At 36.0% G+C, this 72,089-nt stretch overlaps 2 protein-coding genes across 6 annotated transcripts; both read left to right on the top strand.

Annotated features, from left to right (window-relative positions):
* The first annotated feature begins 15,768 nt into the window (after nucleotides 1-15,768).
* On the top strand, nucleotides 15,769-23,592 carry LOC104594208 (uncharacterized). Of its 4 annotated transcripts, none has more exons than XM_010254404.3 (5): nucleotides 15,769-15,925; nucleotides 16,055-16,131; nucleotides 22,443-22,635; nucleotides 22,890-23,038; nucleotides 23,427-23,592. In XM_010254404.3, the coding sequence occupies exons 2-4, from the start codon at nucleotides 16,078-16,080 to the stop codon at nucleotides 23,018-23,020; spliced, it is 378 nt and encodes a 125-aa protein (XP_010252706.2). In that variant the 5' UTR covers nucleotides 15,769-15,925; nucleotides 16,055-16,077; the 3' UTR covers nucleotides 23,021-23,038; nucleotides 23,427-23,592. The 4 variants fall into 4 exon arrangements, with proteins under 4 accessions (XP_010252706.2, XP_010252705.2, XP_010252704.2 ...); XM_010254403.3 differs by having other exon boundaries at nucleotides 23,205-23,592; XM_010254402.3 differs by having other exon boundaries at nucleotides 23,129-23,592.
* Nucleotides 23,593-47,642: 24,050 nt separating this feature from the next.
* Nucleotides 47,643-71,662, top strand: LOC104594209 (Nucleoporin, Nup133/Nup155-like protein). Of its 2 annotated transcripts, none has more exons than XM_088899221.1 (8): nucleotides 47,643-48,006; nucleotides 48,661-48,785; nucleotides 48,879-50,720; nucleotides 51,384-52,105; nucleotides 53,577-53,729; nucleotides 67,400-67,736; nucleotides 70,239-70,302; nucleotides 70,893-71,662. In XM_088899221.1, the coding sequence occupies exons 1-7, from the start codon at nucleotides 47,825-47,827 to the stop codon at nucleotides 70,271-70,273; spliced, it is 3,396 nt and encodes a 1,131-aa protein (XP_088755347.1). In that variant the 5' UTR covers nucleotides 47,643-47,824; the 3' UTR covers nucleotides 70,274-70,302; nucleotides 70,893-71,662. The 2 variants fall into 2 exon arrangements, with proteins under 2 accessions (XP_088755347.1, XP_010252707.1); XM_010254405.3 differs by having other exon boundaries at nucleotides 70,235-70,302.
* Nucleotides 71,663-72,089: the final 427 nt, after the last annotated feature.

Below are 72,089 nucleotides of genomic sequence, written 5' to 3'. Positions count from 1 at the left end.
ATATGTCTTGTTGGTCCGTCCAATTCGTCTAAATTGAGTTTGGATTGCATGGGAGCCAATCCAAAACTGGTCCATTGACACCCTTATTAGAGGTGTAAATCGGGTTGTACCGCCCACGGCCCGATATATAAGCAATTGTATACATCAAAATTCATATAAAATTAGAATATTAAGTTTTTTTTTCAATTTTTTAAATAAATAGCTTTGGCCCAGCCTGGCCCACGAGCCAACCCGGCCTACAACACAGCACGGGCCTGCACGGGCTTGGACCGTGAGATGTGTCGGGCCGACCCCCAAGTTATCCCAGGGGAGAGCAGCACGGCACAACCCGTACTTTATGTGGACCCGACATGACACGTTTTACACCTTTAACCCTTATATTATTATTTTGATTAATAAAAATGAATGAGAATGAAATTTGTAACCAAACAGGTTAAAATTTTATTTTCATTCTTGCCATAAAATATATCATTTTTTGGAAAAAAAGCGTCTGATTCATAGTAATATTTTCTCATTCTTCCCATTTTTACTCATTTTTTTTCATCTTAGAATTTCATTTTAGGTAAGAATGAAAAAGAATGAAAATTGAACCAAGCATGGCCTTAATTTATTAATTTGAAGGAATACAATCAGTTTGGAAAGAATACAGTGCAAATAAATACAAAATGGTATAAAATATAATAAGGTTTTGCATTCTACAAATGTGTTGATTGCCTGGCCAACAAAGGGATTAACGAGGCATCCTTTGCTCTCTTTTCCTCCCCCTCGTTCATCTCCAGAGATTTGGTATCTTGCTTACGCTTACAGAAGATTTTCATGGCATCCCCACTTGTAGGAGGCCTAAATTTGTTTTATCTTCCTTTTTTGTGTCGATCTGTGTTTTGGTGTCAAGTGGTGCTTAATGCCCCCTCTATCTTTGATGTACCCTTTGGACACTGGTTAATGCATTCTTAGGTTCCCCATCGGCCCATCTACCAGTTTTCTTTTGGGGTAAAAAATTGTATTGATAATTTTACATAAGGTTAAGAGGCAGAGTTATAATTGATAATTTCTTGGCTTTTAGACAATTTGGAAAGAGTATAAATATAAATATGTACAATGCAAAATCTTGTATTTTATATTACTAAACCTTATATTATTATTATTATTATTATTATTATTATTATTATTATTATTATTATTATTATTATTATTATTATATATTGTAAATACAAAATGCAATGTTTTGCACTATACACATGTATTTGTAGTCTTTAGGCTCAATTTGAAAAGAGTACAAATATAAATATGGATAATGCAAATATATAGAAAATAATATAAAATACAAGATTTTGTACTCTATAAATTTATATTTGTACTCTTTCCAAACTCAACCTTAGTTCGGAAAGAATATGGTGCAAATACATACAAAATAATATAAAATAAAGGCTTTGCCTTCTACGAATACAAAGTATGTAAAGGGCAAAACTTTATATTTTGAAACTGCTTCAACGGCGGCCGGCACTGATCAAGGAGTCCGCGTTCACTGTGAACTCGTGGATTCATGGGATCTGTAAACCTGTCAATCAAAAATGGCCACGTCGTCGGAGCAAGTAAAGGGTAATGTTAATGAGATTTTGGCCGTCAACACAAAAACAGAAAAACTAGAGTTCGCATGTTCTCATTCCGAACTCCCTCCCTCCATTTTTTTCATTTTCCTCCGTTTATCCTAGCATAACTGCATTCACTGGCGTCCCCACTCCATACCGTCATTCGTGAACGTGGAAGCCACCGGCGAAGAGAGGGATATCATCCGGTATCCGGCATCCAGCATCCAGCGTCCGTTCTCAGGCCCTTCTTCTTCTTCTTCCAATGAAACAGGGGCCGGTGTGAACTGCGGTTCTTCAACCTGTAATATCCCTCTCGTCGCCGATGGCTTCCGCGTTTACGGACACCGGTGTGGAGTGAGGACGCGTATGGATGCTGCTGTGCTAAGTTCATAGGTCGGGTAGCCTGACGGGCCGGTCTGGTCTTAGTCCGATCCAATCTAAGTCGAGTTTGGACAAAATTTCAGGGCCGCGAGTTTGAGTCCGATTTTTTTTGGCAGGGTTTGGATTTTTTCAAAACTCGATTTGATAATATATTTTATATAATAAAAAAACATATATAATATATTTTTCTTCTCTTTTTTCAAATAATAATAAAACTTTTCATTATTTTTTTTTAGGTTTTGAGGTCTTTTAATATAAATAAAATAAATTTTAATTGAATTAAAAAAAAATCTTTTTTTTTCAAATTTCTAGTCAGGGTTAGGCTCAGACTCGGGCCCAGGCTTTGAGCTTTATAGTCGGGTCAGACTCAAGCTCGGACCTAAACATTTTTGTTAATGTAAAAGCAAAGCATAGCCCAGCCCAGCCCGTATACAGGTCTAGAGGAAATTCCTTTTTTTTTTTTATTTTGACAGCCAAAGTTCCATTAACGTTACTTTTTACTCGCCCCAATGACATAATCATTTCTGATTGGCAGTTTCACATACTCCATAAACCCATAGATTCACAGAACGCGGTCTCCTGATCAAGGCCCGAATCTCTGCATCATAACTCTCGCTGGCCCAGCAAGGCTTTCCTTGTGCAAGCATTGTGCTGCGAGTGGAGCATTATAGTGTACGAGCTGTTCATCAGTTATGGCCCTTATTTCAGAGTTTTATTTCTTTCTTCCTGTCCCAATTTCTGCATTCTGGCCATTTTTATACACCTTTGGTGTCCATTTTAACACTCGTGATCACATCTTAATTTTAGTTAATCTATTTAATCTATTATTGTTAAAGTGATGTTCAATGAAAATGTTTTCATGTACTTTGTTTTCCCACAAAGACCCCTTGTATTATGACCGTGAGACAAAATCCCCTTTTTGTTAGTTTTTCGTTAAAATCTGCATTGCAATATTTTTTAATCCCCATATTATCTTTGTAGGTAATTGGGACTTGGGAGAAAAACACTGTTTATATTATCCTCATTTCTCTCTCTCTCCCCTGATCTTTCTTCTTTCTCTATAAGGAGTGCTCCAAAACCCAAATGCAGCAGATTCTACAGTCTTGTTTTCTCTCTTTCCCCAAATTTTAACAGTTATTCCCTCAAATCCCTCCCCCAAAGGCTTCTTACTGTGCAAATATAGATCCTTCATGATGATTTTACAACTTCAATCTCCGAACAATGGCCTTGTGGATACAGTCCCCTGAGATACACATAAAGAGTATACGCGTTGGGCTCATTCAAGCTACTCCAAACTTCACCAAATCCCCGAAACTCCTAAAACAGATTTCCCCAAAATACACAAAATCTTCCCTGCAACAATAAGCACCAACAAAATCAAAATCCCATTTTCTATTTCCATTCAAACTCTATCTCTTCGTCACAAGATTTGTGACAGTGAGAAACAAACATACTTCCCCAGAAATTTGTGTTTTATAATTCATAAAATCTAAATGAGATTCAAATAGGAGAAACCAAATGTTCTGGGCTTACCGTATTAGAGGGCTCAGCCATCCCCCATATCTGTCCTCCAGTTCTTGTGGCAGGTCATGATGATACAAGGTCACAAACGGTTCGATCCCTGCCAACACATACAAGCCTTTGTTACAGATGATAAGAGGAACAAAGTAGGAGATCGATAAGAGGAACACAGTACCAGTGCCGGTGATGTCACAGGCACAGAGAGCGAGCATACCTGGCCTGGTGGAGGCCCCTGGAAGAATCAAAGTTGCTGCCTTCGCTGTTCTGCGGGTGGTAGAAGCAACGACCCTGACGATTTTCAAACAGAAGGGGGTTTTTGTCTCACGTTCATAGTATAGGGGCCTTTGTCGCAAAACAAAGTACAAGGAGTCTTTATCACAGAACTCATACTACAGGGGGTCTTTATAATTTACCCTATTTTTTATGTCTCACTTGTGCATGGGTCTTCCATTGAGGGAGAGACACCTGTTTCGAAACACCAATATGTCCAACATAATGGAATCTCATTTTCATTTTCTACTTAAAAGATTAAATAAAACATCTTCACATCTAAAGAACCCGTCTTTATATATATATATATATAATGTGCATTAGAAAAGTAAATTTAAGAGACATATCTTTGGATATGAATGGATATGGACGAAAAATTAAGATAGGCATGGAAACAAGTGGAAATGCTATAAATACTCCAATAAATCATAAATAAACATCAAAATCACTAAATATAAGACTTAAATGATCTATTTATATGTAAAAATCACATATTTTAATGTGTTTATGAAAACACACATTAAAGAACCCGTCCTTATATATATATAATGTGCATTAGAAGAGTAAATTTAAGAGACGTATCTTTGGATATGCATGGATATGGACGAAAAATTAAGATAGGCATGGAAACACGTGGAAATGCTATAAATACTCCAATAAATCATAAATAAACATCAAAATCACTAAATATAAGACTTAAATGATCTATTTATATGTAAAAATCACAAATTTTAATGTGTTTGTGAAAAAACACATTAAAGAACCCGTCTTTATATATATAATGTGCATTAGAAAAGTAAATTTAAGAGACGTATCTTTGGATATGAATGGATATGGACGAAAAATTAAGATAGGCATGGAAACACGTGGAAATGCTATAAATACTCCAATAAATCATAAATAAACATCAAAATCACTAAATATAAGACTTAAATGATCTATTTATATGTAAAAATCACATATTTTAATGTGTTTATGAAAAAACAAATTATAATCAATGAATGGGAACAAAAACATACTATCTAATAAAGTACTTAATTCAGTGCCAATCTTCTAAGTTCCAACTTCAAATTTTAAATCTATTATATTTTACAAATTCAACATTTGAATCCCAATATGATGTTTACAACTTTACATGAATCACACAAAAATTCAACATTTATATAAATTATTCAATTTTAAGTGTTAATGTGTTAGTAAACTAATTTTCAATTGTTATTAAGAAATTTAAAAAATAAATAAATATTTTTTCAATTATTATCTAATACAAATATCCAATTAAACAAATAATAATTGTTTTCATATTTTTTAGGCCACCATTATATTCACATTCAAATTATAGATTATCATGTGAAATATATCAGTGCCTTTCAACATTTGAATCCCAATATGATGTTTACAACTTTACATGAATCACACAAAAATTCAACATTTATATAAATTATTCAATTTTAAGTGTTAATGTGTTAGTAAACTAATTTTCAATTGTTATTAAGAAATTTAAAAAATAAATAAATATTTTTTCAATTATTATCTAATACAAATATCCAATTAAACAAATAATAATTGTTTTCATATTTTTTAGGCCACCATTATATTCACATTCAAATTATAGATTATCATGTGAAATATATCAGTGCCTTTTATTCTGTATTTTTTATAACATTTTTAAATATTACTAAAAATTCTTTTTAATTGTTTTAAACATTTTGCCAAGTGTTATCTAATCCAATTAAACAATTAAAAATTATTGAATCAAATAATTATATAAAATTTGTAATTATTTAATCAAACATTTTTTCTATATTTTTTAAATAACTTTTTATTTTTATTCAAATAATTATTTTACATGTTTTATTCTAAAAATAAAAAAAGATAGTTTTTTTGAATGGCTTCATGGAAATCTATTATTTTTATTCTAAAATTAATAATTATTTTGCATGTTTCATTATAAAAACTAAATAATTATTTATTTTTATTCAAATAATTATTTTTCATGTTTTATTCTAAAAAATAAATTAAAATTTATAAAAAGTAAATATGTAATAGAAAAATTGAATGGATTTATGGACATAATAGATCCATATATTTAATAACCTACAAAGTTATAATTACAAAACAAAAATAAATTAATTAATTAAATTAAATTAAAAATAAATAAAATATAGACATGATGGGAAGGGTATGCTTACCATTCAATGCATGGCACATTGAGAAAACAAATTACAAATGTCTTTCTCAGTCTCAAGAAGAACAATGTCATCATGTCAATTGTTAGTGTAAATCCAAGTAAGTTTTAAAACTTAACCCGAGAACCCACATCATAACTGACCTAAGCAGGTTGATTGAATATGGGTCACAATTGACTCATTTTGATTGTCTTCTTCACCTGCTTGATGAAACGGGTTCACAAAACCCACAATGTATTGCCGGAAGGAAAGCAAGAGCAATACATACAAAGGAAAGAAAATGCATCAGCCATTCTTTATAACAGAAGCAACCCATTTGGCCACCTTAAGCTGTTCATAGCGTAGGCCATTCTAATCATTGGAAAATCTATACTACATATAAAAGTGTAGATGCAATGTGAAACTTTTTTAGACTAAAATTACCCCCTATTTATTTGTTTGAGAAAGGGTATAAAAGTTATTTTATTATAATTTTAATGGCTACTAAATGTCTATATTTGTGTATTTAATCCATCTCTATTTGTAAGGGTTGAAAATGTAACTTCAATTATTAGTTTATTACTTTCCACCACATTTAATCCCCTCTCACTAAGTATTATACTTAAGGCATTAAATCTTATTTTCTCTTATTAAATTTTATATTTTAAATTATTTTTTCACCAATAAATACGACTAATTAGATCTATGTCAATATTTTTAACAATATAAACTCATATATTTTAAAACTGACTAAAAAACAAAATCATTATTTATCCAAGTGGTGTGTCTAAGTAATTCAACCATCTGAATCAAATCAATCAGCCTACGAAGTCATAATTAGATAATAAACTTTTTAAAATAGAAATGAATATAAAAATTACAAAAAATGTAAAAAAAAAATTGGACACCTTTGTGATATTCTTATTAATCAAATTAAAAAAAGTGTAATAAACATGAATTATTTTTATTGATAACGAAAATGAAATACATAATTTAGAACTAACCAAAAATGAAATATAAAAATTAATAATAAATAGTTCAACTTTTGGTTTGAATGTGTTAACCTTTAATGTCATAAATAAATAATACAAATACAAATACAAAAATGAAAATGAAAAAAAAAACATAAATTTTTCAAAAAAGCATTCAAGCACATGTATAGTATCATGTATTTATCATATTAAAAAAAAAAGTAAGTGTGATATATCCGAATTATTTTTACACACAAAAATATAAAAAATTGTAGACAAAGTTGAACACATCTATAATTCTATATTTATGCTACTATTAAAAATATGAATAAAATTATGAAACTTTCTTTTGACTAAAATACTCATTTTTGAATTTTGTCCTTATTTAATTGAAAGGTTGAAATTGTAAATTTAACTACTACTTTTCACCTCATTCAATTCTCTCTATTTAATTCTTTTATTTTTTTAATAAATGAACTAAAAAAATATACACCAAAAAGATAAAACACTAGAAAAAGAAGAGTCTAGCTAAGCAGGTGGGCCTATCAATGATACTTGAAACTTCACAACTCAATCCGATTATCACATATTTGAATGAGGTGTTTATGTAATTAGATTTGGATTTTGTAATCTACATATGATTAATAATAAAAATATATAAAAATAAATAAAAATACATAAAATTATAAAAAATGTTGGATATATTATTACCGTCATTATCATCATTTAGAATTGTCATGTGCAAAGCACGTGCATGCTTACTAATCTATACTACTTATAAAAGTGTGAATGACGAGGTATTGGCTTCTAGAATTTTTCTTTACTAAAAGACCCCTCTTCTTTAATTTATTTCATCTTCATTGAAAGGGCAAAAAATGTAATTAAAAGAATACCATTAAGTACATTCAATTACCTCTCATTAAGTCTCACATTTAAGTCATTAAATAAATCACTTTCTCTCTCATTGAATCCAACAATTATACTTTTGTTTATTATCATTAAATTCCACTAATAAATCCATATACATTAATTATTAATAGAATGAAATTTATATGTTTAAAATAAACATAGAAATGAAATCATATTTTTCATATAGGTGGTGGGTAAGTAGTTCAACCATTTGGGTCAAATGGATAATTTCATGATGTCATAAATAAATAATACAAATTTAGAAATATAAAAAAATATTTTTTTTATCATTATTAAATTTCACTAATAAATCCATACACAATAATTATTAATAGAATGAAATTTTATATTTTTAAAATAAATATATAAATGAAATCATATTTTCCATCTAGGTTATGGGTAAGTACTTCAATCATTTGGGTCAAATGGATAATCTCATGATGTCATAAATAAATAATACAAATTTTAGAAATATAGAACTACAAAATATATAGAAAAAAAATTGAAAAAAATTGGACATGTTTCTATTATTATATATTTGTCATATTAAAGAAGAAGTATGATAAAACAACCATAATTTTATTACTGATGGGCATCAAATATACAACTTAAAACCGATGGAAAATTAAATCATCTTCCTATGTAGAGGGTGGGTTGGTGGTTCAACTTTTCAGGTCAAATAGGTTAACCCATGATGTATAATTAAAAATAATTTTTTTTTTTTAAATAGAATAGTACAAAAAAAATACGAAACAATTTTGGGCACATCTAGGAATGGCAACGAGGCGGGTTTGGGGCGGGGCACCTCCTCCCCATCCCTGCCCCGTAGTCAAGATACTTTAACCTGATGGCGGGGCAGGGCATCCACTCCCCATCAGGGATGGATAATCCCTGAATTTTCCCCACTCCAAGGCAACTACTTAAAAATTATCTATTTTGTGGACAATTTACACATATAATATAGGAATTTTGGGGTATTTTAGGAATTGAATTACAATACTTTGGGGGTACTTAAAAATGAAATTATGGGATTCTAGGATTTTGAAAATTTAGGGAAAACTTAGAGATATTTTAAATATCAATATTAAACCTAAAGATATTTTACTAATTTTGCCTTTGGGTTTGGGGCAGGTTCGGGAAATTATATACAAAACCCGTCCCTACCCCGTCCCCTGTTCGGGGAAAAATATTTTCCCCATCTCTACCCCATCCCTATTTAGGGTCAAGGAAAACTTGCCCCGTTCGAGGTGGGGCGAGGCCCCGGTTTTACAAGGGAAATTTCCATCCCTAGGCACATCTATAATATTATATAATAATAATATAAACAAAAATAAGTATGATAGGCAATAATTATTTTATCAATGATATTTATGATGTCATAAATAAATAATACAAATTTAGAAATATAAAAATACTTTTGTTTATCATCATTAAATTCCACTAATAATGGAATACATTATATAAAATTAACCAAAAAAGAAAAAAAAAGTTTTTCCATCCAGGTGATGGGTAAGTGGTTCAACTATCTATGTCAAATGGATCAACACATGATGCTACTATTAAATAATAAAATATATAAAATTCTAGAAAATGTAAAAATTTGTAGATAATTTTGGATACATTCTATAATATTATATTCATCATATAAAAAAGTGTAATTAATGAGAATTATTTTCATTAATGATAGAAATGGGATAAAAATTAGGATAAAAAATAAAGAGCATTAATGTCTAACACATTACCCCACTAACCATGTCAAATGGTTCAATGATTTAATTAGCTAGGTCATTGTACAGAAGTGGTTTGGTAGGTCCCACCGGGTAAAATCCCCAGGGATCCTTCCTTTCCATCTTCTCAGGTGTCGTTCGTTGCCAACAAGGAGCCAGTCAGCAGCCAGCTAGGAGTGCCCAGATCGTGCCGCATCAAATATCGACTTGGGTGTAGAAGATCCCCAATGTTGGCACCCAGAGCTCCAGGAATGAATAGAACATTGACCCACTGCTTTTATCAAGTACTTGGGAGGCCATCGATGTTGTCTTGTAGAAGCAAAGTAGGGATTCATTGTTACCATGCTTAATAGTGCCCGGCCATCATCAATTTAAACTTTAAGCGTCAAAGCCTCATATACACAGTAACTTGAAGTAATCCCCAATCTTGTTACTTGTTTTCAGCAACGTTTTAAAAAATATTTAGAAATGGAATCGTTCTGGTCATCGGTTTTCAGGTTGACGGTCTGACCGTTCGGTTCAAATAGATGGTCCGGTCTGATAAACAAAATAAAAAATAAAAAATGGTCAAAACCGTTGAATGGATCAACGGGTTAATGATTCGACTGCCTGGATCAACAGATTGTTGACTTTTTCAATGATTTTTTACTAAAACCGGGTTTAGGGTAAAACGGAATCACTTGCCTAGACGGTTCCTAGGCCGAACAGTCCGATCATCTGGATCAACAATGGTTTGAAAACCTTGATTTTGAGTATTCCATCAATTAATGATGCTACTTCAGAGCCTTTTCAACACATATGTTCATGGCCTTTAAGCATCCATGAGGCAATTTTCTCCTTTTCTACGTTAGAGAAGAAAAAGAGGGAGAGAGCGAAAAGAGGGAGGGGAAAGAAGAAGAAGACGAAGAAGAACAAAGACGATGAGCAGTGCTCTGCGGACATAGATAAATGGAGGGATTGTATAGAAAATTTAATAAAACTATAAAATCTTTTAACAAGGAGTTTTTTATAGATTTTTATTTAAAAAATCATGATAAATTTAAGTTAAATGTAAAAAGGTTAACAAGTGAGATTTAGATAATATCCCTTAAGAAAACCTTTTAAACATCTACGCTCAAAAAAAATGTCCTTTCACCATTTTTTATCATTTTCCCTTTGAAAGAAAGAGAGACATATATGTACCAAGGAATTTTGTGGTTAGGTCTTCTCCACTTGTTTTGCCCTGCACTTATTGTACGATTAATTATATGCATTCAATCTGTAACATATGTCCCATTGCACATGTGCTCTTGAATGAATAATACCATTAGTACAGACCAATTACTGTAGCAGATCAAAAAATGGGATTGACAATAACATATGTCCCATTGAACTACTTTCGCGTTGCTTTTTGATAGTTGCATTTCTTCAATTTCCAAGAGGGTATTCGATAGTGTAAAAATATCATAAATGAGACCATTTTAATCTTATTTCAGATAGAAAAGTGGTGTTTTATTATGTGTGGATGGTTTCCGTCCATAAAATAGTATGGATAAGGACGGTCAATACCCCAATCATTATCTATAGTATTTTCTCATAGATGAGATATATTATAGTGTAGATAATTTGTGAGAAGGATTCGGTATAATACACTTATGTTGCATTGGTCCAACTACTCTCATTTTATTTAATATTTTAATTTATATTGAAATTATTTTTTTAAATCATTTATTGTTGAAAATAATATTATGATGACAAATATATATATATATATATATATATATATATATATATATATGTGTGTGTGTGTGTGTGTGTGTGTTTTATATTTATTAGTAATTAAGTATTGGTGTTTTATCTTATCCATTATTATTTTAAATTTTTTTTGCTTAAATGAGGTGCAAAGGGATCGAATCGTAATCCAATATTCCAATCCAATCTAATTCAAATCCCATCATGTTTTTGTCGGATTCGAATAAGCCTATGTCGGATTTTTGGGTTGATCGAATAATCGGATCTGATTGAAAATTGGATCAAATTCGGATCATCCCAATCCGATCTGACATTATCCAATCCAACTCGATCCTAATCCCATCATTATATATTAATATATTTATTTATAAATATGTTTATATTACATTTTTTGTAAATCTTTTATAAAAAAAAAGACTTGTATATATTAATATATATGCTGAAAATAGTTGAAAAAATACCTATATTTTTTGTTTTTGTTTATATAAACTTATGTTTTTTATTTTAATAATTTGTTAGTATTTTCATAATTCGAATCAGATTGGATCAAATTCAAATATCTATCATTCTTAATGGATTTGGATTCGAATCACCATTTGTGAGATCTAATTGGATCTTCAGATTGAACCGTATCTAAGATTCTACTATTAGATTGAATTCGAATCATGGTATATCCGATCCGTTTGCATCCCTATATGTTCGGTTGTGTAAATTATTCCACAAGTTGTATATAAGATGTATAAAATCAATAGGTGTGGTATGGACCACTCCACACTACACTTACGGAACGCTCCTGTGGGTGTAGATAATTTTTCCACAGTTTTTTCTACAATTCAGAACAACTGTAAATAGTAATGTAGTGTGAATTGATTCCTACCACGAGATATGATGTAAATCAACCCATATCCACCAATTTCTCATTAACGTAGAGCACCCCTAAATTGCACATAAAATTAAGTTAAATAAAAAGAGCAAGAACTCTCAGTTTGGTTCATTGTCTTGGGCGACAATACGTGCTTCTGGTTGGGTTGAAGTTGCATGGATGGGGGGGCACACATGAGTGGGAGATCGGATCTGGCAGAACAAGCAGTGAGACCACTGAATAAATGCCTTGATAAGTGACACCTGTCCATAGATGGACTTGGGAGGTATTTATGATACAGGTGTCAATATATTAACTCCGTCAGTGCTTAGTACTAGTTAGTTTCCATGCGGCTTCAATAAGAAGCCAAAATGGGTTGTCGATAAAAGACTGCTTGATAATGGCTAAAATTGTTAAACTGAAATAATTATTGCTTTGTCATTTAGGTTCAGTTTGGAAGGGGTATAAATACAAATATGTAGACTGTAAATTTTGGATTTTGTTTTTGTACTATACATATTGTATTTGTATTTTTTTCAGATTTAGCCTTATGCTCAGTTTGGGAGTATAAATACAAATATGTAGAGTTCAAAATTTTGTATTTTGTATATATTTATATTCTTTTCAAATTGAGCTTTGTTAAAATTATTAAGGCTGCATTTGGAAACGATGCAAGTACGGTGTAAATCGCAGTTCAGGGTAAATTTGCACTTTGGTTTACTTTTGTTTGCATTTGGCAATATTGCATTTATACATTGGCAAATAACATATCAATGCATATTTACATTGATAATAAGATGTAAAAAAGTACATCAATAAAAAATAAGTAAATTTGCATTCAAGTGGGCTTTTGATAAAAAAAAAAAGCATATATTTTATTGGAATTTGTGTTTGCATCCATTACAGCTAAAAGTCTGTTTAATAAGAAGGTAAATTTGTTCGTCCAAAATTAACCCAACTTTACAATTTATATGGACCGTTTTACACTCTACATATTTGCATTCACACTTATTTGCATCGTTTCCAAACACAGTATAAGTGATCAAACGCCCCTTGTATTATGGGACCATTAGCAATTATTCAACGAACTTTCATCTATGCCAAACTCCCATGAACTTTCATTTTGCAACATGTACCCCTCCCTGTCCCAAATGAAAATTAAGGGTATAGTGATCCATCCAATTATTCAATTTGAGCTATTAAAGAATCCACCTTATAAGTTTATTCACTAAAAAACAAAGCAATAAACTTTTTAATTCAGCAACTTCAACTGTTATCAAACAGCCCCTAAATCATTTGAAGGGCTTTCGCTTCAGCCTCTGAGTAAGTTATGGCAATCACTTAAAAGCAGCTAAACCATCTTCACAGAATCTTTAGCTCAGCCTCTCATAGGAATTCTTGGTGTGCTAATTAAATGTGCATACCAAATCCAGATTCAGTAAGCCTTGTAATGTGAATTTTACCCTCCTAATGAAAATCTTGATACTTCAGATCCCACATGATCGGCTCCAGGACCAGGACTACTGTTAGTGCATCATTTAGTGCCATTAATACCTTATTCCAAATACTTCCATAATACCAATATTGTCCCATGAACCCAGAAATTGAATTTTTGTTCCTTAATTCCAATTTCCTTTATTAAACAAAATCCCAAGAAGTACAGAAATACAGTCTGAAAATATAGACTTGAAAATCATGACTTTTCCTATTGTTTAGGAAAACGAACCTCACCAGCCTTCATTCATCCATCCATCCCATGGTAATTTGTTGATTAGAACAGATGTGGATTCCTTTGTTCATCAATATTTGGGAGCGAAGGTAAAATTCGAGGAAAGGTTCATAGTCGTTCCAGTTTTAGAGAGATGTGGCTCATTATCTACAACCATGTCCTGAAATGGAAGCCCTCTTCCTTCTACTTTCACAGGGGACCATTGTTACCACTCCAAAAAAAACGGACATCTCAGCGCTCTGAAACATCACTAAGACTGTCTTCTCTCTATGGTGGTGTTTCAGGGCGGAGAAGAGAGGAAATGAAAACGAAGAAAAAAGAGAGGAAGAAGAAGAAGAAAAGCAGGGTGGAGATGAAGAAAAATATAGAAAGAAAGAAAGAAAAGAAGAAAAAAGAGAAGAAAAAGAAAGGGAGAGAATGACATGTTTTAAAATTTTAATCAATACCTATAAATTGTTTTTGAAAGTTGAAGGTATATACAAATAATTATTCAAATGTAATAATTATCCCTAGGGGTGATTTGCCAACTAATAATTTCTTACTTGCTAAAGTTGTGTCGTTACTCGTTACCAATAATTTCCAAACCAATAATGCGAAAACACCTTAAAAATACATACCAAATATCATATCAGCATTATTTCTGCTAATCAAATGTATTTTAGAGCATAAAGACTGTTTGGTTAAGGTACATTTGTCACGCAAAGACATAATTAAAAAAATTGAAAAATTCTATTTGGAGCTTCTTAAAAATAGTCTAAAACGAGTTTGTGCATTTTTCAAGGAGACATCTTTTGGCAGATAAATCTTTTTCCAACCAAATGAAAAAAAAAAAAAAAAAGCTAAAGCATAGGCTACCAAGGTTCTGAACAGCTGACAGCCTGTGCAAAAAGACATGCCAAACAGGACCTAGTTTTTCAGTGAATCTCTTGGTTTTGTTTGCCTCCCATAGGTAAGAGCTGTAAAGTGTAAAGGACAGGGCTAAGTGAGGGCTATAATTGTTATTTTCGCTAAATAAGCATTTGATAAGAAATTCATTTTGGCTTAGTTTGGAAGGAGTACAAATATAAATATGTAGAGTGCAAAATCTTCAACTTTGTATTATTTTGTATGTATTTGCATTGTACATATTTATATTTATATTCTTACCAAGTTGAGCCTTTAATACAACAAACAAATGCTTATTTTAAGAATAATCGGTTGTAAAAACCCAAGGTTTTTAAAATCGAACCAGACAGGAACTGTTTTAGGGACTGGTTCCTAGGTTGAATAGTCCAATCGTCCGGTTCGAATGGACAACCTGTTTTAACTTAAAAAAATAAAAAATGGTCAAAACCCATTATCTGAGGACTGGGTCGACGATTCAACTGCCCAAACCAACACGTCACTGACCAAATCAACAGTTTTTTACTAAAAAACGGTTTGAAGGTGAAATGGAACCGATTACCTAACTGGTTCCCGATTTTCTGATCCAACCATCCGATCCGATCCGGTGCGGTTTTGAAAACCATGTAAAAAACACTTCCAAGATACTAATTAAACACTTGTCCGAATTAGTAATTATTCGAATAAATTCCTCATTTCTAAAACATTGCCCAAATACCTAATTCATTTGCTAAAGCCCCTAAAGCAACGAGTCTGTGCAGCTCTTTGGTTTTGTTTGCTGTCAAGTGCAAAGGACAGGCCGGCCGACAGGGTCAAGTTTTTGTTTGCTTCGCGGTATTTGTTGAAAAGCACAGGGCGAAGAACTTAAAGACTTGCAAAAGCAAAACTCGTTGGTGGCTAGCATCTGCATCACTTGGTAGATTTTAACTGGAATCTGGGGTAGGAAAAGGATTGTCTTATGGGCTATGGGCCCAGAGGAGCTGTGGTCCATTGAAACGAGAGAGAGAGAGAGAGAGAGAGTAGTGGGCATTGGGCAAAATAGAATATCCAAACTATCTCCCCGTCCTTTTTATTCCTTCCCTCTTTCTCCCCTTCTCTTCCTTTCTTCGTTCCATCCCACGAAAGTCTCCTGTGGAAGCATTCTCAAATGTAAAAGTTCTCCCCAATTCACGCCTTTCTTACACGGTAAACCCATCTGATTCTTAGTTGAAATTGAAACCCGGAAAGTGATCCCCATAATTTCTCCAATTTTCTGAATTGTTCCAACAGTATGGAACTCGTTTTCTCAGTGTTTGTTTCTGATGTAAATTTCAGGTCTTTCATTGCCGACTTTGGAGATGAATAAAGAACGGCAACCAGAGCCTCTGGATTTCTTCATTTGGACTGTTGAGGTATAAATTCTTCTTTTCTTATTTTCCTTTTCTTTTTGCTTTCTATCAGACGTGGTTCTTTCAGTCTTTTAGGCAGATCTCCGTATGCAGTTTCTGTAATTATAGTGCGGATTAATTGTGAAGTATGTAATTTGGACATTGAAGAACTCGAGACTCTACCGGAGATACAAAACTAGTTGTTTATGAGTTATGACTTTTCTTCATCATTTAGTTGTTTATGGTTGTTGAGATCTGAAGCTATCGTCTTTCCTCCTAATAAATTGTCTGCAATAGATTTTTCTCTACCACATATATTCAGCATGAACTACATCATGGGAAAAAAGTCCAGAACCATGAAATCTTGCACTCGTTGTAAATTGATTTTGATCATTCCATTTAACGTTCATTGCCGTGAACTCGTCAATATTTAACCTTCATAATTTATAAATGACTTTCAACTATTCTGTAATTATTTCATGGAACAGCTATGAACTGTAGAATTTAGCTACATAATTAATTAAAAGGACTATGGAACCTAACTGAATTACATTAACGGACTAAAAGGCAAACACGATTCAATTTGCATATCCAAACTTACACATGTGCAAGAACTGGTGACGTATTGATTTTGTATTCGATGGGTGTAGAAGGGGGGACGCACATATGTTTGGCCTCGTATGAGTTTGTTGACACTTAGAGTTAGTCTTATGTGCGTCCCATATGAATGTGTTTCCTACTTTTTCTTATTCGTGTGGTATGATAGTTTCCTCTTCAAACTTGCAAGTTGGCATGTGTCAGAACACTTCCCCCACTAAACTCTACACTTTGTACCAACTAATACAGTGTAAATAATGCATTGTGTCCGCTACGCTGTATTTTTGCTTTTTTGCAACATTCTGACAGGGTCCCACTATTCCTAACTCTGTTGGAAGCATTTACTTGGCCCTATCATGAAGGGAGGAGGATTCTAACCACCATCCCCAATTTATGCTTTACTGTTTGGTGTTAGCCATAGTCTCTATCTATAATTTGAAATTTCTGTTTGGTATGTTCTGGGTTGGTGGACAATGTGACTGGGACTTTGCAACGACATTGAACAGTTAGCCATTTTACTCCATTTGTTAATTGTTAAATTTTGATAAATGTGGATGTGTATCAACCTTTCAGTGAAGCGCATGTGGTCTCTATTTAGGGTGTTTGAAAGAAATAAAAAGTGAAACTATTCTAATGGATAAGTAAAGTTGTTTTTGTGTGTGTGTGTGTGTTTAACTATGATGTGAAATGAAAAGAATATCAAATTCAAAATTATAAGTGAACTACTTAAACTTCAAGTTGAAGCCAGGGAGAAAAGATCTTCAGTTTGTTACTTTACTAGCATCCAAAGTTTGGATATTCAGTTTGTAAAGCAGGGAAGGGAGTATAGTTCTGACAGGGCAGTTTTTTTATCAGTCCCAGTGTACATCATCTTGTTGTACATGTTTTGGTTTACTCCTTAATAAAATCTTGCTTTACCTTCCCTCAAAAAAAGCTTTGAGCCTTGAAGCTCACTCAATTGGATTGATTTTGTTATCATTAGAAATCTTATCCATCATTTATCCAACAACGTCAAGATTACGCAATATGGGCATGAATTGAGCATGTTACTGTCAATTTACAAGCAGCTAAAGAACTTATCACGGGATTCTATTCTTTTAGGTTATTTGAGTTTCTGAATTAGAGTTCTAGTACTTTTATGACTTACTTCAGTATTTATATGTTTTATAAATGGTTAGAAATTTGTGCCAAACTTGCAATGGATCAAAAAAGTAAATTTTTATAAGCCTATGGAAGGTCCATACTATTGCTATAAAAGAAAAGGACAAAAATTGGGATAAAATTTTGCCTTTGGATTAGTTTTCCTTTGGTATCAATTTCAAATTTACTTGATGGTTTCAATTCCTTCAAGATGGTATCAAATTTTGATTCCTAATAGTTCCTCTAGGTACTAATTCCTAGAGAAGCTTAGGTGCTTATTCTTGGTTCTTCTTTTTTAATTTCGTTTTGTATGTCCATCCTGTATCAGATTGGTATCAGAGCTTATAGTCTAGGCTAAATTAGTTGCTAATCAAGAAGATGGTCTTGTAATTTTGCAAAAGTTTGAACATTGGGATAAACAAGATGCTGAATCTTACAAGAAGACTCCATAGGCATCTAGTTTGCCAAAGCAACAAGAAGACCTCTCTTTATTGTCTTCTGATCCTTTAGCCTCTATGCCAAAATATAGTCATTTCAGTTATGTTGCTGGGGTCTCCATTTATTTCATTTAAAGAATTTGGCTTTCAAAAGGAGCAGCTTTGTATCATATGTGAAAGAATAATTGGAGAAATAGTTTCATGCTTCAAGTCCAACTCTGCTCTTTAACATCATATAGTTTGCATCAGTATCTTTTGTATCTCAATCAATGTCATAAATCTTTCTTATTGATTAATTGTCAGACATGCCCTTCCTTCCATAAATATAACTAGTAATTAATGTTGCAGACTTATCAGATTGAATAGTTGGGCTTTTTGCACTGGGAACAGGCTGCCAAAACAGTTTTTGAAGGCTTCGTTCTTAAAAATGTTTGACTTGGTCAAACTTACCCCAGATACACGTGTTAATAGGTGTTATAACCTATAATTTTGTCTGTATTTTTATTTGACCGAGTCAAATTGTACAGTTGGACCATGACCAAAACAGTTTTATGTCTGGTTTGAGTCTGGTAAAATTTCTTGTAATCTTCTTGCTCAGAATCTGTATTATCTACATAGAATGAAATCAAGAATGCATTGGCGTCATTGTCACTTCAGCATATAGATCAGTTGTTTTCCATGAATATCACCCATTGGACCAAAAACAGTATGGATAAAACATGTCAAGAATGGAAGAAGAAGGGAGCTTTGGTAGACTTGTATGGGATGATAGCAGTTTGGTAAACAATATTATCCCATGATTGTGTCAATATAGATATGTTATGAAGGAAGTCAAGCAGATGCTGAGAAAAGCGAGTGCTAGCAGACACCTCAACTAAGCAAGGGGTGGATGGGAATCAACTGTTTCGGGGGGTTACTTTGTAATATTTCTGATGGGATGATTAAATTGGAGTTAGGGAGCAGCCTGCTAGCCAGCCTAACAAAAAAGGATTACTTTTAACCTGATTCTCATGTTTCATTTTTTTTTTTCAAAATTAATAATATTGGACAGTCAGTTATTGAGTTACCAATCAAAAAATGGGAATGGTCATGATTGTACATTGGGTGAACATAAAAAGGAAAAGGTGCATCAGCTTGGCATTGGTCCACAATGTGGACTACCATAAGAAGGATGTAGAATGGAAAAGAGGAAACTGCTACCATATTAGGAAAAAACTCTGATGATTTTCCTATTTCCCTTATTTCTGGACGGGGGGTAGTGTGTTTGGGATGGGGCAAGTGTGGATTGTTTTAGTTATTTATTTATTTTTGAATAAAAGGAAACTTTCATTAAAACAGAATACTGAAAACAACAAGGTTCTAAGCACTAGGGGTGCTGCTAACAGAATCAGAGCTTACAGGCTCCTTAATCCACTCAGGCAAACAAAACAAAAAACATCTCTGATTCTGAAAGCCATGCTGCGCAATAACATGTGCCACCCTATTAAAATCCTGATTCACAAACTTAGTTTCTTTCGAGTTTCTTCTTTTGAAGTTTGTTTCAATTTCGGTTGGAGTCTTTTGGTGTGTTTGTGGTGTGTTATCTCAACACCTGTTTATTTGGTTGTATTCAGTTTTTGTTTTCTTTAATAAAATTTCCTTTTTCTTATAAAAAAGTCCTGATTCACAAAAGAAAAACTAACAGAACTCAAAATATCTTTAACTATATAAGAAACTTCAACTGGCAATTCAAATTTTCTGTATCTGAGGCAGTTGATCAGGAGCTTGTTGTCTGATTCTAAGACAATGCAGTTGAAGCCACACAGAGCAGCCAGCTCCAGACCTTTGTAGATAGCCATAGCTTCTGCCTGTAGGGGATATACAGCTCTACACGAACCAAACATAGCCACCACACAAGAAGAATAACTGTCTCTGGTCACCACTCCAAAACTAGCCTTATTTAAGGAAGAAAAACCTCCATAAATATTTACTTTAAAGCAGCCCGAATCCGGGGAAAGCGTGGAAGGTGTGAGTAACCAGTTTTTTAAAAGAAACAACAATAGTTTGAGTTAAAACCAAGAGACCAACCACGGTGCATTAATGAAATTTGCAACATGTTAAATCAAGTTTTCAACCAATCACATTAAAAATGTCATATGATCTACTTGCTTTTCATTGGTCATATTTCACAAGGTGTTCTTATCATCAAGACTTCAGCAACATTAAAGATGTCAACTGTGGCATATCATTTTATCACTGGTTCACGTTTTTTGCTTCACAGTGCAGTTCATGCATCATAGGTTATGCCTAAAACCAGCAACTCTTTATCAGTCAAATTGAAAAGAAAATGGTACTTAAAGACAAATAAAAAAGAAGTTGAATGGCTTATTCAAACAATGAAATAATTATAATGAGAAGGAATGTAATTGGTAGAGTCTTTAATGCCATAGAGTTTGGTGGATGATATTGAGGTAAATAGGAGGTTTGAAAATTAGAAAATTGTCTAGGTTTTATTTGGCAAAGAAGGCATCATACCTTAGTTAACAGGAAGATAGAAAGGAGCAGGTAGCCCTAGTGTCTTTTGATTTCCATAGCAGAAGAAGAAATAAAAAGGTGATGAAAGAAGTTTTCTTTGGGAGGTAGAGCCTACAAAGTTTTGACCTTAAACCAACTTCCAAAAGGTTGTTGGTAAATACATCTAACATCATCCCTGTGTAAGACAACTGCACCATTCATGGCATTGAAGTAGAAGGTTGTTGTCACCAGAAAGAGGACAGGCTAGAAGCTTAAGACTGATATCAATGGCAGTTAGTAAATCTATCTCAGCAAAAGCCCTGTTGATTAGCAGTTTACTTACCATGTCCACTTTTTAGTTTTGGTTGTTCAGCTATTCTGTAACCCTTCTTCCTGTTGGGCTGCCAAATCTATAATTTTCCAGAATTAATTGCTATTGACAATGGTGGAAAAATGTGCAATATACTGGTTATGCTGTATAAGGATTTCCATGTCTCACAAAGTCATCAATCCATGTATCAGTGAGTACGAGTACCATGTTAGCTGCTATGGTTTTCCTTAGTACCAACATGGCCCAAAGCCACCCTGACTGAGTTAGCAAGGCTTGAGCCTGAGATATATGTTTATGCTGTTACCTGTTCCATACTGCCCTCTATTGCAAGTTACTTTTTCATTCAGGAGTATATCAATGATATCCTTCCCATGAGAGAGAAGCAAAGAAAAATGCATACAAGATTTGCACATTGAGATAATATAGATCCATTGCAGAGAAAAATACTGGACAGAAGTTACAAAACATTCCAAATACATAGAGAACGGTACTTTGGTCCTTAAGGCTATGTTTGGTTTGAAGGAAAAAGTAGGGAAAGGAAAGGAAAGGAAGGGAAACTTTTATAAATCTTGTATAGGTTTTCCTGCATTTCTCTTCCTTTCCCTACTTTTTCCTTCAAACCAAACATAGCCTAAGATCATTGTGGAGATACCTTTAGCCTCAAGGATGGAGTATATGGTTGATGGGGCAAAAATGGAAGAAGGTGGTGTATGAATATGCAGTTGCAATTAGGTTGGGATTTGGGAACATGTCACTGGTTGAACTGGTCTACCATTAGCAGTTTATTCCACAAACGAAAGAGACAAACATATAATGATTCAAGTCACCCATCCTACGAGTGAATAAAATAGCAATAGTTTACTTGTGATGTTGTGAAAAGCACCAAAGATTAAGATATTACATAGTTTGGGAAATGGATGTGGACCCTGTCTATATGGGGCAGCCATCAATCTCTGAGTGAAATGTAACATGGCATTGGAATATATGGACTTTGAGATGGATATGTGCTTCTACAACTAGCTGTATAAGCATTTGGCAAAACTTGTCCATCCAAATTCAGCTGTATGTTTTGATGTTTATTCATTCTACTATGAGAATACTAACATGAATTCAATATATTTGGGAATTATAGAACAAGGGGGATTTGTACTTGGTAATGAATTTCACATGGATGATTGGTTGAGGCTGAGCATCCCTCTTCTTTTATGTACCTTAGTTCATTTCTAACCAATAAAATTTTCATTGTTACTAATCAAAAAAAAAAACATGATTTGGCATTTACTATAAGAATTGGCAAGACCTGTCTATCTGAAATCAACTATAATTTGTTTTGTTAGGATGTTGGTTTGTGGTTGGAAGAGATAAACCTTGGTAGCTATCGCCAAATTTTTGAAGATAATGGTGTCAATGGAGAGTACTTGGAGAGCTTGTCTATGTTCACCACTGAACAAATCCTCCGGTTTATAAGGAGGTGCCACATGAAATGGGGTGACTTCATCACACTTTGCAAGGAACTCAGACGCATTAAAGGTCTCTCTCTCTCTCTCTCTCTCTCTCTCCCCCCCCCCCTTGATTTTTGCTATTCTTGTATGGTTGAGACCATTGAAAAGGGCCTGGAACAATGTATAGAAATATCAGACAGTTCAATGCCGTGCTGGATTTCTGCTACAATATTAGATACAATCTTATGGTGTCATTGTGGATTTGTGGTCAATGTCAAGTATTGCTTGTGGACTATAATTAAATTTTTGGTTTAATTGAATGACGTTAAATGTAATCTGCAGTGGCTTGCTTGAAAGGGGAGCAAGAAATACGGCGACCATGGTGGGCTCCATCCTGCCTCTCAGCAGTTTTTGTTAAGGTGGCAAAGCGCAATAGACAGTCTAGAGTTGTTTCATTAAAGCTGGAACCATGATGCAAATGTGGTTTGTATGTATGTATTTTTCTTCTCTTTCTATTTAAAGAAAAAAGGGAAAGATCTCTTTTATCTTTTAGAAATTTGAAATGGTGTTTCTGTTAGCAGAAACCTTATATTCCAAGCTTGTGTCCTCTTTTTCTCGGTTCCCTTTCTGCTAATCTTCTCCACCTTCTGGTCAAAGGGGTAGAGAAAAGGAAGAGAAAATGAAAAAGTGGTCTGCTGAACTTGAAGAGCAGAACAATATGACGAACCAAGGAGATTGCGGTTGATTTATATAAATATGCTTTAAACATTATCATGTTACAGATTCTGAGTTTCTGCTGGAAGTTCTCAATTAAGAATTCAGTAATTGAAGGATTGATTAACAGAATTAATGTTTATCATCAACTGTGTATCCTGGCAGATGGATCGCAGTAACTGGGAGAACAAATTTTTGCCTCTATCTCGGATCATCACAGGATGATATTGTATTGATCATTTGGTTTAGAAATTTGTATCAAATTTTACATTGTTTCCCATTCGCCTCTGTAGACTTGAACTCAGAAAAGAATCCTGCTTTCTTGGGTTTAGTGTGTTACTATCGTCACCGTTACTGCTACCATGATTCACTTCAGCAATAAAGAAAAAGGAAAGAGTGATTTAGAATTAGTAGCTTACAAGGATTTCACTATTTCGGGGGGTGGGAGGGGGGAGTAGCATCAGATGATGGTGGTCTTAAATTGATTGATTTGCTGCTCTGAGATTTTGAAGGGGTTATTCATTTTGGATTCATCTCTCATGTTGAAAATTCTGAGCGGATCGGATTGGATTCAGATTTAACCCCAACCATATTAATGTGTTTAAAATGACCAAAACATTATAAAAGTTTTAAGAAAACTTAATTATTTTTAAGTTATATATGTATAACTGTATATACATATAAAACATTAAACTTGATAATTATGAACTTTATATAATTATACATAATATTTACATGTATATATACATAAAATAATATTTTTTATTGAACTTGGATTTTAATTGGTTCAATTTGGGTTAGATCCACATCTCATTATCAATCGGATGCAAGTTATGGTATCTAAATCCAGAATAATTGAATTGGGGGGTCAAATTGGGTATGGGACATTCAGAGTTTACAGTATTTTCCCTCGTGAGATTACATTGCTGCAACCATTGTTAAAATTCAGAATAGTATGTGATCTGCTTTTTTATTTCCATTGATGGTGTGTCTGTATTTAATTGAGGTTCCAAGGAGGTGATGCAATCAGCGGATGTAAACTCAAACAAATCAAACCGTTTGGTTTGAAAACAAATTGGTTCTAAAAATATGTAGATAGAGAGTATGCCCCTAGGTTTTATATGTATCTCTTTGTTTCCAAAACTGAAACTCGATGTTTTATTGAATTTCTGATTAAAAAAAAAAAACATGTTTTAATCCGGTGATTTGATATCATCTCACATGAATCATATAATATTTATAATACAAATTTCCTTTTTGTTTTGAAAGCGGTATGAATTGTTTTCTGAAATAACCCAGCTTACCTTTTCTTTTTCAAAACAAAATACAATTAAGAAACATGTTTCAAATTTTTTTCTTGTAGCAATTTTAGAAACAAATGAAAATAAAAGCATATTACTTAACAGCACCCCTTTAAATTTTAGTGATTCTTGGCAAACTTGTATGTCGGTTGATAAACAATATAAATCTCCCAATTACATGGGAAGTGACAGCATGACCTAGCTTTTGGTTTTGGCCCCAGTAGCAAACAATCTAATTATAGCCTTCCATCTAGAAAAATGTAAACAGGTCATGTATCAGTTGTTTTTTTTTTTTTAATTAAAACCATAAACAAGGTTTAAAATATCCATACACCCTGGTATGGATCATATGGTAGAAGGGGTGTATCGGTACTTTCACACTTTTTTTTTCAAAAATAGGCTTGAAGGGTACTTTTAAGCAGTGTTTTTTAATCACCGTTAATTCAGACGGTCAAACCATTCAGCCCGGGAATCATCTAGGCAATCAGTTCCGTTTCACCCTCAACCTGGTCCCCGACCAAAAATCATTGATTTGGTTGGTGACCTGCTGATTTAGACGGTCGAACCATTGACCTGTTTAACCCATTCAATAGTTTTTGGCTGTTTTCTTATTTTAATTATTCTTTTTTATTTTTTTTAGTCAGAACAGGCCATCCAATCGAATTGAATGGTCAAACCGTTGACCTAGAAACCGGTGGTCAAAATGGTTCCGATTCCAAGTCGATTTTTAAAACTTTACCTTTAAGCATGGATTAACATATATAAAAAAGAAGTGGCAACTCTTTTGCTAACGGTTAACTAAGCAAGGGGTGAATAGGGATGATTTGTTTTGGGCTAATATTCTAAAATGGTTTTTATCACTTTTGATTGGGGAGTTAAGAGAGTTTATCTCCCCCTCTCCTCTTTACTTTATATCTTTTTTCTCTTAATGAAAGTTATTTGTTATTAATAAAAAAATCTTAAAAATGGTCTATTGGCACCTTGATGATATGATATGATACACTTATACTTTGAACCTTGACTATAAATACCAGCGAAAGCCCACTACAACAACCAAAATTAGACCTAGCAATTGGGTTGGGTGGGTCATGTTCGGGTTGGGTCAAGACACTTCATGTTGATTTCGGGTCGATTTGAATTTCAGGTTGGGTTGTCAAATGCTAGACCCAAACCCTAAATGTTCGGGTCAGGGTTGACCCATGGATCATTTTGGGTCATCCCAAAAAATATTTGAAATTTAAAAAATAAAAGAAATACATGAAAAATGCCAAAAGTGAAGGAATTAACCTAAAATTCCAAATATAAAATAAAAAAACTTGAACATTTAACAATTCAAAGAGTAAATAATAAAGAGTAAAGACTAAATAGTAAAAATTAAAGAGTGGAAACTTCTAACAATGCATAAATAGTCTCAATTAGACCTAACAATCGGGTCAGCGGGTTAACTCATGACCCAACCCAACCCAGTTTTTTCTGGGTTGAGTCGGATTGGATTATTCTCAAATTTAGGTAGCTCAATATAAGACCCTAACCCTATTTTTTCAGATTGGGTTGAGTCGAGTTTATGACCCCGGATCTCCTGCCCACAAGAACTTTGCCCACGTCTACCCACAACACACTACCCCGTGAATTGGGAACATCTCCCCTGTATAATATTATGTACAAGGATGAGATGTTCTCCATATATGACTGCAATATTGTGTGAGTAGACGTGGGCAGAATTTGTGTGGGCTGGGTCAACTTTTTGCTACCTCTACAAAATGAATAAATGAATGATGTATCCTCTATCACATAAACGCTTATACCATTCTAACTTGGAACCACTGTTGCGTGTATACCACTGGGCAAAGGCTTAAAGTAATCTTTATTGCATCAGGTGCACGTGTTGCGTGTAAATGAAAGCAAAGAAAATAAAAATAATTTATAGTAACTAAAATTTTATATTAACCTAGTTAATTAAATAGATGTTATTTTTTCATGTGTATGGTTGATTGTTGGGTGGAGGTAGGGGGTGATAACCGGCCAACAATCAACCCACACAACATGTATTTTAAAAATTTAAATTTGTGGGTTCGGAAGTTTGATTACGGTCCATGATACCCTTAGGTGAAGGATAGAGATATGATAATGTTTTTTTTTAAGCTGTGTTTGGTTGCAGCTTGCAGTGCAAATGAAAAGAATGTAAATTCTGTTTTAATTTTGTTTTGGGTTTTACTTTATTCTGCTTCAGGTTTTATTTTATTTCATAAGATTTTGAAATAAAAATAAATCATAATTATATACTGAAATCATTTGCACTACCATGGTTTTGCATCAATACAAATAAATTTGCATTGCAACCAAACACAGCCTTACATATTTATATTTGTACTCACACCTAGATATTTTATACTTGTACTCTGTTCAATTTTTTAGTACGGTCCACGTCAGCATGTCTCTCCTTTGAGAGAAGCTATCTGTCTATTTTCTCCATTTTTTTTGTATTTTTTCTGTTTTCTTTTGTTTTAAAATATAAAAAATAATCATTGCTTATTTTGATTAGATCAGTAAAGCTTTACACTATTAGAGAGAAAGAGAGACCTCTTATTTTAATGCATGCTATTATTAAAATAAGATAGACTTTTTAAGTGTTATTGTTATATTTAAAAGATACAATTAAAAGAGAGAGAGAGAGAGAGAGACCTTTGGGTTTTTCAAGGCCTATTATTTTAATGCATGTTATTATTAAAATAAGAGAGACATTTTAAATGTTATTATTATATTCAAAAAAGACATTTAAGAGAAAGAGTAGTAATACAATATAATAAAGTAAAATATTAATAAGTCAAATAATAAAGCACCAAAAATAATAAGTCAATATAATAAAGTAAATTATTAATAGGTTGAGGTTAAACAATCAAACATAAAACATTTCAATTCCACTAAATTATAAAAATTATTAATTTAAAAATCTACTAAATTTCCACTTAAAACTAATAAATATTAACAAAACTTAGTAAAGATTAAAAACACTTCAATTCCACTTAAAAAATCGAACTTAATAAACACTAATAAAACAAGAAATTTAAATATAAAAAAATATTAATTAATAGATTTAATAATATGACTTTGATATATTGCAAATAGAATCCATGTTCTAATGTTGTATTTTGTTTTGTTTATTCTTTTTATTTTATTAGATAACTCTATATTAATGTATTTTTAATTAATTAATAATATTGTTAAAATTAATAGTTTTTATGAGTTGAAACCTTTATTGTGCATAGTGCCCAAAATGTAGAACCCATTTTATCACTCAGATGAAGAAGACAAGTTAAGTGAATCTGTGTTGACCCATTTTCGAAAATGGTTTTGGTTCGCTTAGAAACCTATGAAGTGTGATACACGATATGCAATAATAATAATAATAATATAATTTGAAGCCAAATAGCTATAACTAATAAAAATTACTAAAGCTAATAAAAATATTAAAAAACTAAAATACAATTTAATTAATATTAAAATTATAAATTTAATTAAAATAATATCATAAGACTCCTACTTAGGGATAACCATTTATAACTTAGGCCAACCTAGGTCTAGCTCTGACTACACCAAGCCCACACATAATGCAGATAGTAGGGCTATAAAATTAATAAAAAAATACTAAAGTTAATAAAAATGTTAAATTTTAGCAGCTTTTACCTAGCAACGATTAAAATTAAGAAATTAATAAAAAATTGTATCAATAGGATAATTAAAATTAATAATAAAAAGTAACAAATTGTTTATAACTTAGCCTAACCCGATTAGATCTATAAATTTCTATGCTCAAGCAACTATTTTCTTTTGAGTTAGGTCTAGATCAAATGTGCACCAAGCTCACACATAATGTCAATAGTAAGGTTGTAAACGGATCAGATTCAAATGAAATCTAGCTACATCCACATCAACATCCGATTATTATTATGTTGGATTTTGAATTTTGGGCTGCGTTTGGAAACAACACAAATAGAGTGTAAATCCCGATTTTGGGTAAATTTGCACTTTGGTTCACTTTTGCCTATGTTTGGCAACATTACATTTATGCATTGACAAATGACAAATCAATGCATATTTACATTGATAATAAGATATAAAAGTACATCAATAAAAAAGAAGTAAATTTGCATTCAAGTGGGCTTTTGATAAGAAAAAAGGCATATGCTTTATTGGAATTCATGTTTGCATCCATTATAGCTAAAAGTCTATTTGGTAAGAAAGTAAATTTGTCAGTGCAAAACTAACCCAATTTTGCAATTTATATGAACCGTTTTGCACCCTACATATTTGCATTGTTTCCAAACGCAACCTTAAAGTATAAATGCATATATGTATACTTACACACAATATCTATGTGTATACAATAATTATACAACATATACAAAATAATAATTTTTTATTAGATGTGGATTTTAATCAAATTGGATGGGCTGAATCCACATCCAATCGAATTATTAACCAGATGCAATTTCTAACATCCAAATTTGGGATAATCAAATTTGAAGTTTAATTAGGTATCGAACTTTCGAAGTCCAATGACGACTCTAGCAAATAGGGTCCAAGCTAAGCAACCCCTAATAAGTTCAACTTAGAAGTTATATGCATATATGGTAAATATTATTAGATATATATATATATATATATATGTGTGTGTGTGTGTGTGTGTGTGTGTGTGTGTGTGTGTGTGTGTGTGTGTGTTATTTTTTTTATACTAGACTAGAATTAAATAAAAGTTTTAATTTGGACAAAAAATATATTTTTATAATTAACATGGGCAAGCCTGTAGGCTGAGACAAATATTATTACACTTAAGGTGTGGGCTAGGCTAAGCCAAACAACCTTAAAAACTATTAATACACTATCAAAATTTTCATTGGGTTGCATTTGGCTTCAATTTTATCTAAAAATAGTTAAAAAAAGAAAACAAAAATAACACATGCATGGATTGCACTTGGTTTAGGTTCAGTTCAATTACGAATGTTACAATTTGTGCAACTTGGGTGGGTTCGGTCAGAATGAGAATAAATCCAAACCTAATCCAAAGTTTTAAACCTTAAGTTTGGGCTTAGATTAATTTAATTGTGACTAAAAAAAGTTAATTATAGATTAATTTCATTATAACTATAGCTTAATTTTATATATTTACTAATCTTTAAGTATTTTAAATATTTAAGTGATATTTACAAAAATGGAAACATTTAATCATTAATAAAGTAAAATAAATAAAATAGAACACTAACAAATGGACAAATAATTATTTTATTGACTAATTGACAATAATTTATTATTTTTATTAAAAAATATTAGTATAGTTAATCCAAATTACTAAGTTAGTAAAACATTTTTGTAATAAATTATTACAATGAAGATTTAATTATTTTAAACAACATTGCATTTTTTCTTTAATTATAAGTTTTAGTCATTTCACTTTCATTGATAAATCTCGTGCATCAGACGGGCCCCCACCAGTCATTAGTATAAAATAGAGAATATTAGTATAAGGGTTAAATAATTAAAGTATCCCTATAATTTATCAAATGGACAAAAAACTTACTGTTTGAAAAATTACTTAAATACCTGAAGATGGACATCATTGATAGACAAAGCGAAATGTCAAATTTGTCTTTCATTATTTATCAAATTTTCACATTAAAACCCAACTAATAAACAAAATCGTTCTACAGATGAAGTAAATCAACCTCAAAAAGAGAATGCAAGGAACCTGAATAAGAGGAAGAGACTATATGATCCTCTTGCCACCGGGATATCAACAAACAAAACACTGAGAAAACAGAGCAGAGATGCCAGACACTATGAAGGACATTACAACAATAGGGCCTGCATCATTCACTCATTCCTTGCCTCAACACTTGTCAGTGCGAAAATCCTTGCACCCATTATAGAACTCACATTGAACCAAATTATATCCCACCAGGACAAGCTTTTTTCTTCATCTCATGCTAGCTTCAGGCCTGCACTTGGTTTAGCTTAATGTCATCAAGTGACCTGACAAAGAGGCAATCTTTGAGTTTGGCCTTTGTTTCACCCAAGCCTTGACATAGCTCCCCCAACTCTGGAACGACTCCTCTAGAAAGAAATCATCTTTGGAGCACCAGAATATCCTTCTCTTAGTTGTAGTACTACCAATACCACGTCAGTTGCTCTACCATTGTAATCCATGGTCTTCAATTCGCCATAGCCCTGCAAACAGATATACTTGATCTATTAGGTATATAAAGAAGAATCCGCCATTTAGTGGCCAATGCATTGAGGGGCTCTCACAACAAAAGATCAAGAACTCAAGAGTTATATGGAAAGAATCTTTTCCCTCAAGTCTCAACCGCTATCACAGATGAGCTTTTTTTCTCATGCATAAAGAGCATCATAACCTACCATTAAAGGGATTTTCTATACATACCAAGTGTGGCTAGCTACCCGATCTGGAGGGAAGACGGTACGAAAATAGAGTGGAGTCATCATCTAAATTTTTGGGAAATGGGAATTTAGGAAAACTCGGAATTAAAAAAAAAACATTTTGGTTTTTTTGGTAAGTCGTTGCCCAATGAGGATGAAATTCTTAGGGTCCGAGGACCAAGGTACAGTGTGGGAAGGTGTTAAACACCCTACACACGCCCAGTTAAACTGGCTTCTACTTTACCTATGTTCCAAGGAAGATTTTATTATTTTTGGGCTAAAAAAAAGGAAAGCAATTATTTGATCTATCAAAAGAAAAGACTAACAATAAACAAAGAGAATAACTAAGTAACACATTCAAAGCATAAATCTAAAAACCTATGTAAGAATCAACTTGGAAAATATTAATAAGCTAAAGATAAGCCTATAACTATCATAAGATAAATAAGAAATTAAAAAAGTTCTTAGATGTTTTAATTGTGCTAAATAAAGAACAAGATGGGTTGAACACTGAACTAAGAAAAGAGTGGACTGAATTGTTAAGTGCTAATGAGTATTAAATGAATGTGATGGGAAAAAATTTAGCTATTAGGGCCAACAATATAGGCTATTGAGACAATTTCTGAAAATGCCACGTTAACATGAGAATGGGTAAATTAATAATTACATCTCAATTTATTTTGACTAAATACCAAAGCATGGGCGTGAATAGGTGAACTGCCCAAAACGTGCCCAGCCCAAAAACTGTCTCAACAGCCTATGTTGTTGGGCCCCAACAACCAAAGTTAACCCAATGTGATGGGACCCAAGTTAGGAACAAGAGAATGATGAGAATGACCCTAAGGAAGTAATGGGGGTGACGATGGAAATTTTAAATAGGAATCCTATTGCTATAGTGACAAAAGTGAATGGCTAGGGTAATGCATATGTTGCAAGTAGATTAGTTGACAATTTTAGGTTCGGGTTTTTTGTCAACACACAATTGCCACTAAATGACACTAAAAAGGATGCTAGAGACTAATTAAAATGGGTAAGAAAGAAAAAGGGAAGGGAACCAATTGTAGATTTATTGAAATTTTTTAACTACACTAAACTTTCTTTCAAAAAAACTAACACTAAACCTACTATTGTTAAGAAAAAAGAATCAAAGAAATTAGCCTTGAACAAATTAATGGTTGACATATGTTGAAAACAAAGAGGAAGGTAAACTAGCTCTAAATACATTATTGATTAAAATGTATAAAAAAAAGAATGATGCAACTACTAATTATTCAAAGCAATAGTTCATCTTCAGACAGCCCGGAAGAGTCAATTCTACTTGATTACTTAGAATGAAATGGATATTAATAAATATGATAAAAATTAAATTACCAATAAGGGACTATAAAGGAAAAATTAAGTAAATAAAGAAAGAAGAAAGAAGAAAAAATGGCATACCTTACGCTGTGTTTGGTTTGAAGGAAAAAGTAGGAAAAGGTAAGGAAACCTACACAAGCTTTGTAAATGTTTCCTTACCTTTCCTTCCTTTCCCTACTTTTTCCTTCAAACCAAACATAGCCTTAGAGAACGAATGGAAATCATCTCAACCAATCCTCACTTTAGAATTAGCTTTGATCCTTCAAAAATCTTCATGCGGATGCTATGGTGGGATCAATCTCTTGTGGGTGTTCATATGGTTGGAAATGTGGCCTAATTGGTGTGGAAAAGATGCTAGGCCTTGTATGCATTGTTGCACTCTCTATGTTTTCAAGAATGCTTCATACTTCTTTGCTTAATGTATACACCACTACAGGAGGTTTCTTGTTCTCAAATCTCTCTTGGACTCTCTAATAGGTGTAGAATTCTCTCCTTATGATAGATTTGTGTCTTGAGTGTAAGAAAGGGGGGGGGGTATTTATAGACTTTTGAATAGGGAATGGAGGGCTAAGATAGGAGCCAATTGAAATCAAGGGTTGAGGATTAAAGGGACCTTTTGGAAAAGAATGGGCTATCAAGATAGCTTTGTGGGAAATCCTCTCAATCAATCAAGGCAATAAGAGGAAAATTTCACCAATTTACCTAAATTGGACATTTCAAGTTTATACAAAAGTTTAAATAGGAGGATTCCAAATGGAAGGCCTAGATCGAGTCTAGCTTTGGGTCTCAAGATGGAGGGGCTAACGGTGTTAGAATTGGATGATCTTAGTACCGTTGTACTCAGAATTTTGAGCTCTATCTACAAGTTTGGATTTCATATTTCATGTGGCATAGGTTTCAGGATAAAAAATGATCCTGATCGGACGATCAAAATCGGTTCTAGCTTCGGGTCTTGAGATGAAGGAGCAAATAATGTTGGATTTGGGTGATCTTGGTATTGTTGGATTTGGATTTTTGGGCTCCACACACTTATAATTTTGGATTTATTATTTAACATGAAATGAGGTTCAAGATCAAGATGACCCCGATTGAACGATTGGAATCGGTTTTGGCTTTGGGTCTTAAGATAAAGGGGTAAATGGTGTCGGATTTAGGTGATATTGATGCCATTGGATTTGAATCTTATGTACCTATAGTTTTGGTTTTCTGATTTGACGTGAAATGGAGTTCAAGATCAAAATGACTCCGAACGGACGATCAAAATTGGCTCCGACTTTGAGTCTTAAGATGAAGGGGTAAATGGTGTCGAATTTGGATTATCTTGGTGTCATCGGACTTGGATTTGTGGGCTTTACATACCTATGGTGTTGGATTTCTGATTTTACATGAAGTAAGGTTTATGATCAAAATGACTTCGATTGTAATCAGTTCAGGCTTCGGGTCTTAAGATGAAAGGGGTAAACAGTGTCGGATTTGAGTAATCTTGGTGTCATTGGACTTGGATTTTTGGAATCTACATACCTATGGTTTTTTATTTCAGATTTGACGTGAAATGAGGTTTAGGATCAAAATAACTCTGATCAGACAATCAAAATCAATTCCAACTTCATGTTTTAGGATGAAGGGGTAAATGGTGTTGGATTCAAATGATCTTGGTATTGTTGGTCTCAGATTTTTGGGATATATGTACCTATGGTTTTGGATTTCTAATTTGACATAAATGAGGTTCAGGACCAAAATGACCCCGATCGAACGATCAAAATCGATTTCAACTTTGGATCTTAGGATGAAGGAGTAAATGGTATTGGATTTGTGAGATCTTGGTGTAATTGGATTTAGATTTTTTGGGCTCTACGTACCTATGGTCTTATATCCTTGAGGCCTCAACTTTTTTAAAATTCCAAAAATACCCCCATATTGATTGAGAGGTTAGCTGAAGCATGATTGAAGCTTGAAGTGTTGCAAAAAGACTAAGGACACAAAAATGGGGTGTCTACACCAAGAATCTCAAAAAATAGATTATATGAGTTCGATTTGTTTTCATAGAAACCCAAAACTATACCTTATTTCCCCACCCAGAAAGCATAGAAGGAAAAGATAAATGGTGTAGGTACATAGTGCTCACTCAGTCCCTTAGAGCACAATAGATACTGAATCTGTACCACAAGGATGGTTGCGATTAACCCATAACCGGTCCTTGCGATAAATCTGTGATGAACCCATTCCCAGCACAGGTGCATAGCAAATACGAATTAAATCGGCGAAGGGGAACATGCGCGTCAGGCCCCATGACAAACTCTAGACCGTTGTGGGGCTACAATTCACTGAAACTGGGACTGAATATTTGTTACACGTGAGGCTTTTTCGATCGCCTACGTGACCAGGAACCACGTAGGATTACTAAAAAGCTACTCGTTAGGCGATGACATCACTAATGCCACGTCAATTAAGTGAAATGTGAAAGGTAGTAGCACACGTGGGTTATGAGGATCTCTAGAAGAAAGGAAAGCTAATCTTCGAGAGATCCCATAAGGACACGTGGCGAAACCTTAATGACTGACAGCGAATCTAATATTCTCTTTCCTAGTAAAGAACAAATGCTTTTGGCTCCTTCCTTTCGGGACCTCGGGATCTTCCCTTTAAATAAAGATCCCTTGCATGACTAAGGACATTCATTCAGCCCTTAGCAAACCCTATCACTCAATTGCCTCCTCATCCCTCCTTTTGCACTAAACCTCCGGTTGATTCCCTGTTCCCAGTCTTCCTCTGTCTTTCAAAGAAACCACCCACTAGCCTAACCACTCCTTACTTGCAAATGGAAAACAAAGGGTAAATAGGAACTCAACCATTCAAAAACTTCAATACGGCCTTTTTTGTAAACTGATTTCCATCTTCTAATTTCAAAAAAGGTGTTCTTCCTCTTTGGTGAATGTTTAAAAATCCCAGATTATATAGGGCAAAATGTTAAGTTGCCATTGATTTGAGAAGGCACTAAAGGGCAAATTCACCATAAAAGGGTAGTTTTGGAATTAAAAAAAAATAAGAGTACCTTAAGTAATTTTTCAAACAATAAGGAAAGTTTTTGTCTATTTTCTAAACCAAATGGGTACTTTAAGTATTTAACCCTTCAGTATAAAATAGGGAGATTCCTTAATAGTGATTGAAGCCCTTGCCCAACAATAGCATCCTACTTGGGTAGTCAGGTTAGAGCACGAGTCCATTTAAAATCCAACATTACCTAGTTGCACCCTTAATGCTTTTTACAATTGTCACCATCGTTAAATCGTAAGGATTTTGTTGAGATTGTCCTTTATGCCCTTCCATTAAGTTGGACTAGTATTCGTGTGAAATGAAAATTACTGCATTAACCCTCAATGGTTTAAATATTAGGTGGGCGATCCTATTAGCTTCATTTGTGAAAGAGAACCCGTCATTGTTCGTTCAGAGCACTCCATTACTACTGCAACTTCCAGCCAACGACATTAAACACAACCTTTCTTGTAGAGGTAAGATAGAAGAAAACAATGTTTAACCCTATTAATAACACGAAGAAAACGACATTTAACCCTTTTGTTTAGTATTGCCTTTTAGGGCGCACTTGTTTTTAAACCCTGATCCTTCCGTCCTTATATGGTTGTCTTATTATCAAATTTTTATGCGTTTTTGCAGAGAGTTCTATTGGAAGAGTAGTTTTTTATTGCCTACTTCGCTCAAACTCTTCCACTATCAAGGTATTGTACAACGTATGCAATATGGTTCATCTTTTTAGACAATTCATTGTGATCTTTTTGCTTGTGGAGGGACCATTCATAGAGATTTGAGGTTTACAACCCATCTTGGTCATGTTAATGGGGACTATTTCAACAATGCCTCAAAGGGTTATGTGTTATGTTTGGGACCCATGTGTTTGCTACATTGCACACATGGGATCCACACGTGAGCAACAAAACTCTACTTGTGGTGGATACTATTAAGTGGTAGCCACGTGTTTACCCAGCACCAAGTGTTCAACATAATGATTAAATGGCATTTGTCTTGAATAGAGTGGTGACTTATTATGTGTGCATAGCACCATGTTTTCAACATAATGACTAAATAGCATTTCCCTTACCCACTACTAAAAATATTCGAAGTAGCCTTGGGTTTTGAGCTCTCTTGGCACATGAGATGTTGGTTTTCCCTATTATCTCTAATATATTCAAATGATTAAATAGTAATCTATTGTCTCTAACATATTCAAACGATAAAATAGGATTCTTCTCTAAATCTTCCAAAAAAATGGAATGGTACTTAGTTTAGTTTTATGAAGTCACTAAAAAAAAAAAGATGGAAGAGGGTGGGTAATTTAGCTGAAGTTGTGCCCTTGGTTGATAAACAAAAAGAGTGCTCCAAGACATACACCATTTAAGTGCCATTTAAACCCCATAAGAATAATTACAGCCTTAAGTTTTGACACTAGATATTCAGATCCCATTTAAACCTTAGCTTGGTCCTTCTTTACCCCAAATAGATATTAAATAGAACGAGCTTTTTTTTTGCCACTGTAATTTTGAAAATTAACATTTAAATGCCCTTCAAAGGTAAGTAAATATATCCGAAACATATAAAATGTAGTTAATCCCACTGTGGAACAAGCTATTATCGCGAAAATCGATGAATATAACCAACTATCATTAAGAATTTCATCTTTTGACCAAAAACAAGCAAGATGTGGAATACCACAAAGAGAAAGTGTACCTAATAAAAAAGCAGTATTTGTAATTGGCATATATTTTGTTAAACCGCCCATAAGAACCATGTTCTGACTTTTATCTTGAGAATATCCAACAATGGTTTCCATTGAATGGATAATTGATCCAAATCCTAAAAATAATAAGGCTTTTGAATAGGCATGAGTGATCAAATGAAATAAAGCAACTCGACAAGACCAGTTTGCAGTGGAACACTCCACACAAATTGATTAGTCTCATTAAGTTACTAATGAATTCATATTTTCATTCAAGTTACTAATGAGTTATATTGCCATTCATTAACATACATCATTATTGCGTTCATTAGAATATTTATTAATATAGAGATATATATTTAGTGGGTGTTAATTATCATCGATTTACTTATGAACTCATATTTCCATTCATTAATATACAACATATTTTCATTCATTAGAGTACTTCTTAGTACAGTTATATTAGTGGGTATGTTTAAAATGTAATATTGCCATTTATTATCATTCATTTTGTTCATAATGGTTGAAATTTTTTTGTTACTATCATGTAGGTAATGGATGGAGGTAAGTATATGTTCATTATCAAAGACCAATAATGGGAAGTTGTTATATATGAATGGTAATGTTGGGTTTGTAGACAATATTGATAGTGATCATATATATTATTTGGACATTCTAAATGACTGTTGTGATTTGGGTGGGATACCCCATGGGAGCATGGTCACTACAACTATAAAACACCAGGGTTGGAGTTGAAGGAAAATTTAGGTGTATTCGAAGGTGAGGATGCCATGTTGTCTATACTTGTTATCCATGAAAAATTGCATGAGATAAAGTTGTATGTCACATATGTTGAGGCTAAATGTCTTAGCGTAGATGATGGGAGCATTGGCAAGGGAAATGGTCAATTGCAAGAGAGTAAAGATGATAAATGTTATGTGGTGAAAGCTGAAGGGGGTGTAGCCAATGAAGAACATGAACATGGTGATGGATTGGAAGGTATGGATTATGTTGAAGATGTGTGTCATCATGATGAGGATGATGAGGGTGAAGATATAGGATATAATGAAGATGAAGGTGAGGATGATGAGTTTGATGTAGAAGGGGATATTAAGGGTGATGATGAGTTTGTTGCTAAAGGAGATGTTGAGGGTAAGGATGTAAAGGGTGTTGCAGTAGAAGATATTGGTGGTGTTGATAATAAATGTGTTGTAGGGTTACTAATGGTCTAAGAGAGGGTACTGAAAATGGTAATGTTGAGGGTGTACAAGAAGGTGGTAATGGTGGTAACAAGGCATCAAGGCATGCTGATGATGGTGGTAATAGAGCAATACATAATAGGATTACAAATGATTTGTCTGATTATGATCCTACAAGTGATTATGATAGTCTAGGTTGGAGTGGACTAAAAGGGGTGAGCATGGATTTGATTTTTCCAAACCAAGATTTTGGATTGAAATGGAATTTGTCATAGTGAATGAATTTAGGCAAGTATTGAGGCATTATTATGTGGTAAAGGGTATAGAGATAAAAAAAAAGAAAAATGAGAAGTGTAAATTTACTAGAGTTTGTATTGCCAAGGGTGGTGGCTAAAGAATACATGCCTCCCTTAGCTATGATGGAGGTAGGTTCATTGTGAAGACCCTCCATGATACACACATATGTCTGAAGGTTACAACAAATAGGGAAGCTATCAACACATGATTGTCCATAAAGATTGAGGAGTTGTTAAGAGTTGATCCTAACATGTCTACTATTGTCCTTGTAACTAAATTCAGAAGGTTTTATGTAATAGAAGTCACATGGAGGAAAATACATCGAACCAAAGTAAAAATAGTTGATAGGATTAAATGATCATTGGTTGAATCATATGCTATGTTGCTTCAGTATTGCACAGGTTTACTAGTAAAAAACCCTGAATCTGTTATTAAGCTTCATCTGCTTAGTAGAACCAAAAATTGGTTTCTTATAAGGGTGTAGAAAAAGTGTTGGTCTATATGGTTGTCGTACCAAAACTAATGCAGTATAGAGTATAATACTCTTAGTTGTAGGTCTTGATGGGAACAATAAAATATTTCCCATTGCATATTCCATGGTTGAGTCTGAAAATAAGGATAGTTGGTGTTGGTTTTTAACCAAATTAAGAGATGCTTTGGACATTAATGACCCACACAGGTAGACATTCATGTTAGACAGACAGAAGGTAAGTATCAGAGTTTACTTTTGATTATATTTGACTTTATTTATTTCTTTGGTTGTGTATACATTTAACACTAACAACCCTATTCTTTGTATGTAGGGCATAGTTGAGGGAGTATACATTGTTATGCCTGGTGCAACCCATTAGTTCTATTTGAGGCATTTATGCAGCAACTTCAAAAAATCATTTAAAAGGAAAGCATTTAAGGATATTATAGGGGTTGTTAGGAAATCATATACATAGTATGATTTTACTCATCACATGGAAGTTATCAAGAACATAATTATGCATATGATTAGCTTTATAGGGTCTCCCCAGACACATGGTCCAAACATGAGGTTTAACCATATTGTTAAGTCAAATGGCATAACAAATAACTGAATAGTCTTTCAATTCATGGATTGGGGATGCTAGGACAATGGTAATTGTTGAAATGTTGGAGGACATCCAAAAAAGATGGATGCAAAAGATTTATGAAATGCGTGAATTTACTAATGTACACGGTGCTAAGCTACTACCAAAGGTGTAGACAATCATTGATAGGAGAATGAGAGAAGCTAGGTAATGTCTAACTAGCATATACCCTTTTGTTTACTTTCTCGTTGTAAACACTTCAATGTAAATAATGCAATTTACAGATTTATTAGAGTTTTTCGATCCAAACAATGAGTATTAAACATTAGGGGTTGACTTGATTGATAATGTCACTAACATGGACTAAAAAACATGCACATGTAGAATGTGGAACATTAGTGGCATCTCCCATGCTCATGCACTAGAAATACTGACCTATACAAGGGGATCAATTGAGGACTTGTGTGATGTAGCCTTCCATAAGGCCACTTATGCTAGGATCTACAACCACTTTGTTCATTATCTTCCCAGATAGAAATATTGGCAACTAGTAGATCACCATCCAGTTAGACCCTCAGCAGTAAGGAGAAAGCCAGGTGGTGTCACTGGGCACAATATGAACATATGAACATAAGTCTATCACACCATGCCCCATATGAACATAAAACAATTAGACGCTCCATATGTGGTGTCACTGGGCACAATAGAAGGAACTGTCATGCTTTTCCACCCAATACCAGCAGTAGAACCCAAGAGGTAACTTATATAATTAACATCTCATATGGACTTTTATAACCAATATTTTATCTTTTACATGCTGACTCTATGTTTAATTACATGATAAGTGTAAAACATGTGTCGAACCAACTTGAATACCCCCCACTCAATTAGAAGGAGATTTGTTTGTGCAAGTACACATTGTGTGGGTTCCTCATCTTCAACCACTCCTATTCCATCCACATATGAAGTTGGTTCTTCGTCTTCAAGAAGGGTTGTCAATCAAAGTAGTAGTGGTAAAGATGGGAGATGGTAGACGGTATTTAAGCCACTTAAACATATAAGCTACTACATTATCCAAACAAGTCTGTCACTTTACTTCTAGGATGAACTACCCAACATGGGTCTTATGCTAATTATAACATTTTGACTAATTCTACCCTTTCTATTTGCAGTCTAATCAACATAGGAGGGATGGTAGAGTAAGGTTGCAACATCCACTTATTGCAACATCCACTTATTGCACCACCAATCAAACAGGTTGGGTTACCAAGTTCACATTTTACCTATGATGTAATGATTGATTGTTATATTGTTTATTGACCTTCTTTTAATTCTTGAGTGTAGGCTAAAGAATAGAGCATCAAAGAAATTAGATATTCCCAGCATTGAAATCTCATTCACTAACGCTGTTACTTTTAAGTTCTATAACATTTTAGATAGTTAACTGATTACTCACACCTGAACTTGATAACTTTTGATATTTTACTTCTTCTAATTCATCTTTTTTGCAAGAATGCAGAATTTAAACTCAACCCACTCAAACTTGATAACTTCTCACAATTTACTGATATTGATAGTGCATTCTTCATTAGTATGGTTGACTGAATGATGGCCCTCCTTTTTTTGTGTATAAAATTACATTACTAATGAACCAAATATCATAAACAATGGGTGATACATCTTTGCAATGTCATGAACAATGGGTTAGGGATTTTGAATGTAATTAGGGTGATATATCTTTACAATATCATGAAGTAATATAGCATGTCATTTGGATATCTCTTGTAATCTTATTATAGGATGATATAACAGGTGATTTGGAGCCTAATTACTATTTCAGGTGAAGGGACATGTACTTGAGCTTAGTGCTGAAAATAATTGTCTTTGATATTGGGTTGGTATTCTCCATTTTTCTCTAGAATTTGTTGTTTGACCTATTGACCTTAAATAATTGGGATTAAGGTTGAGTTCTGTTGATTTTGTTGTTTAGCCTAGCTTTGCACCAATTCCCTTAGGCACATTGATCTTTTTCTGTCATTGTTCATTTCATTTCTAATAGCATTTTATCCTTAAAATTTTATATTAACACTAAATCTGGTTTAACCAATTTGAAGTGGATATTCTATAATACAACTACAAGTTATCTAAGGATAAGGAGTCTGAGAACACCATCTCCTATTTCATGTTTTATGCCCTTCCAAGGTCTAGGATTCTATATTGAGCAACAATCAAAACCAAGCTTTAGGTTGAGGGTGGGAATGGGGGTTTGGTTGGTTGATGTGTCCAAATAGGAGTTTCCATAATCTTAGTGGTGGATTGGTGGGTGGACCAAGCAAATAGTATTGCATGGATATGGACATGAGACTCGGATTTCAAGGTGTGTCTTAAAATCTAACTGACAACAATTCTTAAGCATGTCTAAATAAAAGTATGAGATATTAACATAGCCATTTTTAACACTATTTATAGTTGAAGGTTTAAAGTTAATTGTCGTTGGTTAATAATGTTTTATTAGAAAAGTTGTCATTCATTATGCACATTAGCTACTCAATTATGTCATTTATTCAAGGAAAAAAAAGGGAAATGCTACATGGAAGTGTCCTTTAAATCCACCAAGTTTTGGAATTTGATGTGTCTGACACCAAAAGTCTAAAACTTCATCATCTAAAAGATTCCATAATCACTCTTACTTAATGGCTACTAATTAGGTGTTTATTACATTATAAATTCTGAAAGATAATGAAAAAAGGTAAAGTAACCATAACAACTTGTAAGCATCAGAGTTTGAGTGGTTAAGAGTTTAAGTGTTAATTATCTCAACTTATATATAGCATTACACATCTTTGATGTGCAAATTTTTAATATGCTTAAATAATTTATCATAGAAGTTAGACATTTGGTCTAAGTTATCCATCTCATATTGGACAACTGCTTCAACTTCATATAGAGCATCTTTAAATGAATTTCCCATGCTTCTAGAATTCCTTGACCATCCCCTTTAATGGTTACACTTCCCATTGTCTGATGAACATTATCCCTTAAAGGCACTCATGAAAAGAAAATACAACCACCAACATCCTACAAAATATAAGGTGTCATTCAGATTTGTTGAAGGACCAAAACCAATTAACATGTTTTACAATTATCAAATGTTGCTTACTTGGGACTTTGCACAAACCCCCTAGTATGCCAAGCCATTTGAAGGTAAAGACTCTGCAAACCCCCATTCCACATGGGCGAATCCTTGCCTCATCCTTCTATAAAAGAAGTCGCATCTTATATTAGGGTCAAACTACAATGATGATATGTTGGTTAGTAATTTTTCTCAAAGTGTAAGTGAACGGAAAAGATTTTAAGAACATCAAACTTACATAAAATCGACAAGCATAAAACTCACAACCAACATTCTTAAACTTCCCATGCCTAGCTATAATTGTTACACACTCTCTAAACGGGCACAACTCCTTCATGGTCCCTAAAATAATCAAAGTAACTTCATTAATATGCAAAGTATTACGTATGATGTGGGCAAGGTAGACACAGGGAACATGCGGTTTAAGGGGCTGGTCGTGAAAGGGAGGGGGGGGGGATGGGCATGCAAATGGGGGGTGAGGTGGGGATGGTCATGTGAATGGGCAAGGCAGGCGAGCAGGGGGGCTGGGTGTATGAGTGTGCAAGAGGGCGAGGCAGGTCGGCTAGGTGAAAGAGCAGGCAAGGCGGGTGAGCAGTGGGTTGGGTGTGTGAGTGTGCAAGAGGGAGAGGCGGGCGGGTAAGGGCTAGGCATGCAAGTGTGCGAGTGGGCAAGGTGGGCGAGATAGCGGTTGGATGTACAAGTGGGGACTTTTAGGAATTTCTTCGAACAAATGGCATCTAAATCTGCATATGTTTGAATCATTATGAAATGCTCCATTTTACAATGAAATGTTGCGTTTACATCATCCCTAAGCTTCCACCGGTGTGTCACTCTTTCATATGATGATGGTTTTACCTACTACTAGTCGGTTGACAGAGCTTGTATTCCACTAGACCTGTTGTGCTTGAAACTACGCCAGTGATTACCAACAATAGTAGAACCGTCTCATGGTTGTAATATATCACTGGGGATGATTGTCTTGCCCAAACAAACTGAAGACAACAACTTTGTCATTGTCATGTTAATATCTATGTGATGTAGGTGAGTCAGTTCAACATTAGAACCATGAAGAACAGAGTCCAGCATACGTCCCCTTGCGTAAACCGAAAAGGGACCAAACTGGAAATGCCCAAACCGAAAAGTTTATTTTAGACCAATAAAGGGTTATCTGGGAATTTTTGGACAATAGATCAATCACATGATGCCACGTGTCAATGGTTCATGATGGATAGTTGATGATAGGGGAATTTAACAATTGTCAAAAATAGTAAGGGTGCTCCAAGGCAATTTATAAATAGTAAAGCTTGACAATTATCTAAACAATAGGTGTAGTTTAAGAAATTCACCCTTTGGAAATTCGAGTACCAAAGTGAGACTAGACCCAATTATTAATCAAAACAAAATCACAAAACTAGAATTGATATAATCAAGTTGGTTTAATCAATCAAATACAATCAATCCATTGACAGCCCTAGGTTTGGGGGACGGACTACCACCTAGTGTAGCCCCATGAATCCAAAGAGAACAAAAAAAAGGGTTCATGAGCATTTGGATGAATCCCATGTTTTTAGGTACGTCACTTTTTTTTTTCAGTAGCGTAATGGGACTTATGGAATGTTATTATTTCATGTTGGGTCACAAATGAACCATTCAAACCATGAACTTGAGCCTTTTCAATTCCTTCTCCAATCCGATTTTCAAAATTTGATCATATGGTACTTCCATGTAGTTGGGTATGAGAGGCCATCCAACCATTCCTCTTCGTGCAGAAGAAAGAAAGCTACCATTCCATTAATTCATTATTTAGCTAATTGAGAAATTGCACCCTTACTGTTTAACTATTGTCTTTGAGTTCTCCTAAGTTTTTTGACAATTGACTAGCTCTATCCTTGTCATTAGCATTCGTTAATGTTCTATCAAAATCTGTGCACACGTGACACCACATGATGCATAATTTTTTTAAACCCAATATTACCCCCATCCCTCTTCTGCAAGCTAGGTAAGAATAACCGCCCATGAGTTTTTAGTTTTTTGTAAGCTATTGGAAGATCAGTCATTGTTACGATCAAAACCACCGAGTCTCGAATCTTGGTGGCTGCAAGGAATAGGAGCCCAAAGAAGACTCCACATACAGAGAGAGAAAGAGAGAGCATTAGCCGGACAACAAGTTGTTGCGGCTTGACAAATAATCATCTCAATATTGTTCAAACTGGAAAACAACAACTACGCCTAATGGGTGCTCTAATACCTACCCAAAAAGTGAAATTTCACTTCCCATGTTTCTTCTCTTCAACCTTATCTTCTTTGACTTAGCCGTAGTGGCAGCTTTGGCACCAATGACACCACTGGCAAAAACAACAACAACGACACCACCGTCAGAAGGAACCGATGCAAGTTTCTCCCTAGTAGAGGCGATGAACTTGATAATGCCCTTCCTTGATTACAAAATAAAAAGAAATAAGAACCCAAAAAGATTTAGAATGAAGATGAAGATGCAAAAACCCAACTCCATATCTATAAAATTCCTTATTAGAATACTTGATCCCAAGATGGTTTTAAGGTCATCGACGGAGGGCTGGAGGTTTTCCCCCAAGGCAACGAGAAAGTACGCAATGATGATCTTCATCTTGGCTTTCGGCGAAGCCAAGATGTGACTACAAGCAAGTATGCAGAAACTAGGGTCTCTCCGCTTGAGACACCTTTGTGGCTTTTGTTGCCAATCACTGTGTTGGCAGCTTTTCTAAGCCCTAGATGATCGATCAGGGCTTGAACTCATTTGGAACTCATGCTCCTCCAACATGTACACACAGGGTGGGAGTTGCCACTCCTAGAACGAGAAGCTCAACCTTTCGTTTCCAAATTCCACTAAGTTTATTACGGTTGAGGTGAAATGCAAGACTTATTCTAGAATCAAAACTAGAGGAACCAACAACACTTCGGTCTTGGATTTCATTAGAGATTGTACATCTGCTTTCTACCTCCAATTTCTCAGTTATCAATTAAGGGAGCCCGATGGGGAATGTAATGGAAATTTATCCCTTAGGGTGGTGGTACCACAATGGTGCAACCTTCACCCCTCTATGTTGCCACCATTATTTGGAGCAAGGCTATTTGAGGCTATTGAGAAGAGGCCACTGAGAATGGAATCACATTCATTGAGCAGAGAACACCTTGTTTAACTCCCCCTTTTCTTCTCCCTCTCATTTTCTTCCCCAGTGCCATAGGGGAACCACCTCTAGATGAGAAAGAATCGAAGAGGAGGGACTACCAGAGATTTAACATTATAGCCCGTTTCTTTCGATTCGTTGCCATGCGTCGAGAGAAAGGGGAGGATGAACAATAGATTTTTTGAATTAGGTTAAATGAGGAAGAGAACAAGGGCAAAGGGGATATTTTGTCATTTCTATACGATTTAAGGGCATTGAAAATTGTGAGAAACAATAGGGGTGGTTTAAAACAATAATTATACAATAAGGCTCCGTTTGATTTGTGGGAAGATTTGGGTGACATGGGAAAAGATGGGATGGGATGGAACGGGAAAGTGTAAAAATTTACACTTCCATTGTTTGGTTTTATATATGGGAAAATAATGAGAAAAGCATTGTTTTATCAAGAGGAAGACGAATAGTAATTCGTCGGTGGAAAGCACTAGTTCTTTGGTCAATTACTGTTGTATAAAAATATTCAAGGAATATATGCAACAACCAACAAGCATAGCACTTGCAGGAAGAGCAGAAGCTTTGCACCTTTGTCTACTCTCTCTCTCTCTCTCTCCAGAATCTGATGCAATTGCAATATATTGATCTCTCCGACAATTCATTGAAAGGGTTTGTTCTAGTTGGGTTTTGGTCTATGCCGAGCCTTGTTGAAGTCAATCTCGTGATGAATCAACTCGGAGGTAGTAGTGGTTTCGAGTCCATGTCGAGAAACGCTTCAGGTTCATCTTTATCGTCGATTCAGAAGCTCAATCTCTCGCACAACAGATTCACCAAAGTGCATCTTTCGGGATTCTTGCGCCTGGAAGTGCTCAACCTGTTGCATAGCGATCTTAGAGTTTTGCCTTCTGGGTTGGAGAAGCTCACGAAGCTTGTGTCCCTCGACCTCTCAAGTTGCAATATTTCAGGGAGTGCCAAACCTATCGCCAACCTTCGCTCGTTACAGTACTTGGACGTCTCTAACAATGCCATGAACGGTAACTTCCATTTGATTTTCCTCCACTCCTCAGTCTCAAGTTCTTGAATGTGTCTGTATAACCAAACAATAGAAGGGAGTGGCTGAGAGGGGGTGCCGCCGCCATTGCTTTGCTTCTGGGTTCAAATGGGGAAGGGGAGGTACTAGACAATGAACGGAAGGAGAAGAAAGAGAAGAAGAAAGGAGAGAGGGAGGAAGGGAGTAGGTGAGAGGGGGTGCCGCCGCCATTGCTCTGCTTATGGGTTCAAATGGGGAGGGGGAGGTAGCAGATCGCCGCTACCCCTTGCATTGGTTTTCTTGCCACTGTCACCTCCTCTGCCCCTTGCACAAATCGCCAATGGTAACGGGGAAGGCACTAGTTCTCTCCCTCCTTTATTCGACGTCACTAGTACTTGTGGTAGTGATTTCTCAAATTTTTTCATTGGGGTCACACAATTTTGGTGTGACCCCAAATTCACGATTTTGGGATCTGATATCTCACATTTTTCTCATCCCATCCCTCTATTTCCCTCAAAACATATGAGAAAAAAAGAAATATTTTTTGAATATTCCCTTTTTCTCGTTCCCATCCCACAAACCAAACGGAGCCTAAACGTTTAATTTGTCAATTAACTAAATAGGGTTATTTAATAAATTTGCCCAGTAATAATTTCTTAACACATTTTCAGTAATTCAAATTCACCAACGCTAATAAATTCTCTTTCACTCCTACAACCCGCAGCTTCGAAGCTCTCGCAAGCTTTTAAAGGAAATCACAAAGGGCGCGAAAGCACAAACGTCCTATGCTTTGATCTCCATTTCAATCTTCTCCATGCCCGGGGGAAGGAAACCCTAAAAGCTTGTACCTATTTGTGTTCCATTTCAGTCATGTTCTCTCCTGCAACGAAGAAATCCTCTTTCAACTCTCAGAAAGATCGAAATCCAGTTCGTGCAGCGCCAGATTCTCCTTTAACGCCACTTTCCGACAACCGGCAGAGCACTTCGGCCGCAAACCGACCGAGCACCGGAACACCCGCGCCATGGGCTTCTCGATTATCAGTTCTTGCTAGGTATGAGGTTTATAGCGTTTTGCTAGTAACAGATTCTAATTTTTCAGTGTGTGAACTACGAACGCTCATAATATTGAACTATATCTTTACTTATATTGAGTTCGATCAGAAATAACTTATTTAGTTGGGGTACAAACTCTCAATCAAGTTCATGAAGTTTGATGATCTGAACATCGGAAGATTTTATTTGGCTTTTAGAAATGATTTGTAGGACATTATGGAACTTTTGCACCTCTCAGTTGTTAGTTTGGGTAATTTTAGGATGCTGTTTGTTTGTTCTAAGAATTACAAGAACGTAATAAGAGTGGGGACTATACATTTAAATTAAGGGTTTCAAGAATTTGTATATTTTCGAGTTTGAACGTTTCTGTAGTCTGTAGTCTTTGTTTACATGCCAATCTACAGGAGGTTCTCTTTCCATGTCGTCTTTCCCCTTGTCTCTGTTTGTCTATTTTATTACCAATAATCAATTGGACCATAATGATGTCCAGCTTCATTTTGAAGTGCTAAACTATGTTTTTTTCTTTGCTTTTGGGGAAAGGTAAGAAGGGGTTACTGCCCATAATTTGCTATGTTAATGAAAAGAGAAAATATTGCAATATCACGTTGGGTGTTTTGTAATTGTGTTAGTTATCATCTTAACTTTTTATCCAGAATTCCACCAGCGAAGAAGGCTGAGAAGGGGCCTGATGCGGATCCAATTGAGCCTGTATATGTTGGGGAGTTCCCCCAAATAGTTCGTGCTGCACAAGCCAGTTACCTGCATAAGACTGTTCCTGGTTAGCACAGTTACTCTAAGACAAGCCTATATATTGTCATCTTCCTTGAGCACTAATGTTTTGCTATGATAACTTTCTTTTTTCTTCTGGCAGGTCATGCATGGATTTCTGGAGGAATGGATAAGGGAACCTCCCTGGCTTGGATAATCTGTGTAAACCAGCTTTTTATCTGGAGTTACTTATCACCAACAGCTTCAAGAAAATGTGTTGTTCTCGAGCTTCCTTCATCTGTTCTGGAAAGTGGGGGTATTACTACAAAGTCCAGTCACTGTAATAGATGGATGCTCTGTACTGTCAATTGGGATGGTACATGTGAGAGCAAAAGCAAAATGGTAGAACAGTGCAACTCTGTAGGTATAGTTATGTGTAACCAGAAGACTCATGCTGTTTTATTTTGGCCTGACATTTACTCTGAAGGGGAGGCTGCTCCTGTCATTAGTGTTGCATCTTTTGATGAAACTCTGTTTCATTCTTCACATGCTGATGGGAAAACCACACTGAACTGGCCACGGGAGCATGGTAGGATGGGAAATAGTAACATGGAAGAAAGAAGTTCTTTCAACTCATTGATTGCTTCTCCTTTTCCTGGTACGCGTGCTTGTATTGCACTAGCATGTGGTTCTGATGGTCAGCTATGGAAATTTCAGTGTAGTCCTTCTGGCATTTCCCAGAAAAATATTTCTCAATCTTTGTATTCTTTATCCAGTCAAGCTAGTGATCAACCTGTTGTGACTGGGTATCCAAGGTCTCTTGCATGGCGTTATCCACTCCATTCATCAGAGGAATCCAATCGGCAATTCTTTTTGTTGACAGACCATGAGATACAGTGTTTCAATATTAAACTTACTTCTGACTCAACTATTTCAAAACTGTGGTCCCATGAAATTATTGGTACTGATGGTGATTTGGGCATTAAGAAGGACCTAGCAGGCCAGAAGCGCATTTGGCCTCTAGATATGCAGGTAGATGATTGGGGGAAAGAATTAACCATTCTTGTTGCTATATTTTGTAAGGATCGGGTGTGCAGTTCAAGCTACACACAGTACTCACTTCTGACAATGAGGTATAAACCTGGGATAAATATTTCTTCAGAAAATGTTGAACCAATACATGAGAGGATATTGGAGAAAAAAGCTCCCCCTCAAGAGATAATCCCAAAGGCAAGAGTAGAAGATGAGGGCTTTTTGTTTTCCATGAGACTCCGTGTTGGAGGCAAGCCTTCTGGATCAGCAATCATACTTTCTGGGGATGGAACAGCTACAGTGTCCACATATTGGAGAAGTTCAACTCGGCTTTATCAGTTTGACTTGCCTTACGATGCAGGAAAAGTTCTGGATGCTTCAGTCTTCCCTTCTACGGAGGCTAATGAAGAGGGTGCATGGGTTGTACTAACTGAGAAAGCAGGAGTGTGGGCAATACCCGAGAAGGCTGTTCTACTTGGTGGGGTTGAACCACCTGAGCGAAGCTTGTCACGTAAAGGAAGCTCAAAGGGAGCTATGGAAGAAGAGAGAAGGAACCTGTCATTGGTAGGCAACATTGCTCCTAGAAGGGCTAGTTCTGAAGCACGGGATACTGGAGATAAACAAAGTGCACTGATGTCTGGGATCACACGCCGAGTTGCTCAAGATGAAGAGTCTGAAACTTTACTAGGTCATCTCTTCCATGAATTTCTTTTGTCTGGCAGGGTGGATGGCTCACTTGAAAAGCTTAAAAACTTTGGAGCATTTGAAAAGGATGGAGAAGCAAATGTTTTTGCTCGCACAAGCAGATCAATTGTTGACACCCTTGCTAAACATTGGACTACAACCAGAGGAGCTGAAATTGTGGCTATGTCTGTTGTGTCCTCCCAGCTTTTGGATAAGCAGCAGAAACATCAAAGGTTTCTCCAGTTTCTTGCATTATCTAAGTGCCATGAGGAGCTTTTTTCCAGGCAGAGTATGGCCTTCTCCCAATAGTATCTATTACTCCATATTAAAAACTTTCTAGGCGATTTAATGTTCTATGAATTGAGTGCTTGTATGCTGGCCTTTTCTGTTCTGCCTACTTAAATATTGGTAAATTGCTTTCATTTATCAAAAAAAAAATCGGTAAATTGCTTTCTTGAGAAAGAAAAAAAAAAGTTCCAGATCATCAGTCATGCAGATGATGCATGGATGCCAAGTGTCCAGGTATCTAAGCATCTAAGCATGTTTACCTTTAAAAATCACAACCTGGGTCTCAGAATCAAGAAAGAAAATAAGAGAAAGAGTAGAAGAAAAAAAGTATGTAACAATAAGAAAATACGAAAAAGAAAAAAATCTATGGCTTTTCTATAAAGTGGAAAAGACAAAGTAAGTCTATTGTGTGTGTTTATGTTCTTATCTTTTAATTCTCTTTTGAGGGTGGTGGTGGTGGTAAGACCAGTACTGATATGCTCAATGCCTTGCCGAAAGTCTTTTTTAGCAGCTTTTGGTCTGTCTTAGTTGAAAGTTTTAATTTGTCAGATGACAATCCTAGTTATAGGGGTTTCATGACAAATTTATTTGCCATTCTTCTTGCTAGGATGCTTCAAATATTACCTAGGCCCCAGAAAAAATTATTATTCTGTTGCATTGACAGGGTATTCATTGCAACTTATCATGGAGCATGGTGAAAAGCTTGCTGGTATGATCCAGCTGAGGGAGTTGCAAAATACAATAAACCAGAACCGTTCAAATGAGATCAGCTCTCCATCTTTTAGTTCACCAAATGCAATGGCTGGCTCTCTTTGGGATCTGATTCAATTAGTTGGTGAGAAAGCCCGGCGAAATACAGTTCTTCTTATGGATAGGGACAATGCTGAAGTATTTTACAGTAAAGTTTCTGATCTACAAGAAGTATTTTATTGCTTAAGTCATCAGCTACAGTATATAATTGGTGGGGAACAGCCACGGATTATACATATTCAGCGAGCTTGTGAACTCTCAAATGCATGCACAACTCTAATCAGGACTGCAATGCAATACAAAAATGAATATCATACTTGGTATCCTTTGCCTTCAGATATTGCGCCTTGGTATTGTCAAGCTGTGGTCCGTGATGGGCTATGGAGTTTAGCTTGTTACATGTGTCATCTTTTAAGTGAATCAACTGGGCTTGATTCAGCAGCAAAACCAGATTTACATTCTTGCTTAGAAGGGCTAACTGATGATCTGCTAGAGGCATATACTGGTGCCATAGCAGCAAAAGTTGAACATGGAAAAGAGCATAAAGGTCTGTTACACGAGTATTGGACAAGGAGGGATAAGCTGCTTGGTTCCCTTTATCTACATGTCAAGGGTTTTGTGGAAGCCAGGTGTAAGGTGATTGTGTTATCAAATGTTTAATATTTTCATGTATGTTCCTTTAGACATTATATACATGTGCAGCCAAGCAGTGAGGGAAACTCATGTTAATTTGCTATTAATTTTTTGCATGCCCCATTCAGTTTCAGTACATGTTATCTGGACATAAACTTCACTTTATATCCCTTTACAATTATTGGAGGATGGGTTGTATCGTTTTTAAGACTGCTCCTCTGATACTTGGGCTAGTAGGCAGTTCCTTGTAGTTTCAATTTTTTTTTTTAGTGTGAAATTTGAACTGAGCAGGAAAATATCTTCTTGTTCATGACTTCATGCACATGCTAAGGTTTATGAAGAAGTTAACAGACTAGCCTATTGCAAATACAAAGATGCATGTTACAGATCTTATTCCAGAATTCCCTAATTTTGATGTCTTACCACTGGTTTGGTCATTGGCCCTTTCTGGCAAGAAATGGAACTGTTTTAGCAGTCTGTACCTATGTTGTCAGACTCTGACTGGACTGAAAACCAGAATGCTCATTGGATCAAGGTTTTACCGGTTAACCAACTGGTTGGTTTGTTCTGACCATGAAAACCATCAATTAACCAGGACCCAGAAAGGTCACCATGTTGCCAAGTTCCTGGTTCAACTGTCTGGTCTGGTCCAAGTCTGACAACTTTGTTCTGTACCAGATTATGTCAATTAAGAACTTTGGATGGTGTGGGTTTTACTGTCAGGACATTTCAATTGGCCCTGGGAAAAACCACATAGCTTTGGAGGAATAGGGTCATGCTAATCACACTTATTAAGAACAAAAGTTGTGTTATTTATATGGTAAACTGGCAATGAGCTTTGGGTTATAACTGATGGAAAAACTTCATTCCTATGAATATTTCTCATGTGAATGACATGCTATTACAATTTTAAAGAAAATTTTATTTGGATGTGCTCTTTTGACTTGTCCTTGGATGCATACTACAAGGTGGGCCTCAGAAAATTGTTGTTGGTATATATTTCCACTATTAGTATCCTGCTTCTGTTTCTACTCACCCATGACAGCCACCAAATTGAGAAAGATACAGCATTGTTTCTTTTCTTTGATTGGGAAAAGATACAGCAGTGACACCCATATTGTTTTTTAATCAGTAGCTTATTAAATTTATTAAGTTGTGAAGAAAGAATTATATACAAAAAACTCTGTGCCAGCACATGTTTAATTATTAAAGTTCCTTTAAGAACATTTGGATTCTTATAGAAAGCAATGTTTTGCTCCTTGTGGCTTACAAAATTTAGCTTTTCAAGTTCACACAAGCTGTGAAATTGCGGTTTTCATCTTTGTATTTCATGTTGCTTGATAATTTGATTGCTTTTATTTTTAATGATCTCTGATGTCAATAGAAGGTAGACATTTAATTTTTAAATTCTTAACTAGACTTTTAACCAAACAAAGTCTTTCTTGTTTCAGCTTAAGGTTTTTGGTTGTTGCAGGATTCAAATGAAGGGACAGTTGAAAAAAAGGAACCAATGTTTAGAGAGCTTCTTTCACCGTTATTATCCATTGCTAGACGGCATGAGGGCTACCAAACTTTGTGGAACATATGCTGTGATCTCAATGATACAGTACTTCAGAGAAGTCTTATGGTATTAGTACAGATCTTGATATCCTAGCATGCCTTTTGTCTTGGCATTTTGTTTTCCTTCAAATTATTATTAATATTATCATTAATTTATTTGTATTTTGCAGAAACTACAACCTGTCTTATTCCAGTGGTAGTGAAATTGCAGGAGTTTTTTCTTTGATAGTAAAGAAAAATTCATTTAAAGAAAAGAAAATACAAAATAGGTGATAAGGAATGACACACAAAAAAACCAAATAACATCCTAAACTCTCCATCAACAACATCCCCCCTCCCCCAAAACTTCTGCTCTCTTTTCTCTTTCTTTGAACTTTCCAAAAGTTCTTCTTTCGGCCTCATTCTCTCCTGGATACAGCACTCCCAGAGCTTTCCTACTTTAGTTTCTTTGTCAATGGCTTTCTTCAAATCCACATTTTGTTTTGCCCAAGGCACTTCATCTAGGGGCACTTCTTGATCTTCATCATTCTGTGCTAAAGTGGCCCCACGATCCTGTTCCTCAACCTCATCTACCCCCGCCAACTTTCTACTATCTTCAACAAATCCTCTATCTACTTCATCAATCCCTTCTAATGGTTTTATTCTGTACTTGTTTATCCTGATCACCCTCCAAATGGTTTAGAATACCAACTCTCTAATCACATTAAATTCTCTAACAGAAGATGAATCACCCAGATCCATATCTTTTACATCATGTTGAAACTCCTCTAAAACAGATTCTTCCCTTACATTATTTTTTGCTGAAAAGTTACCCTCATCAATGCAACTATTTGAGGAGATATCTGTGAAAAATTTTCAGATGATTTATACTTGAACATTCAGGTTCTTTAAGATTCACATCTATGTTGTTCCTCATTGCTTTCCTCTTATAAACCTTCTTAAACTTTTCACGTTTTTTTTTTTAATATTTTGAGAAGTGACCACTCTCAGATTTGAACCTGCTTTCTCATTGGTTATTGTACCTAGCAATGGCCTCTTTGTTGCATCTAAAAATAAAATATTATTGGTCACACTGTGGAATCTATTGTTTTGCTTATTTAACAGTAGTTTTTTTCCTGAACTTGATATATCTTATTAAACACAAATAACATTGAAAATGGGGATGCTAGCTTGAATACTAGAGATTAGGTTTGTATCTAGTGCTCCTTTCTTGATGTAGGATAGTCAACTTTGATACCAATTGCCGTAAGGCAACTATAACCCAAGGGTGAAACTAAGTGTTAGAATGCTCGAGTCAGGGGTATTTTGGTCATTCTGGTGTATCTTCTTGAAAGTGAAAGGTCTATTGTATCTGAGTTTAAGTTATGTGTCCCATCTTCTATGAGGGACAAAATTGTCTTTCTTGTAACTGAAGTTTTATGAATAAAAGTCAAGTGGTAGGAGAGTGATTTTTTACATTCTCTTCTAGTCTGGCCGAACACTCTTCTTCTCTCCTTCTTCTTCTTTCTTCTTCTCTACTTTGACCTAGAATCAACTAGGGTTTATTCACATGGTATCAGAGCAATAAGGTCTTGTGTTTTCTTGCTGCTGTCTTCTTCCTGGGTTCGCTGCCAGCTTCACAGTAGGTTTCATCATCCTACAACTGACCTGATTGAAGACTCGATAAAGGGCTGAAAAGGAGTTGCCGTTTTGAGACCCTAGAGGTGAGAATGCCTTTGGCCGCTGCTGTGGTGGTCGTTGAAGTGGTATACTAGACCCTCTATTCAATGTACGAAGAGGGCTGGACGTATACAGGTATGGACACTGCTGTCGTGTGTTCAGAAATGGACTGTGAATGCTAATTTTTTGTGCTTCAAAAGTTAGTTGTTGTGGTGCTGGGTGAAACTGATACACATATCAGTTATGTTCCAATTTTTTCTTGCTCGCATGTGTGCTGAAAGAAGAGTAGTAGACTGCTGATGTCCACGATAGCAGTGGTGTGGTGTTGGTTGTGTTGTGGTGGCTGACATATCTATGATTCTAAATACTTAAAAGTGAACCCCTAGACTTTGTGTGTAATCAGTTCTGCAGTATGAAGAACAAGTGTTCGATGAAATGACTTAGTAATTTCAGCCGTGGTGTGTTGATGGTAAATGGTTCTGCAGTGTGCAGTCCAAGTGTTTGATGTGTTGACTGAATGATTTCAGCTTTAGAGTGTAGTGTGTAATGTGCAGTTGAAGAAAGTGGAGTTGGTGGTATCATAAGTGAGATAAGTCTTGTGACGAGTGTGAGATTGTGGTGTATATTCAAAGGTGAAATAATTGAGATGGCTTCAACTGTAGATGGGAATGACAACAAAACCGGCATCATGCTTTCTTCAGATTATCTAAGTGTTCAAATGACATCCATCAAGTTGAATGGTGAGAACTATGTACCATGGGCAAAATCTGTGGAGGTGTTCTTGAAGGCCAAGAGGAAAGTAAAACATGTGAGGGAGGAGAAACCTCCCTCTGATTCTCTTGGGTTTAGTGATTGGGAACAAGATGATGCACAAATAATGACATGGCTTTGGAACAACATGGAACCAAAGATTAGTGTGAACTTCATGTTCCTAGATACAGCCAAAGAGATCTGGGATCATGCTAAAAAGTTGTATTCTGGACAAGACAACACAACTAGGGTATATCAGTTATACCAAGAGTACTTCAATTTGAAGCAAGGAAGTCAAAGCTTAGAAGAGTATTATGCAAGTTTGAGGAACATTCGCAATGAGTTAAATGTGGGCTTGAAGGTTGAGTATGAGCCTGTCAGAGCATAGATATTGGGGGGATCAGCTCTCCCCTCACTTGAAGAAGTTTTTGCCTGTCTTAAGAGGACATCCATTGAGCCGGTGGAACATTCTTCCTTCTCTGATAGATCTGGTTTGGTAGTGACTAAAGGGAGTGGCTGTGGAATTTGAAGTGGTGGTGGCAGCAGTGGCCCTCCAAGCAACCGTGGTGGACACATGTTTAACCGGGCTAGTGGCCGGACTGGAGGCCGAGAGTCGGGGGGAGGCCGTGGAAAAGGAAGGGGTAATGCTCAGAGAAAATGTGTACATTGTGGCTAATTTCTGCTATGATTTGCGTGGTCCACCCAACACTTAGGCTAACCATGCTACATCTAAGAGTAGTAGCACAATTACTGAAAGCCAGCAAACTGTCCCAACCCCCTCCACACCCGCTTGTGCTTCCGGACAGGAAATGGTGAGTGTACCACGGGCAATATATGAGCAGTTCCTTCAAACATCTCAACAGAACACAACTACACTTGCCCATTCAGGTATGGCTTGTTTAGCTTCCAAAGCCTCACCCTGGATCATTGATTTTGGAGCCTCGGACCATATGTTTGGGACTCTTGATGTATTTTCTTTCCTTTCTCGCTCCTCTACATCTCAGACAGTTACACTTACTAATGGTTCTACATCTCCTATTTGTGGTGTTGGTGATGTTGATCTCTCCTCATTGTCTTTAGCATCTGTTTTATATGTTCCTAAGTTCCCTTTTAACCTTATGTCTGTTAGCAGATTAACCAAGTCCCTTAATTGTTCTGTAACCTTCTATCATTCTTCTTGTGTGTTTCAGGATCTCAAGACGGGGAAGAAGATTGGTGGAGGGCATGAAGCAGGTGGTTTGTATTACCTTGATGGTGGTGGCCCCCCAGTGGCTTTTCAGTCGTCTCTTACTCCTCTCCAATGGCACTGCAGACTTGGTCATCCCTCTCTCAAGGCTTTGAAGCTGCTAGTTCCTTCCTTGAGTCATCTTTCATCATTAGATTGTGAGTCATGTCAGTTGGGAAAACATCATCGAGTCTCATTTAGTCCAAGAATTGATAGTCGTGTCTCAAGTCCTTTTGCTTTAGTTCAATCGGATGCCCATGTCAATCCTTGGAAGTCAATCCCCTTTCTCCGTGTTGTTTCCCACTTTGTCTCCCTTTCCTCTCACCCCAAGAGTCTTTGGCCGTGTTTGTTTTGTTCAACACTTGGGGCCTGGAGTAGACAAGTTAGATGCTCGAGCTACGAAGTGTATTTTTCTTGGCTACTCAAGGACTCAGAAAGGGTATAAGTGTTATAATCCAAAGTTTCGTAAATCGTCTGTGTGCCCTGATGTCACATTCTTTGAATCAGTTTCTTTTTTCTCAGATGCCGGGGTCTCTTCTTCTCCCTCTGTGGTTCATCTTCCAGTTCCGGTTGTGGGCCCTCTTCCTGTAGCTCCCATTCCTACTGCAGATGCACATCATATGCCTATTACTACAGAGAGGCCGCCGATTACTCAAGTGTACCCGCAGAAGTGCTTCGGCCCCTCTTCCACTTCAGCACCTGTCGACAGATCCTGCTACTACTCCTTCTCCCTCAGATCTTGATCTCCCTATTGCTTTGCGGAAAGGTAAACATACTTGTACTTCTCATCCCATTTCAGACTATGTTTCCACTACTCACCTTTCTGCTTCTCATTGCAAGTTTATATCATTACTCTCATCAGTTCCCATTCCCAAGACTGTACAGGAAGCCCTTACCTCCCCAGGGTGGCGGCAAGCCATGGAAGAACTCTCTGCTTTACAACATAATCACACGTGGGAACTCACCACCCTTCCTCCTGGTAAGCACACTGTTGGGTGTAAATGGGTCTATACAGTGAAGCATCTTCTTGATGGCAGTGTGGAACGATTGAAGGCACAGTTGATGATCCTGGAAGATACAGAAGGTTGGTGGGAAAGTTGAACTACCTGACCATTACCCGACCAGATATATCATTTGTTGTGAGTGTGGTGGGTCAGTTTATGCAACATCCCCGGGTTCCTCATTGGGAAGCTATTATGAGAATTGTTAGGTACCTAAAGGGTGCTCCAGGTCGTGGTTTGTTATACCAAAAGGGAGGAACTCTTGAGATAGTAGGGTACACAGATACTGATTGGGCTGGCTCTATATCAGATAGGGGGTCAACCACAGGGTATTGTACCTTCCTGGGTGGCAATCTTGTAACTTGGAAGAGCAAGAAGCAAACAGTGGTGGCAAGAAGTAGTGCAGAAGTAGAGTACAGGGCTATGGCCCATACCACATGTGAACTAGTATGGCTGAAGAACTTACTATAGGAGATGGGTTTCTCAATTGACAAACCCATGAAACTATACTGTGATAACCAAGCTGCTGTTCACATCTCATCCAATCCCGTCTTCCATGAAAGAACTAAACATATTGAGGTGGATTGTCACTTTGTGAGAGAGAAAGTGATAAGTGGGGTGATAACTACATCTCATGTGAGCTCAGGAAATCAGTGGGCAGATCTCTTCACAAAAGGATTGTCTCGGGGAAGAATAGATTACATTTGTAACAAGCTGGGACTATATGATTTATACTCTCCAGTTTGAGGGGGAGTGTTAGAATGCTCGAGTCAGGGGTATTTTGGTCATTCTGGTGTATCTTCTTGAAAGTGAAAGGTCTATTGTATCTGAGTTTAAGTTATGTGTCCCATCTTCTATGAGGGACAAAATTGTCTTTCTTGTAACTGAAGTTTTATGAATAAAAGTCAAGTGGGTCGGCTAGGAGAGTGATTTTTTACATTCTCTCTTCTAGTCTGGCCGAACACTCTTTTCCTCTCCTTCTTCTTCTTCTTTCTCTTTTCTTTCTTCTTTCTTCTTCTCTACTTTGACCTAGAATCAACTAGGGTTTATTCACACTAAGAAGGTTTAATAAGATAGGATATTGTTAGGTTAGGATGAATCTTAGGGTTTAACTGCAAAAATTGCAACTTTGTCCCAAAACATAAAAAATCTGAGTGAAGGAAAACAAGTTTAGGATTATAAAGTTTCAATGGGATTTTTTAGGTAGGTTTGGAACGGAGAGTTTCGGAAGGTGACCGAGTTTGGAGCATTATTCTAAAAATGATAATTGATAATCATATCATAAATCATAGGGAAGATTGAATTGAATAATATCATGAATCATATTGTAAATTTTATTATTATTTCTATTTCTACAAATTTGTCAAGAAAATAAAAAGTATATGCATTAAAACTTGAATATAAAAAAAGCGATTTTACTCCATTTTAAATTCATGTACTTTATAGTTTATACAACAGATGTTTTCTTTTTTAGGTAAAAAGATAAGGGAGGAAATAATTTGTGTCCCAGGTATTTTCCATAGCAAGGGTTAGGAAAGAGAAAGATGGAAATTGGGGTGAAAGCCTAGGCAGCTTAATTGCTGATAAAAAAGCATAGGCGGTTTAATACAAAGTTTATTACTAGGACAATCAAAACTTAAGATGATAAAATTGATTTTGAATTGAAAACCAATTAACTCACATATATATGGGTGCAAATTGGGCCAGGTTAGGTCGGATTGAGGTCAACCCTAACCCAATCTGAGGTTCTGAACCCTCAACCCTAATCCTACCCAACCTAAAACCCCTCAACCCTAAACCAACCCAACTCAACTCAAAGTTGACTTCAGGTTGGCCCAATCTGACTTTTCTTCCATCCTCTTAAAGTCTCGTAAAATCTCTCAAATTCTTTTCCTCTTTGACTAGGAGACCTAAACTCATTTTTTATGATCATATATAGGAGCAGCCCAGTGCACAAGGCTGCCACTAATGTGGGGTCTGGGGAGGGACAACTCATATATGTATGCATCCTTACCCCTGCAGTTACACAGATAGGCTATTTCCAAATCATATATTGACCATATTTGTTATAGGTATTTGCTTGTTTGATGATTTTATTGATTCTTTCTAGGGTTGTTCATCAATCCGATGAATCTGACCAACCTGACCCAACCTGACTTGAGTTGGTCGGTTTTCTAGTATTTTCAGTCTGCTTTGGTTCAGCCATTATGTTAATCCGAGAGGTTGGGTTGATTTTGGTTTGGCCATGTGTAAACCGACCAAAACTGACCCGACCCGACCATAGTATTTTATATTTTAAATTAAAATTTTTTAATATGGAAAATTGGGAAATTTTCCATATTTCCTAGTTTAAAATATTTTATATTGTAAATTGATTTTTTTAAATTTAATTTTTAATAGTACTGTTGTATTTTTTTAAATTTAGACCTTTTGATCCAACCAACCAAACCGGTAAACTGACCCAAGCTGATCAACCTGAATTGGCCGATTTTTAATAATGGTTAGTCAGTTTTGGGCAACCCCCCATGAACACCCCTAGTTCTTTCGGTACAAAAGTGAAAGAAGAAATGTTTCAAATGATTGGAGTTTACTATGAATTATTACAGATCTCCTATTGAGAATAAAAAATCATGAATAACTTACAATAATAAAACATAAAATTACGGAATGAAGATCACTAATAACAACTTATCATTAGGGTTAGGGATAAAAGTTAAGACAAATGGATTATATCATTAATAGTATGTAGTGGACTATAATACATATGTACAATACCAATGGTAGAGTCGCGTTCGGGCTGGGTTGTCCAAGGAGTCAACCCTAACCCAACATTAAGTGAAGTCAGATCAGTAAATGTCAACTATAACCCTAACCCAATCATCAACCCAACTCAACACAACCCAACTTTTTTCCAAGTTGGGTTAGGGTTGGTTTTGGGCTAGCCCAGACCGAGTTGCAGTCCTACACATACAATGGCTATTTGACCTGTATATAACAGAAGATAAACTCTATAAGGTTTATAAATATGTCTTTAACTTAAATAAATCTTAATCTAGTAAGTTGAAAGAAAACCACTGAAAAATATAAACAGAAAGTAATGAGAAAATAGAGAATTGGGTACCAGTTCAGTTGATTTGAATTGCCCAGATTGTAATGTTCACAAATCTAATTGATTGAAGGGGACTCTAAGGTGATTGTGGGCTGGCTGCAGAACCCCAATTCAGTTACTTGGAGCTATAGGGATCTTATTTCATCCTATGAAAAAATTTAAATGGTTAACAAGACACATGATTATTAGAGTCCAATGGGTGGGTAGGTTGGCAAATGTTTTTGCTGTTTGTCTTGCCAAACAAGGAGAATCTAGGGAAGAGCTTTTTCAGGAAAGTCTGTAATTTCTTCTTGTTTTTTTTTTTCTTGTTTCACTGTAACATCTAGGAGAGGCTGCACCTAGCACCTCTCCAAGGGATGCTTGTAACAGATTATTCTCTTTGATTAATGAATTCACATTTCAGTTATCAAAAAAATGTCCATCTGAGGTTCTGAAGCCAGTTTTGTGTATGTGTGGACCCGGATCTGATGGTAGCCTGACTGTAGGTCCATCTTGGAAAAATACTTAGCTTGGCCCAATTCGTCGAGCAATTCTTCAATCAGCGGTATGGGGTACCTATCCTTGACCGTGATGCGGTTCAGGTCTCTATAATCCACACAAAACCTCCAACTCCCGTCTTTCTTTCTCACCAAAATCACCGGTGATGAGTATGGATTGCCACTGGGCCGAATTAGTCCCTTGCCTAATAGCTCTGTCACCATTCACTCTACTTCCACTCTTTGGTAATGGGGGTAGCGGTAGGGCCTGACATTGGCGGGTGGAGCTTCGGGTTGGATGGGGATCCGATGGTCATGGACTCGAGGGGGTGGTAGTGTAGTGGGTTCTTGGAAAACATTCGAATAGGCTCGAAGCAGTAATTGGAGTTGCTGGGTTTGGTCAGGGGTTGGGTTATTACTTCCTATGATTGGAGTGGGCCCTGCATGCATTGAGCTCGTACTCATCAGCAAGGGTGTTGAGTCATGTTGGCAGGCCTTGAAGATGGCTTCCAAACTTCCTGCGGCTATGGGCTGGGCTTTAACCCCCTTCAATGTACAAGGTTTACCATCATGGGTGAACTGCATGGTCAACTCAGTTCAGTCGCACACCACTGGGCCCAACAATTGTAGCCATTGTATGTCCAGGACAATATCAGCCCCTGTGAACTCTAATGGATGTAGGTCCACCTTAAATCGGTACCCTTGAATCCCCAACTCCACTGCCTTGCACCTCCCATCACAGGTGATTTGGTGGCTATTTGCCACGTTTACAGCAAGTTGGGAAACCGGTTCCACTGCTAACCCCAGTCGATCAGCCAACCGAGGAGTAATAAAGTTCAAGGAGCTCCCACTGTCAATCAAGACAACAACATTCTTTCCTGCTATCAGCCCTTTCACTTGCATGGTCCTGGGGGCCTGATAACCTGCCAAAGCCTGTAGTGATATGACGTAGTATTCCTCCTCCGGTACCACCTCCATCTTCTGTATACTCGGGTCTTTCGTCTGGGAATCCCAAAGCCTGTAGGGATATGACGTAGTATTCCTCCTCTGGTACCACCTCCATCTTCTGTATACCCGGGTCTTTCATCTGGGTATCCGGTTCCTCTTCCCCTTCTACTTGTAGTAGGAACATTTGTTGGGCCTTGCATTTGTGGCCAGGGATGAACTTTTCATCATAATTGTAGCAGAGACCTTTCTTTCTACGGGCTTGCATCTCGGTCCATGATAGTCTCCGGTATGGGAGGGTCATAGCTCTCAACTTCCTATTCGGTGGGGCTGGTAAGGGAACGGGTTTGTGGGGGGTGGTGGGGGTTGGTAGGAGAGGTCTCGGTTTTGGGTCAATCTTTGGGTAAGGTTCTTTCTGATTCAGGCCCGCCTGAGGCCCATTTGGCCTCCCCAACTTCTGTAATTGGTCCAACCTTTCTTCCTGGAGCTTGGCCAGGCCCATTGCCGCCATCAAGGTGGTCGGTTGCATGGTGTTCACTTAAATTCTTATTTCATCCCTTAAGCCGCCTATAAAGTAATCCACCGGGGCTGTCTCCGGTCAGTCATGAACCCAGGTGGCTAACCTTTCAAAGTCCTTCTGGTATTCTCTTACCGTACCAGTCTGCTTCACTTGGGAGAGTGATTCATTAAAGTTCTCATACCCGGAAGGCCCGAACCTCACACGCAATGCTTCAGTAAGGTCTAGCCATGTGGTCTAAGGGTGGGTTTTCCGGTACCACTGGTACCACATAATGGCTTCGCCATCCATGTGTATGGCAGCAATGGAGACCCTCTGATCTGTTGGGGTCTCATGGAAGTCGAAATAACGTTCAGCCCGGTAAATCTAGGGAATGGGATCATCACCTGAGTACATAGGAAAGTCGATCTTAGCAGCCTTGACTGGGTACGCTCCTCCTCGCCGTACGCTGTTGCTGCTCGATCCTTCCGCCTCTGGGGTTCTGGGTCTTGCCGAGATTCGCTCGAATTGGCCTACCAGAGCTGAGAGAGTCTCCTTGATTTCCCTCAACTCACTGGTGGTCTGGTGGACTTCCCCTTCTATACGATCAATATGTTCCTCCGCCGACATGGATCTGGTGGTTGGCATCGTGGCTAGGCTCTGATACCAACTGTTAAGACCCTACTCTATTTGAGTTGCCGATGAGAGGGGGAGGGAGGGAGGGAGGGAGAGAGCGAGGGAGCGAGCGAGCGAGAGAGAGAGAGAGAGAGAGAGAGAGAGAGAGAGAGAGAGAGAGAGAGAGAGAGAGAGAGAGAGAGAGATTCTGCTAAATGATTCACTGCTCATTCACGCAATGCGGGTTGGTCTTATAGTGCATGGTCGTACAACCCATAACAACCTCTGAGCACACATCCCTCTATTCAGTACGTGGGTGATGTGTGTATACAAACGTAATTGGTGGAGTAACCCTTGCAACTCTCTGGACCTTCAAATGGGCTTGATGGGTCTGAAGTGTTTCATCTGGGATATTCTTCTTATGGGGCTTATCAAAATATAAACTTCAATTTTAAAATTAATGGTTTAAAAACCTATTATCTAAAATTAAAATACATAAACATAATTTGTAAAGCATTTTCAAATGAAAATTTTAAAATAAATTCAAACATATAAAACATTTTCAATCATGTAAAGCCCACAATCTCTTTTTTTCTTCAATTACATTACTTCAAGTAGTTAATGTGATGTAAAACATATTACATTCCTGATTTTACGAGTTGCCTTTGTGACACGCCCCTTCACAATCTCTGTTTTCTCCTCAATTGCATTACTTCAAGTGGACAATGTGATGTAAAACATATTACATTCCTGATTCTACGAGTTGCCTTTGTGCTACGCATAGTTTTCAAGGCACCAAGGTGAGGCTGGGCGTTAGGGGAGGCGCCTTGTTGCCTAGGCGATGGATTTGTTTATATAGAAAACATAGATCCTAGGGTAGTTCCCTAGGTACCATAGCCATATTTCCTTAATAATTATTCATAATTTTCATAAGAAAAGTATAGAGTTCATATTAAAGTATAGAAAATCAACATATTCATGAGAAGAAAAAAAAGAAGGAAAAGAAAATTCAAAAAATATAGGGGCTGAACCCTTATTATAGAAAATGGGTTGATTAGACAAAATTTGAAGTTCTTCCTTGTTGTTTCAGGTTTTAAAGTCTTTGAGGGTTCAATACAGCATTTAGCAATGTTTGTATTGATTAAATCCTAACAAATAAGAAAATAATAAAAACAAATTAGTATATAAACACTCAAAATGAATATTTTAGTTTAATAGTGCCTATTTTATAATTATAATGAAAAAAAATAAAGAATAAAAAAGTATTTTACAATACATAGTACAAAACTGCTTGGCGATTAGGCGAGGTGAGCTTCAAAGGGTGCCTTGTCGCCTGGGTGCCGCCTTGACAACTATGGTGCTACACCCCTTGAGGCAAGCCCAAAGAAGTCCATGTCTGGGTCTTAAATTCTTAATTCTCACACAAAAAGTAATGATTTTATAATTTTAATTGCCTTCGCTCCAGTTTGTTTGCTTCGCTCACTCACCAAAGCTCCGAGAACCCCCTATTTGCTAATGTTGTTCATTCATTCATCTTAATAAAATATATTCTTAAAAGGCAATTAAAATTATAAAATCATTATTTTTTTAGTGTGAGAATTAAGAATTTAAGACCTAACATGGACTTGTTTGGGCTTGCCTCAAGGGGCGTGGTTGGGGGTCCAGGGGAAAAGCCCCCGGTCCATCCGGTAGGTTAAAAAAAGCAAAAAAATGTACAATTTTCAAAAGGCGCACACCTGGGCCAAGGCGCAAGGCACATCAGGTGCATCCCTAGGCGCACCAGGCGTGCGCCTTTTGAAAGTGCTGTTCCTAGGACTTGGGTGAGGCGCCTACCCTAAAATGTGCCTAGCCTGTGTGTGCCTTTTAACTCACCGAAGCAGAGTTTCTTGCTGTAATCCAAGGGGATCAAATAGCAAAAGATTTGAACTTGGAGAAATAGTTCATTGACAGGGACTCCAAATTGGTTGTGGGATGGTTAGAGAAACCAGAGACACTTATATGGGCATGGAGGGACTTAATGAAGAAATTTATTTGGAAAACCAGGACTGTGATTTTAAATATTCAGTGGGTATGAAGATCAGCTAATGGAATGGCAGAATTGCTGGCAAAACAAGGGGTTAGCAGGGATATCTTTTATTGGGTAAATTTGTAATGTAATTTTACTTGTATTGATTGAGTGAGGGTGCACCTAGCACCTCTCCTTGGGTTGCTTGTACTGATGATATTTTGAAGTTTTCTAATAAAATTTCATTCACTTAAAATAACCTTTACCTTCAAACAGTAGCCATCCTATATAAATGCATTAGACACAGATCCAATAAATTATGTCTCACTGTATAGGGGACTCTTGCATTGTATATCTTTTTCGGAAAAGGTAAAGTAATGGTATTATATTCACTATCAAAGTAAGCCCATGTACAACAAGAGACTGTACATTGGGAAATTTCAACTGGCTCATTTGGCAGCTTAAAAAAAAGATTTAACAGAGAGTAGGCACCTCTCTCCCACCGCCACTCTCTTCTATCTTGCTACTCTACCTGAGGTCTGAGGACAAACATGCTGAAGAGATAGAAGAACATCCAATTCCTGATTCATCTCCCAAAATTGAAATTTCTTCCAAGGGGAGGGCATCAAATAACATCCCTATTAATTAATTTGTAGCAGTCCTTAACTCAGACATCTCTATATTGAGATGTCAAAAACAAAGAAGAATATACTTCCATTCATTGGCTGCGCCCCACACCACCTATCCTTCCAAAATTTTACCTTTCTCCCCTCTATCTTGTAAGCAACTCATTGGGAAAACTGAGACCACACTGATGTTCTATAAGACTGCACCTGATTTCTAGCTTCCTATCCCATCTCCCTTGACTCAAATTTGGTAGCAATAACCCTCCTCAAGCTTTCAAGGGTTTGCATATCCTTTCAGCCTTTCCCAATCCACAAAATGCAATCTACGTGGCAGAGCCACATATCTTAAAAGTTTCTTGTTCATGCATTTCAGTTGGAAATTTATCTTCTGTTTAAGTATTGGTTCATTGATGTGAAACCCAAGGATGATAGCAAGCCTTGAATCATATTTTACACATCTTGTCTCTAAACTATGTTGTTGATTGGCTTTTTCCCTTATTCTGAATTGGCATACTTCATGAGCATGTTATAGATATCTCCAATTTTCCTTCTTTTTGTTTATGGTGACAGTTGAACCTGTTGCTCTTCCTACCCCTACTTTGCCACATGAATCGTTCTAGAAGGGATTTTCCAGAATGGGATTCTCCATATTTTGTAGCATGCATCTGTATCTAATCTCATTGGCCAGAATTGAAGGAAAAATGATTTTAAAGATTGTGATGACAACTTTTCTGTTATTGTTGACACTTTCTTTTGCATTCTTTTATTCCGATTTTGTCTTTGTGACACATTTCTTCTTCCTGAATGCCTTGGAAATTTTCCCTCTACAGCATGAGAGCATGGGGCCTCGAGGAGGGTTTAGTTACTTTGTGTTTGAAAGATTGTATGAAGAACAGAAGTTTGCAAAGCTTCTAAGGCTTGGGGAAGAATTCCAGGAGGAGCTAGTTGCCTTTCTAAAACAACACAAGAATCTGTTGTGGCTTCATCAAATATTCCTAAATCATTTCTCCTCAGCTTCAGAAACTCTGCATAAATTGGCTCTTTCTGAAGATGATGCCCCTATTTCGTCAGCTGAAGAAGAGCTGGATGCTGACTGTGCAAGAGTGAAACCAACTTTGGCAGAAAGAAGACGTCTACTTAACCTCTCCAAGATAGCTGTAATGGCAGGTTTTTTATCTCACTTATTTGTTAGTTATTTTTTTCCTCTTGAAAAGTGCATTATTTTGTACCTTTATTTCGTTTGCTATCCAGCCACCCTGTATCTTTGATGATCATTCATCTATTGTTTCTAGGAATTAGGATTAAGGTTGAGATATACAATCAAGTCTATTTTGTCTCAGTAGATGCCAAAACAAATAGCTCAACTGACATGAGGCTGAGTTTGATATACTATGTGGTAATAGTTCAAAAGCTCATATACATGCAAGAAATGGGCTTTGCTGACATTCATGGATGTCATGGTTTAATGCCCATTGTACCAGTCATCTAGTAACACTACAGTTCTGAAACCCCTGCCTGCATGTGGAGCAGAGAGGAACAAACATGTAGAGTTCTCATTGAATGACTTCATTTTTACTTGTTTGTAACGTTTAGGAGGTTTAAATGGAAGTGCATTCACCATGTACTATATAATTCAGTCCCTTAAAATTGAATATCCAAGCTGAAATGCTCAAGATGATATCTTTTCAAATGTAAATTATTAAATCCAAAGCTAACTGCAATTCTGTCACTTTATCTAAGTTCTTTTTGGAGTTGGAGTTAGGCTTATAACTAGATTACATCAATGAGGCGCACCTAGGCACCCGGCCGAGGCGCATTTTAGGGTATGCACCTTGCCTAGGTCCTAGGCGCAGCCCTTTCAAAATGTGCATGCCTGATGTGCCTTGCACCTCAGCCCAGGCGTGCGCTTTTTGAAAATTTGACACTTTTTTCTTTTTTGAACCTAGCCCTCTATTTGCTAATGTTGTTCATTCATTCATCTTACTAAAATATCTTCTTAAAAAAGTAATTAAAATTATAAAATCATTATTTTTTGTGTGAGAACTAAGAATTTAAGACCCTAACATGGACTTGTTTGGCCTTGCCTTGAGGGGTGTGGCACAAAGGCGGCTTGTAGAAATAAGAATGTAATATGTTTTACATCACATTAGCTACTTGAAGTAATGCAATTGAGGAAAAAAAGAGATTGTGGGTTTTACATGCTTGAAAATGTTTTATATGTTTGATTTTATTTTTTAATTCTCATTTGAATACTCTTTACATGTTATGTTTATGTATTTTAATTTTAGATAATAGGTTTTTTTAAACATTTATTTTAAAATTTAAGTTTATATTTTTATTAATATTATGCTTAATATTTTTGTTTTTTTTTGCAATTTTTTTGAATTTTCTGGCATTTTTTAGCTTTTTTTTTGTATTTTTGTGCCTTGCTTCAAAAAGGCATACGCCTTGCATCTCAGGTGCAAATTGGCCCCTGTGCCTTTTTTGTGCCTTGTGCTTTTAAAACACTAGATTACATACATTTGTCTCGAAGTGTACATGCATGGAAATAGATATTATTTCAGGTACAAAAAAGGACATAACAGTGCATTTAACTGTTTCTTCTAGGCATGCAGTGGACCAACAAAAACTCTAATAAAGACTGTTGATTCTCTCTTGGCTGTTATTTTTGTCTTCTCTCTAGTCAGTTTTAGTGGCATACTAAGGATGGCCCTAAAATAAGTTGGGTCAACATGTTTAAACCAGGGTGAAAGTCATTTCTTAATTCAGAGCAATTTATGGAAATTTGTGTAGTCTAAAAGTACAGGCCTTGTGTACAGAGGACTTCAACTGCTGTTTTGAGAATATAGTTCTTGACCATCTTTTTTTTTTTTGAAAAGAAAAGGTAGCACATAGTTGCATTAATCAAAACAGAATGGATGTAGTTAACATAAACACACACACACAAAAGCAAAATGGATGCAAAGCCCATGTCCAACCAGATGCTGCTATACATTGGGATTTGAAAAATCTCCCAAAAAGAAGCAAGAGCCTTTAGTGTGTCTTTTGTCATCTAATGTTATTCTTGTGCTATGAATTAGATTTTGGTGTTGCAGTTTATTAGTCACTTTTGGAGAATGAGATGAAGCTGTCTTATCTATAATTAATGTGATAAAGCTGTCTTCAACAGCCTTTTGCCTGAAGTCATAAACACTTATTCAGACCTATTTATAAATTCACATACTACATTAAAACTTTGTAAGAACTTAAAGAAATCCCTCGTTCAATTAAATTTAAATATTTATATTTATTAGTAACAATATTTCTCCTTATGAAGTGTTCTTTAAGAAGCCTGGACCAGCATTTCTAAAATTTTAAACCACTGGAACAACCCTTTACCTTGATAAATCCATTCAACTCGCAATCCCCTAATCATTTTGAAGGCTTATTTTTATCCATCAGCCATAAAAGATGCTTGTCTAGAAGCTGTAACCACTAGGTAAGCAACATCAAACTGACATTTGGCCATTTGCATCTTATCTGCACTGTTGAGTGGTTATCTTGATGTATAAGTCACTGTGTCATTACTTATTGTTATTCTTTGTTTTTTATTCTTTTTATGAAATTTACGTCTTTCTCTAGTTTGCTACATAATAAACCACTAACAGATGTTGAATGCTCAACAGGAAGGGATGCTGAGCTCGAAACAAATAAAAAGCGTATAGAGGCTGATTTAAAGATCTTGAAATTGCAGGTGTTGTATTCAGAAGATGGCATAGTTGTCTTTGTTCTTTATATCTTAATTTCCCAACCTATCTTGTTTTCAATCACTATAATGGTCTTGTTCAAAAAAGAGATGGTCCTTCATCTTCAGTGCAGATTGCCCAGGACTTATAAAATTAGATTAAGCAGGTAGTGTCTTGGATGTTGGCTAGCCCATGAAACAACTGGACAACATCTAATATGTGATTCTTTTTTTTTTTTTTTCTGGTCATATCTTGCCCAATGCAGGATGTGCCATTGCTTTCCCACCCAATGCAGGATGTGCCATTGCTTTACAAAATTGCTCCTGAACAATGAAATTTTTGGAGTCTTAGATTTGTTAAAGCAAAACAACATGCCATTACAGCTGTCATGTATAAGAAAGAAACCACTCAGGAAATTATTGCTTGAAATGTGACAAACAGGGATATATCTATGGGCCTATGGCAGAATATTATGATATGGCTGAATTACCTGGATGATTAATTGCATGATATCAAAATTATATTTGGCCAGATAATATTCATCAAGCTAAACATTTATGCACTTCCCAGATGATGTCTCTGGTTCTTTGTGATGCAGGAGGACATTATCAGGCTTCTTCCTGGTAATAAAGAGAAGGAAGACATTGGGAAACAGCTTCTTCCTCCTGGGGAGCTGATTGAACTGTGCCTGAAGGGCCAAACACCAGAGCTTGCCTTACTGGCTTTTGATGTCTTCGCTTGGACCAGCTCCTCTTACCGAAAGTTCAACAGAAGTCTTCTTGAGGAATGCTGGAAGAATGCTGCTGATCAGCATGATTGGGGAAATCTCTACCAAGAATCTCTAGCTGAAGGTTGGAGTGATGAAGTGACCCTACAGTTTCTGCAAGAGACTGTGCTCTTTCAGGCTTCATACAGGTGTTATGGACCCAAAGCAGAGACATATGAAGGAGGGTTTGATGAGGTGCTGCAACTAAGGCAAAATGACTTTGAGGTTCCTTTGTTGAAGGATCCTGTTCCTTCTGTTGAAGAGATCTTGATGCAGCACAAGGATTTTCCCGACGCAGGTAAGCTAATGTTGACTGCGATCATGTTGGGTAAGTTGGGAGCTGATATCAGGGCCGAGGAGGATTCTTCTATGGAGCGGTGATGATACGTCATTCCTTTAAATTTCAGTTGTCAAATTTTGTACTATTAGTAGGCATTTTTTCTCTTGTTAATTAGCAGAAAAGTTATTATCATCTCGTTTTCACTACATTTCCGGGAAATGGAATATTGATCTAGGAGAAAAGACTCACAAGTCATCTTGATCCTCAATCCTATCTCATCTGTATGTTTGAGCAATAGAAGTTAAATACCTTTTCCGTCCAAGTGTTAAGTGTTAATCACCACAAGCGGAGAAAAGAAAAAGATAAAAACAAGTAAACGCTGAGGCCTGATGACTCTGGTGGCCACATTTCCCGCTTAACCTTCTGGGTGGATTCAAAAGATTGGGCTGCTTAACATTCTTTGAAAGCTGGGATTGCTTGTGTGGCGAGGGACAACCAGGGTAAAGTGATGCATGCCCGTTGCCAAAATTTCTCTAGTTCTTCAGTTCTTGTTGCAGAACTTTGGGCCATCAGATTTGGCTGCTTTGAGGCGTTCGCCTTGGGATTTTCTCAGGTGATAGTAGAGTCTCCCTGGACGCAATTAGTTTGATAAACAAGTTGAAGGATAACAGTCTCCCTCCTTTGTACAACTTAGCCCAATATTAGGGATGGCCACGGAGCTACTCAAGCTCAGCTCGTGAAAAGCTTAG

This window comes from Nelumbo nucifera, chromosome 1, assembly GCF_055504915.1.
Source record: "Nelumbo nucifera cultivar China Antique chromosome 1, China Antique-T2T, whole genome shotgun sequence".
Lineage (NCBI taxonomy): Eukaryota > Viridiplantae > Streptophyta > Magnoliopsida > Proteales > Nelumbonaceae > Nelumbo > Nelumbo nucifera.
Note: the sequence above shows the minus strand (reverse complement) of the source record. Positions and strands in the feature narration are given on the sequence as shown.

Coding starts and splice junctions, on each gene's coding strand:
- LOC104594208 (XM_010254404.3), top strand. CDS start 16,078: ATGAATAAAGAACGGCAACCAGAGCCTCTGGATTTCTTCATTTGGACT. Junction 16,132..22,442: donor TCTTCATTTGGACTGTTGAG/GTATAAATTCTT, acceptor TTGTTTTGTTAG/GATGTTGGTTTGTGGTTGGA. Junction 22,636..22,889: donor GGAACTCAGACGCATTAAAG/GTCTCTCTCTCT, acceptor TGTAATCTGCAG/TGGCTTGCTTGAAAGGGGAG.
- LOC104594209 (XM_010254405.3), top strand. CDS start 47,825: ATGTTCTCTCCTGCAACGAAGAAATCCTCTTTCAACTCTCAGAAAGAT. Junction 48,786..48,878: donor CCTGCATAAGACTGTTCCTG/GTTAGCACAGTT, acceptor TTCTTCTGGCAG/GTCATGCATGGATTTCTGGA. Junction 50,721..51,383: donor GGAGCTTTTTTCCAGGCAGA/GTATGGCCTTCT, acceptor TTGCATTGACAG/GGTATTCATTGCAACTTATC.